A 65,536-nucleotide genomic window follows, 5' to 3' on the forward strand; every position below is an offset into this window, starting at 1 on the left:
TACCCCCAAACATTCGCGATAGTTATTCGAAACTTCGCAATTACATGAGGGAAGAATATGCGCCATACACGGACGAAACCTCCGCGACATTGTGTGCATTACAAATCAAACAAAAACGGTCTGAGGCGCCTCGTGAATATTACAGACGGCTACGTACTGCCTATTTCCAAGGTAGTAGCGCACCAGGGTTAGAAGAAGATAGAGGTTTCAAATCTCTCTTCTTACATAACCTCCACCCAAGTGTGCGGACCCATGTCACACTGACGTGTCGACGAGGTCGCTATTCGATGAGGGAAATTAGGCGACTAGCCCAAATGACCTGGGAGACCATCGTCAAAACTGCAAACGGAAACGATGATGACCCCAGAGTCCTTAGGCTCCAGGATGCAGATGGGCCCCTGCTAGCCTTAGAAGGAGGCAAAGCTCCAAAAGGGGGACCCCCCTGGAGAAATCCCGGTCCGAACCGCCCCTTGCCAAACCATCACAAGGGTGAGTGGAAAAATCGACAAGGTAAGGCCAGGAGGGACCGAGGGCGAGTCCACAGTGACTATGGCAATCGCCCATCACATGAAAAGGGTCGTAGGGAACAAAACGGTTGGCAGCAAAACCGTCATCCCCGCTCTGACCAGAAATGGCAGAAGCGTTCCGACCGTAGCTCTAAACGTAAGGGTAGAGACGACCAACACAGTGACTCAGACCAACCTGGTGAGTTCCCCTCAGAGCTGGACTCTTTAAAAGCCCAGTTGGCTGAGATTAAAGAACTGTTACAGGAGAGGTCAGACCCCTCAACAGATAAAACAAAAGAGCCCAAGAAAAATGACAAAAAGCTATTCGCTGGCATGACTAGGCCAGGAACCACGGGTATATCTCGTGAAAGGGGGAGGAGATCCCTCTGAAACAGCAGGCGAGGGTCAGGATGTAGGGCCCCCCCTGGTGGCGAAGGCAAACACACAAAACGCACCTCTCATGTGTGCTAAAGTCTTCACCACCATCTCTCAGACACACGGCTCTCACAAGGCGACCCAATCCCAACCAAGCCCTGTGACATAAACTTAGTCAACTTTACACAAAACAAAACCGTTCCCCGTCGCATATCGCATTAGGACATCTAGGCCTAATCAAACGCTTTCATATCGATTTCCATGATAATCAAATCAAACCTTGTTGAACAGTCCTCACTCGAAAAGGGGGTGGACGACAGCTAGGCCCATCCTGTCCACCTAGCTTGTACGCATCACTCAACCATAAGCGTACACTAACATTCCCAGTCAGACTTCACCAACCCAATGAAGTAATAACCCTTCAGTATAACATGGTAGATAAAATACTAAAATCCGCTATTATTACTAGTGTGTATTCATCGCAAATACACCTGGCATATAGTCTTGGCAGTGCTATCCTCATTTTTGTGAATCCACAAGACTTAGAGATATGCAACCCCACTAAAGACATCCACTGGGTCTGCCCAGGCAACCCATACATAACACTATGCCAAGTTAGATAAGATGGTCTGTGTCCCTGACAGCTTTAGCCGCAGTAGCGCACGCTCTCTGGCCAGACCACCCACTGCTATCACCTTCCCAGAAGATTAGGTTTGCCAACCCAAACACTAATACTTCTTTCCTTCCTTCATTTCTTCTCTTTTCTTGTTTTTTTATGCATAAGAAATTGAACACTACATGTTTCATGTTCAATGTTTAATATATATATATATATATATATATATATATATATATGCCCAAAATGCCTCTGTCTCCAACTGTCTTACTGGAACTCACAAGTTTACACAGCCTTCACAGGACACCATGAACTGTGCAGAACAAGTCTACCTCAAGGACTATGGACACGGCGATGATACGATACGGTGCTCTCAGTGCTACGACTCCGTCATACCCCTGAGACCAAAAGGGGGAATGTAGGTATCATGCCGCCATTTTGTCTCTAAGAACTACAACTCCCAGTCCTCTTCCGCGTGACCTACGTCACGCGTGGGCGGGATCATCTACGTCAGTCCGCCATGCGCGCATAAGTCCAGGCGGAAGCTCCGCTCTTTGTCTCTCGCGTCCGGATTCCAAGGAATCTAGACGCATAAAGAGATGCTCTCAAACCCGAAAACACCTCTTTCTTGCAAGATCCATCATTCAGCGCGATTTCTTACCCTTGGCCAAGGTAAATTCTAGAGTCGCGCGATCTTTAAACTCAACCTGAGTTACAACCGGTTTATTCGTATTAGAAGTGACGTCACGACTGCAGCTCAAACGCAGTTTTAATTTGTAATTAGGAGCGACCAGAATTCCTCCTGATTGAAGTTCTGTGCACATTAATCAGAGACTTTCCTTTCGTCACGAACGACGCGTCGGATCAAGAGAAGTTCTCTGTCCACGGAATCAACTCACGGAATCGACTCACGTGCTTCATGAACAGCGAAGCTCTGCAACGGCGAACATCTTCTCAGAACTTTGCTAGAGGCAAGATATTGAGTAAAATATATTTGGGCATAATAATTAAGCTAGCTTTAGGAAGTTGCTTTATTGAAAGTGTGATTTTAAACCCAGGTTTATTCATTACACTATTAGACATGCAGCGTGTCGAATTGAATTGTTCTGTTTGTTTAATCTCATTTGTTTTAATAGGCTGTGCATGTCTCTCTCTCTTTCTCTTATTCTTCTTACTAACATAATTCTCTTAACACACATTTTGATCTGATTAAGAGTTCAGGAGTTTGGTAATGTTATGAGTGTGGAATCCTTTTGTTACTTAGAAACACGTGCTCAACAGGCCTGACCAGGCCTGATACACTTTAGATAGCTTCCCTTTTGTCTTAGCTTAGCAACACGAAGCTAATCTGGGCCTACCTCGTGCTCAAACACATTTTGGTTAGCTATACAGAACTAGCCTTTTGTCTAAACACATGGTCAAGCCCCTCCTCCACATTCAACATACCAAGACATCAGATAAGAACATTCCAAATTTTATAGCTCCCTCATACACACACCTTGGCTCAGGCGTAGGGGCCTAACACACACACACACCACACATAAACACACACATTTTATATCTCATCTCATTATCTCTAGCTGCTTTATCCTTCTACAGGGTCGCAGGCAAGCTGGAGCCTATCCTAGCTGACTACAGGCGAAAGGCGGGGTACACCCTGGACAAGTCGCCAGGTCATCACAGGGCTGACACATTTTATTTATTTATTTATATATATATATATATATATATATATATATATATACACATACATATATATATATATATATATATATATACACATACATACATATATATATACACACACACACACACACCTTACTGCTTGTATATATTGATTATTATTTTTATTTGTGTATAATAAATTCATTTATTATCAAAGCTGTGTGTATTCATCTTGTTGGTGTGAACAATATCTGAAGTCCCCAATCGCAAAGAATTCAAAAAGGTGCAGATTTATGTAATATAGTAAGTGATCAATAATAATTTGGAAATATACCATAATCTAGCTGTTTGGTAATTTATCCAGAATTAATGGTATGATTCACTAAATGATTCATTGAATGATTCACTAAATGATTCACTGAATGAGACTGATCCTATGGTATGATTCAATTCAAATGAGTCACAGTAAACAATTCAATGGGATTGATTCATTTTAATTATTAACCTTCAAATTTAATGAGACTGATTTAATGAGATTGATCACTTAATTTCAATAATTAACTGATTGCACCTACACTGTTATAATGGAAAATTATTTTGACCGAAAATTGATCTTTCCAGTGACCTTCAGCTTGATCCAGTTACCCCCAAAATTTAATCAGGTAATCTACGGACCATTGCCCACCTACCCTGAAAATTAGGGTAGATTAGGGACAAAATTAGCTCATGTTTTAAGTCGTTCAAATTCTGTAAAGCTGCTTTACGACAATGTTTATTGTTAAAAGCGCTATACAAATAAACTTGACTTGAAAATTTGAAGTCCGTCGGTACAACCATCTAGACGGACAGACCGACACGCAAACAAACCGTGTTGGTTACAAAACCTCGCCCCACTTACTCCGTTGCAGGCAAGGTAATAAAAGGTTTCGCTGTGTGCACTGACTTCCATTCGCAACCCTACATAAAACCACATTCTAGGCGCTGGTCACTAGATGATGCTGTTGCGCGAGTTGATCTCAATTCTGTTCCTGGCATCCTGGAATTGGAAAATGAAGAGGCGTGCAACGAAGTGTTTTCATTTCAAAACTAAATTTGCATGTTTGACAAGGTAAAATAAAAAAAATTAAAAAAAAACAGCAAATTGAATAATGTTGAATTGTGCCTAAATCAGCCCTAAATGCCACCAGAATGCACCATGTGAAGTCTCTAATTTCAAAATTTTCCGGGGGAGCACACCCCCAGACTCCCTCAAGAAGCCTTCAGGGCCTTTACAGGCTGGGCTCTGTATGAGTAGCACCTCTCTGATATATTTCTTTTTTCTGGGGAAAGCCCTGGAAGAAAAAACAGTGATGCATCTCGCGTGGAGGCTTGAACATGTGCTTCATACGTGAGAGCCAGATTGACACTGCAGAGCATAAGCTTGCAAAATCGTCCTCGTCTTCTCACTCTTTCGTCGTAAAAGATGAGGGATGCAGTAGAAATTTCTGAACGTACAAAGCCCTGCCCCTGAGACATTTCTCGTCTCCGCTCCACTCAAGATGCAGTTCTGCCGTGCTCCAGCTGATGTGTACACACATGGATATTGAATTGTCCCTTAAAGATGATCAACACGTCCCTCATTTAAAGAAAATAAATAAATAAATAAATAAATAAAATGTCAGATTATGACTGGGTGAAACCAAGAATAATGTATATTTTTTTCACAGTCCGGTTTCCATCAAATCGTGCGCTCTGATTAGCTCACGAGTGGTCTGGAATCCTACGATCCAGACCCCGGTTACGGACCTTTTGGCAACTCGCTTGTTCACAGCAACAAAGATAGTAGAAATTTTTTTGTCAACATTTATTTTCGCATTTCTCAGTATAACAGCATTAATTTTACAGCACGGATAGCGATAACGACAGTGTTCACAGCAAAAGCGAGTTTTACTACCCTGATGAAGACGAAATAAAAGAAAACATTTCATGAGAAAGCCGAAAACGAGCTTGTAGCAGGTTTGTTCTAAATATGGTTTCCCTTTCGGGCACTCTCATTTTCTGTTAGAATTTGGTAAAGGAAAAAAATATATATATTTATTATTTACCAGCTTAAGGTTGGTCTGTATCGTGAAATACTGTGACCGAAGTCTTGAAAATACTGACCGAGGCCTCAGAAATGTGAAAAAGTTCAAGGGGTATGAATACTTTTTCAAGGCACTGTATGTTCCCAGAGTTCGATAATAGCAACTTGTTTCTTATTAAACTTCAAAGCCGTGAATAATTTTCATCTTCATTCTGTGCATACTCTAAACAAAGAAGTCTAAGACTAAACCCATACAAGTTTATCAAGGTATCACAACAGGTATCATGAGGTATTATTCATACAAAAAAAAAAAACATGTAGACATTTGCTTAAAAATGCTTATTACATACAGACAAGGGAAAATGGAAATATTCCACTGTGTTCCATTTATCTTGCTGCTGAGCAGGAAATCACTGAGTAGGACAGATGGTAAGAGTCGATCATCCCAGTTGAGTGTACACGAGTGTATATCGTAGGTCAGTATGCAGTTGTACAAGTTTAAGCGAAAGATGGTTAAATAAAGAGCGTGTTGTTGGGTTTTGCGTACATGGCAGACTGCTGATTACGTTAACCCCCTGATTTATAAATTTGTTGACGTTGTATATGTAACCGCTGTCTGCGTTGTGTTGTGTTTCTGTGACAAAGGCCGACACTTTCTCACTGTTTGAATGCACTTTTATTGCCTGTAAGACAGCAAGGAAACCCACTGGTTGGTCACGTTCATATATAGCAGTTTCTCGGCACAGCGTGGGCTCAATCCTCACGTACTGGTACGATTATTCATAAATAATAATTAATAAACAAACCCAAACATAAACATATGTACCTGTAAGACAGCAAGGAAACCCACTGGTTGGTCACGTTCATATATAGCAGTTTCTCGGCACAGCTTCATGGGAAGAAGTTAGCAAATATTAGCTTAGCCTTTGCGCTAAGGTAGCTAACTATCGTATCAATATGTAACAATACACAACCAATTTGACTCATTCTGTTAAGTGCAATGTGTTCGCCACCTTCTTAAGTATAATTTTAGCTGTGTTATTGCATTACGTTATTTTCACAGTTTCAGTGCAGTGCTGTGCTTTGAGTAACCTACCGTGGGCTCAATCCTCACGTACTGGTACTGAGGTGACGTCACAGCCAGTATTTATATGCTGAGGGGAGCCATGGCAACCAGTGAGTGTCCATGATACATATTGTATGTAACAGCAAATCTGATTGCTTGTCACTGTGCCAAGTGGAATCAACAGCTAAAATCTGTTACACTCCCCCCTGCTGAATTCCACTTACACACAAAACAAAAACAGGCAAAGAAAGAAAAGGAAAAAAAAGAGAGAGAAAACAAACAAACATCTAACCAGGCGAGTGACACATCAGGCACTGAACATAAGCGCAACCCTGAACAATAAAACAACAAAGAAAACAAAACAAACATCACATATAAGAATATATACAGTATACCTCAGAAAAAAAACGACAGAGGAAGCCAACACCGTGAAGTCACATGTAACCCAGTCAGGAGACTATTCTCTGAAAGAATTAGAGGAGAAAGAGGCTGGCCAAACCCCCAAAACCATCTTAGGTAAACATGCCTGTTACATGTCTAATACACAATGTGACCCCACAGACCCTCAGTAAAAAAAACGACAGTCAGGGATACAAGCATGAGAAACCTTGCCCTGTATCTACTAAGCTAACCCCACCCACACAGGAGTAAGAAAAGAAGAAAAGAAAAAAAACAAAAAAACCATTTCACATCTCAAGTAATCAGTTGCACCATTAACAACATATCGAGCAGTTAGGAAGGCATATCTCCCCTCCACGTTGTCGAACAGAACCAAACCATTCATGAACACATTAGAGAGAATTTATTCAAACTCTTAGTACATCCCTTTGAACACTATTGAACCACCTATCAGTTTACCCTTATCTTTTGGTCCATAATCTCAATAAGCCTAGTCACAGGTCTAAGCAACCTCCCCTCCCTAGACCTAATACTACGCGATGGTTCGTCTGGTGGAACTGGAGCAGGAGCATCATGCAGCATAGGAATGTGGTCACTTGACCCAGAAACAATAGCCAAGGCAGTGCAAGATCCATCACCCTGGCCAGATCCCATGTTACATGACTCAGAGACTGGCTGCTGGGGGTCCTGAGATTTAAGTCCCACTAAAGCAGGTGAAGGGAGTGGATCACCCTGACAGCTGAGTTGACCAGAGCCACCATCATGTGACTGAAGCAAAGATGGTTCAAGATGTGCAGTGTGCTGGGTATCCTGACATTGGCCATCAACCTCCCCACCTTGGTCACCAGACCCCTCGGAAGGCAACTGAGAAACCCAAACTTTGGTTCTGTACTCAGCTGCATCTGTCGACATGTCGTCATCCATAAAAACATCACCTCCTGCCACACGTGGACAATCAGAAACAGAGGAGACAGAAAAGTCCTGCTCGTCTAAAGAAACTGTCTCAGGGAGTGGCAGAAAGTTAACTGGTGTTATCAGGTTGCGGTGGACTGTTTTCACATCACCGGTCGAGTCATGCTGAATTTTGTAGGTGTGACTGTCAGCATTCACCCCGATGACAAGGTAAGTGGCATCCTCCCAACGGTCAGCAAGCTTGCGTTTACCACGTTCACCCTTGTTGGCCAACAATACCTGATCACCAACTTCAACAGGAGCTCCCCGGACCCTTCGGTTGTATAGTTCAGCATGTCTCCTCAACTGTTTGGAAGCTGAGGCTTGCGCAACCCCCATAGCCTCCTTCAGACTCTGCCTCAGAAACTGAACATACTCATCATAGCTCACAACCTCCGGGACATTCAAGACAGAGCTGAAAGCCAGGTCAATGGGCAGCCTAGGTGTCCTCCCAAACATCAGAAGAAATGGAGCATACCTTGTGGTCTCGTGGATGGTGCAGTTGTAGGCAAATGTGAGAGATTTCAGTGCCTGAGGCCACCTATGCTTTGACCTTGGTGGCAGTGCCCGAATCATGTTCCCCAAAGTCCTGTTCATCCTCTCACATGAGCCATTGCCCATGGGATGATATGGCGTCGTATGGGATTTCTGAACGCCTGCAAACTTCAAAAGATCAGCAATAAGGGCACTTTCGAAATTGGCCCCCCTATCCGAGTGAATTCGTTTTGGAAACCCATAGACACAAAAGAAGTTATGCCACAATTGGTGGGCTACAGCCTTGGCAGATTGGTTCGGGCACAGAAACGCATTAGCCATCTTCGTGAAATGGTCAGTGACCACAAGCACGTCTAATGACCGGTTCTTTGAGTCCTCCGCACACCAAAAGTCAATACAAACAAGTTCGAGAGGTTCTGTCGTTACAATGGTTTCCAGTGGTGCTCTCGCTTCTGGCTCAGGGGTTTTGCTCAGCACACACCACCTGCAGCCCTTCACATGTTCCCTTACCTCCTTTTCCAGGCCCGCCCAGTAGAAGCGCTGCCTAGTAAGGTATAAAGTCCGCTGTTGACCCTGGTGACCGGCCTCATCATGGACCCCCTCCAGCACAAGTGTTTTCAGGGAAGCAGGTACCACATAGAGAAAAGATTTGGTCTTTGTAACAGGGCTCTTGGACACGCGATACAGCACGCCCTTCCGCATGCAAAGCTTATCCCAACACTTCAGGAGATGTAGGACACCAGCTGGCTCCAGAGCACACTCTCTCCTAGATGGTCGCTGCCCCCTTTCCACAAAGAAGATCACCCTGCTTAGCACCGTGTCAGCTCTCTGCTTATCCATCAGCTGGTCATGAGACAACACATCAGTCCCAGCCAATTCCACTGGCAACACTGCCTGTGGAAGCTGTGGCAGCAACAATGCATGAGGTGTCACTGAACCTTCCTGCAGCTTGTGTGACTGCAGAACAGCCGCCACTTCCTGACTCGCCAGAGCCCCGGGCTGGACAACAACAGCACACTGGCAGCCAACAGAAGGCCCCACAACAGAGTTCTTCTCAAACGGATGGGTAGACCACCGGAACACATCCTGCACCTGATCTTTACAAACAGCATCAGCCTTGGCCAGCAATGTTTCATAAGCCACTCTCGTTAAGCGATGGAGTGCACTTGAATGAACAAAGGGCTCTCTGCTCAAAGCGTCTGCGACAATGTTCTTGGGTCCCAGGATGTATTTTATGTCAAATCGGTATGGTGCCAGTTTGGCGACCCACCTCTGTTCGCATGCATCAAGTTTAGCTTTGGACAAAATATACGTCAACGGATTATTATCCGTCCAGACTGTAAATGGGTGTCCTCTCAGCCAATGATGGAATTTGTCACAGACTGCCCATTTCATGGCAAAAAACTCTAACCTGTGCGCAGGGTACTGCGACTGTGCATATGAGAGCGATTTGCTAGCGAAAGCAATTGGCCTTGCCACTGTGCCCCCTTCCGGCACCTGTGACAGGACTGCTCCAAGGCCATTACTGGATGCGTCCACTGAAAGAAGGAAAGGCTCCCCAAAATTTGGATGAGCCAAAACCACCTGATCAAGCAGAGCCCGTTTCAACAGATGAAAGGCCTGTCTGCACTCCTCAGTCCAGTCTGTGGCCACCAGCTTCCGCTGGGGAGGCCGTCCCTTTTTTCGCTTGAGGTGGGGACTCTTAGGTCCAACAGTGAGACCGAACAGCGGTTTGGCTATTGAGGAAAAGCCCTCAATGAACTGCTGGTAGAAAACCACCATTCCCAGAAAAGATCGTATTTTCCGCAGCGATGGGACCCCTGTACTGTCTTCCATAAGGTCCTCCTCAGTCAGGGCAGTAATTGCTCGCACCTTTTCAGGGTCCGTAGCGATGCCCTCTGCACTCACGATGTGGCCAAGGAACCTTACAGACCTCTGCAAGAAATGACATTTCTTTGGAGCCAGTTTCAAATTGTGGACCTGAAGACGCTCAAAGACCATTCCCAGTCGTTCCAATGCCAGCTCCTCGGTCGGAGCAAACACAAGGACATCGTCCAAGTAGCAAAGGAGACTCAAAAAATTCTGGTCCCCAAAGATGGACAGCATCATCCGCATAAAGGTGGCGGGGCTGTTGCACAGGCCCTGTGGCAGGCGGTTGTATTCGTACAACCCAAATGGCGATGTAAAAGCCGTATACCTCGTCATCTTCATGAACCTCAACATTGTAGTAACCAGATGTGAGGTCCATGGTAGAGAAAAAAAAACATTGCCACCCAGTGCCGCCAGAGCATCAGCCTGATGAGGTAACGGATGAGCGTCCTTGATGGTACGGGCATTTATCCAGCGGAAATCGGTACAGAGCCTCAGGTCCCCTGACTTTTTCCAAACGAGGACCAAAGGTGATGCAAAGTCACTGCTGGACTTTCTTATGATCTCCCGTTCTTCCATCTCATCCAATACTTGTCTGAGTTTCTCGTACTGGTTGGGTGCGACACGTCGGTATGGTAACCGAAAAGGTCTCTCATCACTGAGTCTAATCTGGTGAACACAGCCTTTAGCCTTTCCACAGTCCAATCGATGTCTAGAAAAGATGGACTGGTACTTAGCAATCAGCTCGACAAGTCTCTCTTTACAAGAAGAAGTCACATCACAAGAATCCAAATCAATATCAGCAAGCCCCAGGTCATGCAAGATTGAGGTACCTCCACCATGAGGTCCACTGGGACTGCCATTCCCATCACGACAGTCTGGGAAGCTTGAATCATCAGACGTGAGATGGGAGTCTTCTCCATCAACAGTAACATTACCTGACTTCTGCACCTGTTGCTGGATAACGCACTGTGCATCGTCATGCACATCAGAGCAGTCAAAGTCCTCCAACTCTATACAGGGATAGACATCAGCGAGCTTGGCATTTCGTCTCAGTGTCACAGGCTTATCAAAAGGATTTATCACTTTAAGGGGCAGCCAACCATCACCACGAAGCAATGCCACGGTCCTCCCTACCAACACAGACTGTGGGCGTGACCTGGCAGCAGTAGGTTCCATGATGACAGCGCTGCCGACTGAGATGTTGCCAACATTCTGAAGCTGACCCCAAACCAAATGTTCACTTAGGGGATCAAGAGTCACGGCCCTCTTTATCCTCACTGTTCCCACTTTGTTGGGGATGTCACTGCCTGACCACACCTCCACATTAGCCAACAGGCTCAGCAGCCTACGTTGCTCAACTTCACTGCGGTCAGACGCAGTCATGTGGCTCAAAGCGTCCCTCGACGCTTTCAAGCGTCGAATCAGGTATTTCAAGAGATTACTCCCCACAATGAGATCGTCATGTTGTGTAGCAACCACAAATGTTGGAACAATCACAGGGAAGCCGAACAGCTCAATCTCCAGATCACAAATTCCCAAGGGTTTGGTCCGTGACCCACCACAACCAACCAAAACCACATCTGTGGGCACCAGAGAAGGGCTCTTCATTGCTCCCTCCTGTGACAGCCGCTGCAAAACCCTGGAACTCAAGCTGCATGCCATCGAACCACTGTCGAGCATAGCATTCACATCAACTTCGTTACCAATCAGTGCTTTAGCATGGAAGAGCTCATCATAAGTTGCAATTCTCTGTGTGTTCTGCAATATGACTTTACTCTTTAGCTCTTCATATACACTCTCATAAAAAGATTCCAAATCATCATTTTCTGTACTGGGGGGATTCACTACTGGCCCAACACTTGCCCCCCCCTAAATGTTGGCCCTCTCGTTTCCCTCTTGCTGAGTGGTGTGTTTACTAGTAGCACTGCCCACTGGCTGAGGCATGACAGACTTTGGACATTCGGCACGTGTGTGGCCAGAAGCATAACAAAGGAAACAGAGATGGTTGGACCGGCAATGAAAACGAGTAGTATGCCCCTTGTCCCCACACACTTCACATGACAGCGAGGGTCGCGCTCTGTTTCTGGGCCCTCCCTGTGACTGACGTCCTGGCCTGTCATAGTACGGAGTCTGGTGGGGCCCCTGCGCTAGAATATGTTCCAACATGCTGAGAATACGGTCCAAAGGCTCAGCAGACTCCTGCAGTGACTGGCCTAATGCTGGGCCTGTGTTAGTGTTGCAAGCAGACTTACCAGTTGGTAATGGCAAATGGGGAGCAGGACTGATGTCTTGGCGCAACACAGCTACAGCAGTGGTACTCTTAAGCCGAGAAGAGTGCCTCTTATCCCTCCTGTGTCCAACCAGTGTCTCGTGGACCTCAGCAGCAGTCCACTGCTGTAGCGGCTTGCACCTGAATATTAGGGACAGTTCAGCATCAGGGCAATGTCTGATAAACATAGTAGTGAGTTCCTGTGAAGGATTATCCATTGATTTATTCTGTCTTTTCAGACAGTCCTCAGTCACTTCCATAGTTTTGTTCAACCTGAGCCAATACTCAAAAGGATCCTCACCAGAGAATGGCATGGTGGCATAAAAATCAGCAAGTGGCATGATAGAGGAAACTGTGTCACTGAAATGTTGCTTCAAAATGTCAAAAATGGGACCTGGGCCATCAGACAGAACAAGAAAGGGGTTACTGCAAAGGCCCACTTTAACCACCTCCCTCGCCCTCCCCATCAACCTGTTCCTGACCTCCTCAGCCTGCTCTGCTACAGGTACTGCCTGCTTCTTGAGATATGCCATGACCACTGCTTCCCATTCATGTACCGTATAGGCATCCAAGCCATCCCCCTTAAAGCATACTGGCTCTTTGACTTCAGACTTCACCACCCAGTTTGTGAAAGAAGAGTCCGCCCCCCCTGAACTGGATGTATTACCAGCAACGTTATTACCTGCTCCACTACCAAGCTGTGATGTAATGCAGGAGGCAATACTCTCTCCAATAGACATGCCAATTTCCCTAGCTATGCCTGCAATAATATGGACTGAAGAACTGCCCTCATATGCACCAGGCAAGTCAAGCCCAGCACAGCCAATTCGAGGCGGATCAGTGAACCCATCATCAGTATTTGAAATGTTTTCAAGAGCTGGCATAGGGGTGAACGTGACAGGTGTGGACTGAAACCTAGTCCTACCCACAGGTGTTACAGGAGTGTACCTTAACGCACCCCTCCCCCTGCCAACACCAAAGTCCATGTTCAGTATGGAAAACACAAGCAAGAGAAAAAAAAAAAACACACACCACCACCAAGATACCTGTATATACACAGTATATAAAAAAATTCACTTGACCCACTCCCAAATGAAAACAGTATAGACAAAACAACAGAAAATAGGAGTCACATGCGTAAAATCACTGAGACCCCAAATTTACCAGGCCCAAAACAAAAGGAAGCCAATTAGGACAAAAAAAACAAACAAACAAAAACATTTTTTTTAAAAATTAGATTTCAAGTAGCAAGGTACACAGCCAATAAAACAAAACACACACACACACACACACACACACACACACACACACACAAAAAAAAAAAAATAAATCCAAAATCAAATCAGCTCCATCGGGAAAAACAAACAAACAAACAAACAAAAAATGCCACTCCAACAGAACAGGTTATACAGTCATGTATAAATGAAACAACAAGACTGCTCAGACCTGGTAAATGATCTGGCTGATATTTCACCCCAATGAGTTGCAAAATGAACAAAATAAAAATAAATGGGCGTTCAAATCACTCACAGGTGAGACAATGCGTCAATATTCCCACCCCAGCGAGGAAAGCAACCCCTGCTGCAACACGGATGTGATTACCGCCCCACCTGCTGGCGAAAAGCAGCACTGTGCCCAATAAACAGCCCACTGCGTCAGTGACTTGTTAGCAACTGCGGTAGTTTTCTCCGGGAGCATGCGGTCACTCTCCCGACGTGAAGACTCCCGGAGCGCGGTCACGGCACCATTGTAACCGCTGTCTGCGTTGTGTTGTGTTTCTGTGACAAAGGCCGACACTTTCTCACTGTTTGAATGCACTTTTATTGCCTGTAAGACAGCAAGGAAACCCACTGGTTGGTCACGTTCATATATAGCAGTTTCTCGGCACAGCGTGGGCTCAATCCTCACGTACTGGTACGATTATTCATAAATAATAATTAATAAACAAACCCAAACATAAACATATGTACCTGTAAGACAGCAAGGAAACCCACTGGTTGGTCACGTTTAGACCCCGAAGCCGTTTGTTTTCAGGATAATGGCTGGCTGATGAAATTATTGGCTGGCTAGCTGACTCAGCCAAAACCCTAATGGCTGCTGCAGCCACCAAAATGTTTATGGCTACAAATGGCTGATACTGGACGTCACTGTGTGGCATATATCCGGGCGAACGGATCAAACAAATGGGGGGAATAAATAGCAAATTACCACAGGTCCCCTGGTCTCTTACTTCATTGTAAATATAAATCTAGCAAGATTGTAGTTCAATGCTAATAATAAGCTAATCTGGATTGTTCGAGGAAGGCATCTAGCTATCTACTCTCACTAGCAATGACCAGTGAAGGACTGGCAGCTATCTTACTATGATGAAAGTAGAGTGGTGGAGTACTTTTTTTTTTTTATCAGTCTCGAAGTGAATAGGGTTGCCACATCTGAGTTGTAAAAAACCGGGACACATCGGTCGGCGGCCGCGCCTGCGCGCACGTACGAGCGCGGGGGTTGAGGGCTGCGGACACGCACATCTACAATGCCTTATGCCTTATGTGAATGTTCACGTTTAAAAATAAAACAGTTCAACTGGTGCAGTTAGGCGTTTAGTTAAAATTCATTTTGTCTTCTTAACCCTTAAATGGGCACTACCACAAATATCTCATCTCATCTCATTATCTCTAGCCGCTTTATCCTTCTACAGGGTCGCAGGCAAGCTGGAGCCTATCCCAGCTGACTATGGGCGAAAGGCGGGGTACACCCTGGACAAGTCGCCAGGTCATCACAGGGCTGACACATAGACACAGACAACCATTCACACTCACATTCACACCTACGGTCAATTTAGAGTCACCAGTTAACCTAACCTGCATGTCTTTGGACTGTGGGGGAAACCGGAGCACCCGGAGGAAACCCACGCGGACACGGGGAGAACATGCAAACTCCACACAGAAAGGCCCTCGCCGGCCCCGGGGCTCGAACCCAGGACTTTCTTGCTGTGAGGCGATAGCGCTAACCACTACACCACCGTGCCGCCCTACCACAAATATTATTACAAAAAATAATTTCATATAGGAATGATCTTATTTGGACGCCAATATTTTTTTTAACAATATTTTTTTTTCTTTTTGACAGGTACCGGATCTTCTACTTCATTCTGTCCGACTCCCTCATCGTCTGTCTCTCCTCCCATTCCGTTTCCAAATCAAAATAATACAAATATAATCAATATAATTTCTCTCAGTCTGCTTCGTTGTTGTTTTAGCCTTTTCTCTGGAGAACTGAACTTTAAAAGTTAGACTACGGTATCATACCAAATAGCCCTAATCCTTTGTTTTAATCACAAGAGAGAGGTGCTATGTTATTGGGACAACTGATTTATTCATTTCTCACGCCAGTGTTCAGGCATTCTTTTTTGATATATTTAATGATTTATTTAATGATTCATAAATATTTTAAGTTCGTTTCTTAGACAAGGATATTTTTTAAGCTTGTTACCTTGTTAACAGTTTCGGCGAGAATCTCCCGCCTTCTTCAGAAACAGTCACCAGATGTCGAGTGGTGACGTGCCTTATCAGCTGATGTTGCGTGCAGGAGGCGTGAACGTCCCGCCCAATTTGACAGGTAGTCCACGCCTCCTGCTGTCAGGTCGCTCCTCCAGGACGGCGCTCCAGGTGTGCGACAGCGCATACGCTCCCTCGTCCCGGTTCATCGTCCTCTGCGCCCGCTTGCGTATCTCCACTGCCTCTAAAATCCAACGCTGGAATCTATTTTCTTCAGCGCGAATGACTCTGGCCTCTTCCCAATTCATTATGTGATTTTGTCTCCGCTGCCGAGACGAAGGCGTCATTCCAGCAAGCCTCTACATAAAAAATCCGATACCAACAAGAAACGCGGAAAGGACCATCGAAAGAGCGCGAATGACTCTGGTAAGAGAAAGAATCAGATGCACGACTAACAAAATCAACAATTTAAACACAGAAATAGCACAAAGAAAACAAGAATTCAAACGCCGGTTCAAATTCAGCAGTGACATGGAAAAAAATATGGAAGAACATCTGAATGCAATACAAGAACAAGAGTTTTCAAAAACAAAAACACGCCATATTAAAAAACTGAACAGACTTATCAATAAGAAACAAAATAAATGCAAGGACAAGCAAACAAACGAAAAATGGATTTGCAACCTGTCTAAACACACACTAACAACAGCAGAACGCACTATACTCTCACGGGGACTAAACTATGCCATCACACCAAATAAAATCCCGAATGAAGAATTCATATTAGCCACGGAACTAGCGTGCAATATGATACAGGACCAAGGACAGAAGGCCACATTAAGGAACGAAATAGCAGGCATCCTCACCTCAGCTAAACCGCCACCCAGAAACATAACCAAACAGGAAATGGAAGCCATCAGAACACTCACAAAGAACAAGAAAATAACAATATTACCGGCTGATAAAGGGAGGACCACGGTTATCATGGACACTAATCAATATGAAAAACAAATGAATGAAATGCTCACGGACCCAAACACATAAGAAGTATTAAAAAAAGACCCGACGGAGGAAAAGAAAAGAAGACTAAAGCTATTACTCAAACCGTTACTGGATGACAACAAAATCGATAAACAAACATACAACCACCTCATCCCCACAACAAACATCACCTCCCGGATATACGGCACACCGAAAATTCATAAACCCGGAGCACCACTAAGACCCATAGTAGACAGTATAGGATCAGTTACTTACAACCTTTCCAAGACGCTGGCAGACATAATCAAACCACTCCTCGGACTTACGGAATACCACTGCAAAAACTCAAAACAACTGGCGAAAGAATTAAAGGAAATCAAGATAAAAAAGGATGAAATGTTTGTATCGCATGACGTCATATCCCTCTTTACAAAAACACCGGTCACAAACACTCTCAACATAGTAGAAAACCGGTTAAAAGCAGACAGAACCCTGAAAAAACGCACAAAACTTACAGTACAGGACATAACAAAACTATTACATTTCATTTCCACTTCCACATTTTTCCAATTTAGAGGCATAATCTATAGACAAAAAGAGGGATTTGCAATGGGGGACCCGCTATCTGCCACTCTATGTAACTTTTTTATGGAGGATCTGGAAACCCGAGCCATAGAAACAGCACCGGATGACTGCAAACCTATCTTCTGGAAAAGATACGTTGATGACATTCTTGAAATAACCAAAACAGGTCACACACAACAACTCACGGATCATTTAAACTCCATAGACAAGACAGGCAACATAAAATTCACACACGAAGAGGAAACGGACAAGACAATAGCTTTTTTGGACTTAAAAATACACCACACAGAAGAAGGGAACATTAGAATTACAACATACAGAAAACCTACACACACCGACCAATATCTTCTCTGGACATCTGAACATCCCATCGCACACAAAATGTCAGTAATCAGAACACTATACGACCGAGCACAGAGCATCACAGAGGAGAATGACAGACAGGAGGAGGAACAACACATCCAACAGGCATTAAAAAACTGCCAATATCCACCGTGGGCAATTCGGAAAGGGAAATTACAGACACAAATAAAAGAAAATAAACAAACAAGAAAAAACACCGAAAAAACAAACCGGGGCTTTGTCACACTACCGTACATAAAAGGAGTCACAGAACGCATCCAACGATCCATGAGGAAATACCACATCAACACCCCGGTCAAACCATACAAGAACCTCCGACAGCTGCTAGTTCACCCCAAAGACAAAATACAACTGGACAATAAATGCAATGTCATATATGAAATCCCTTGCCGTTCATGTAATAAAGTCTATATTGGTGAAACGGGCAGATGCTTCCATACTCGAAGGAAAGAACACCAATTAGAATGTGAAAAAGAAACAACAAGAAGACTCACAAGATCCGAAAAAGAAAAAGCACACCAAGAAAACCTAAAATCAGCCATTTCAGACCACTGCAAACGGCAAAATCACATAATGAATTGGGAAGAGGCCAGAGTCATTCGCGCTGAAGAAAATAGATTCCAGCGTTGGATTTTAGAGGCAGTGGAGATACGCAAGCGGGCGCAGAGGACGATGAACCGGGACGAGGGAGCGTATGCACTGTCGCACACCTGGAGCGCCGTCCTGGAGGAGCGACCTGACAGCAGGAGGCGTGGACTACCTGTCAAATTGGGCGGGACGTTCACGCCTCCTGCACGCAACATCAGCTGATAAGGCACGTCACCACTCGACATCTGGTGACTGTTTCTGAAGAAGGCGGGAGATTCTCGCCGAAGCTGTTAACAAGGTAACAAGCTTAAAAAATATCCTTGTCTAAGAAACGAACTTAAAATATTTGTAATAGTTAGACATAATGAACATCCACTACGTATTTAATGATTCATTTATTGATGAAATTGGCCCAGGCTTTAGAACCAGCCTTTATCAGAATCAGAACATAGGAAGTAGACAGCCAGCCTACTCGTGCACCGACCAAGGGAACTCTCACCTATTGTTTGGTATTACGGTATTCCAGTATCTTTGATTTCGCGCGGCCGCCGTTGTATTGACCACGATCACCTAGCAACGGCGACTGGCTGCGTGCGCAAACATTCGGTGAGGCCACACAAGTAGCTGCCTACAATATGCCCGCTTACGTGAAAACTATTAATATGTTAAGTGGCTGCAAGAAACATTAATGATTTGTGTTTATTTCAATGGGGGATAATGTGAGGAAGTAAAAAACCAGGACAAAACGTGTCCCGGGAAGGTTATTCCATTTTCCTGGACATTTTCCATTTTCCACAAAAAAACCGGGACAATCCCGGAAAAACCTGGACGTGCAAACAAACAAACAAACAAACAAACAAACAAAAAAATACCTTTACACTTTCCCTCAGCAGCGGCAAAGAATGCAGCCATCTCGTCGATATCGGAGTCAATTGATGCTCTGGGTGGGTTCCCGGGTTCCCCAGTGTATCGTGGTAACGGTGTGAGGGGCAGGAAGCCAGACAGGTAGTCACAACGGCAAGCTTGTGGTGGCTCTCTGTGCTGTGATATCAGTTCTAAATCTCTACAGTGTATGCCTATACGTCTCTATTGTGTTACTACTAGTGTGTACAGTTGATCATGTTTGTGTCACTTTTCTTGTAGCTCATGATGTGGATAAACCCATTATTTGATGTACACAATTCTTAGTGGCTCAGCCAAATTTTATTAGATAGCGGCTCAAATTGGCTTACAAAATTATTGGCTGGCGGCGGCTCAAATTCTAAATGGCGGTTTTAGCGGCGCCTGGCGGCGGCTTCGGGGTCTAGTCACGTTCATATATAGTAGCAGTTTCTCGGCACAGCTTCATGGGAAGAAGTTAGCAAATATTAGCTTAGCCTTTGAGCTAAGGTAGCTAACTATCGTATCAATATGTAACAATACACAACCAATTTGACTCATTCTGTTAAGTGCAATGTGTTCGCCACCTTCTTAAGTATAATATAATTTTAGCTGTGTTATTGCATTACATTATTTTCACAGTTTCAGTGCAGTGCTGTGCTTTGAGTAACCTACCGTGGGCTCAATCCTCACGTACTGGTACTGAGGTGACGTCATAGCCAGTATTTATATGCTGAGGGGAGCCATGGCAACCAGTGAGTGTCCATGATACATATTGTATGTAACAGCAAATCTGATTGCTTGTCACTGTGTCAAGTGGAATCAACAGCTAAAATCTGTTACATATATATACCGTATCTCCAAAACTCATGTTTACATTGAGTGTTGAAAAAAGTAAAATTTTGTCAATTAAATTCCCTGTTAATCCACATTTACTGTTAAAGATAACAGACAGTGAATGAGATATTATATGTTGCATAATGGATTTTTTTTTTCTGGTTAATCTTGCCTCACAGCCGCATCTGAATCTTGGTTAACATGTTTAAGAAGTTATTACTCAGTTCAGTTCAAAATGTTATGCGCCTAGCAACTTTAGGGATAGATACTGCCACATAAGCTACTTTACAGCAATCCAGATCTTGATTTAGATGCCTAGTGAGCAACCAAGTGGAAACAGGGGCAAGGACAAACTCCCAGAGACAACATGAAGAAACTTTGAGAGGAACTAGATTCAAATGGGAAACCATCTTCTTCTGGGTGACACCTTAGAAATATGTATGAGAAGTAAAATAAATAAATAAATAAATAATAGCCAAAGCATCCCAAAACATCTAAGCATCTTTTGTTAACCTTTAGGAGAGATGTGTTAGCGTGAGTACAGCTTATCTCAAGGCTTGAAAATTACTCAATAAGCAATTTTACTATTAGCATGACTTCATATCCTTGACTCTAAGGTGAACATTTTCTCATGAAAAAAGGTCCATTCATGTTCAAGGAAGCAAGTAAAATGGGTGGGTTGTCAGGCGTTAACACCCTGAAAATCTCTCTGAGACCTTCTTCTGATATTGGGCTTTATAAATAAATTTAACTAGATAACAAAAATGCACCTATTTATCTTGCCCTCAAATATGATGACAGCTAGGCAGCCCACAGTGTCCTGAAGGCAAATGTTTTTCATACTGTAATTGTCCCAGAAGAGTCCTGTTTTTTTTTTTTTTTTTTTTTTTTGCCTTTACCTGGCATTTACCTCCATATTTATACACTGATCATCCATAAAATTAAAAAACAGTGACAGGTGAAGTAAATTACATTGATTATGTTGTTACAATGGCACCTGTCAAGGGGTGAGATATATTAGGCAGCAAGAAAACAGTCAGTTCTTGATGTGTTGGAAGCAGGAAAAATGGGCAAGCATAAGGATCTGAGTGACTTTGACAAGGGCCAAATTGTGATGGCTAGATGACTGGGTCTGAGCATCTCCAAAATGGCACATCTTCTAGCGTGTTCCCGGTATGCAGTGGTTAGTACTGAACGAAAGTGGTCCAAGGAAGGACAACTGGTGAACCAGCGAGAGGATCACGGGTGCCGAAGGCTCATTGATTCGCATGGAGGACGAAGGCTAGCCCATATGGTCCAATCCCACAGAAGAGCTACTGTAGCACAAACTGCTGAAAAAAGTTAATGCTGACACCTTTCTGTTTTAGCCAGCATTAAATCTTTTCAGCAGTTTGTACTACAGTAGCTCTTCTGTGGGATTGGACCATATGGGCTAGCCTTCATGCCCCATGAGAATCACTGAGCCTTCGACACCCATGATCCTGTCACCGGTTCACAGGTTGTGGGGGAACCAAAACACCAAGAACAGCAGCAGACATCCAAAAACATTTCAACATACCCACAATTTCACAACAAGCATTACATGAATACAGTGCAATACATTTTCAACATACCCACAATTTCACAACAAGCATTACATTACACACACATATCAAACCGGGAGCTAACAAATAGCCCCATCAAGCAGTGCAACAGTAAGACAGAACTAGACCGGACAATTCCCCGGGGGAAATTGTGAGAGGATGCAGTGCGCGAAGCAATTCGGTCACGCATGTTTGCTGGCCGTGAATGTGTGACCTGCAATGATGTTTCAATGCAATGATTATGTGTGTGATTGAGACAGCAGGCCCCCCCCCCGTCACTCACTGCTCCCAGTCGGCATGGCGACGGGCCTGAGAAAGCACAGAGTGACACCTAATCTTGTCAATTTTTGGCTGATTTTTGCTCAGGATCAGGCCTCGAACAATGACAAATAACTCGACACCGAAAGCAGCTATTCACAAAATTCTTTCACAGTGAGCGCTAGAAGGGTCTCCTGAATAAACTGATGTAATTTTTTGTCTGTAGTCTTAAAAATGAGGACAGTAGACCGACTTAAAAATGACTGACTTTTCTGTCACGTTTATAATGGGTGTCAATGAGCTAAGACACACAAGGTCTTGAATTTTGTGCTGTGTTTTACGAAGGACCAGGCCTCGAACAATGACAAATAACTCGACAACGGAAGCAGCTATTCACAAAATTCTTTCACAATGAGCGCTAGAAGGGTCTCCTGAATAAAATGATGTATTATTTTGTCTGTAGTGTTAAAAATAAGGACGCTAGAGCGAGTTAAAGATGACTGACTTTTCTGTTTATAATGTTTATAATGGGTGTCAATGAGGCCATTCGGCTGCCCTCTTCTCAGTTTGAGGCTTCTCATTCAAAAACTGTAAATCCTATCGTTTAGGTAGACACATTGTGTGAATCAGGACAAGTTTTCCTACTACTTTTGAGAAAATCAAGTCTGTAGAGTGAAATTTGTGGCTGAAAACACAGTTTAAGCGAGAAAGTTTGAGCTTTTTTTCCAAACTCTCTCCACTCTAAGTTAACGAGCTTCACTGGTGTGTAACGCAATAGACACCCATTCAAAAGCCGTATTTTCTCCCGGAACCCACATGGCGTTTGAGCCGGGACTGATCCGAAAGTGTAGAACCTAGCAGAAAAGTTGAATGCCAGATCCACAGAGGAGAAGTTTTCCTACGTTTTAGAGTTTGAATCACGTCTCTAGGTGAAAGCATGCCAGAGCAGCGGACGTTTGAAAAACGTTGAAAAAGTGCTTTTTTTTTCAATTAATTCCATAGAAATGAATGGGGTTTTTTTCGACGATTTTTTTCGCGACGTAGTCGCGAAAAAATCGTATTCTGTAGAGAAAAGTAATAGCATAGCGAGTCCGATCGAGCCGCACGTTTTGATATATTGTTTGTCTGTGTGCGACGTACGGTTATTGAGTTATTCGAAATCGAAATTTGCGTAGGAGGAGCCCATAGGTTACTGTGCTGCAGCACTGCATCCTAATTAACATGTACAAGCAGGAAAACAAACAAACCCAACAAGAACAGCAGCAGCAAAGGAACAAAAACAGAGTATACATGAGACAGCAGTTGTATATACAGTTGTGAATACAGGATATACACACGTGACCATCACATCCATACATGGATACATGGACCTTCCCCAAAGTGGCTTCACAAAGTTTGATGCACACAATATTTTTCCCTTCTTTTTCCTTCACTAAATCCAAGAAGCTGAAACCTGTTCCAGAATGACACCTGTTCCAACCCCACTGAACACCTTTGGGATGAATCTGAATGTTGACTTCACTCCAGGCCTCCTCACCCAACATTACTCCCTGACCTCACTAATGCTCTTTTGGCTGAATGGGCACAAATCCCCACAGCCACATTCCAAAATTTAGTGGAAAGGCTCCCAAGAAGAGTTTAGGTTCTTATAGAAGCAAAGTTGGACCAACTCCATATTAATCCCAGTGTTTTTGGAATGAGATGTTCAAGTACATAGGGGTATGATATTCAGGTGTCCACAAATTTTTGTCCATATAGTATACATGTATGAATTTAATGATACTGTTTTAGCGCTTTGTTTCTGAGGTACTTCTCCAAGCATCGAATGGTGATTGGGTCAAAATCTGTGTCAAATTTATTAGCAAATAAATGATGCTGCTCTGTTATCCACTGCAGGTCCCCCACCCCATATACACAAACACTCCGAACATGAATACCCTGACAGGCAGGGTACACTGCATTGATGTTCCCCTCATATCTTGTCCATTTGATTAGCCGGGAGATGCTGTAAGTGTCCATGATGTCAAATTTAGAGTGTGCGCGAAGAAACCCTGGGACACCAGGAATGCGTTGCATTGTAGCCCAAATAAATTCATCAGGGCTGTATGTATCATTTAACCATGACATCAACACCTGGGCTTTGGGGTCCTCAAGCACATAACGCACAAAATCACGACTCACCACTATGTATGCACCACCTGTGAATATCTTCATGCCAAAGGGTGGCGTTTTTTTATTTTGGTTGGTTCTCCGAATTCTGCCATTTATCACTTGGTATCTTTTTTTCCATCTATGCACCTTATTCTGGGGTGTGGTCACAGTCTCCAGGCTGTTACCACCAGCTAGTGCTTTAAGGGCATGTACTATCTCCAGGTTGGTTTTGATGGGGAAATCCTGCCCACACAGGTTGATGAAGTACTTCCAACGGTTGCTAACCTGGTAAAGATCCTTCATGCAATTGATGTCAGCCTGGACACGACTCCAGCTGGCGTAGACCATCTGTTCAAACTGGCTAGCCAAGAAAACGTTATCAATGCAAGAGACAATGGCATTAATCGCCCTCATAGTGGACTCGGGGGCTTTTTTGTCCACATGGATACAGTAAAAATTCTGAGGGCTGTATATGGACCTAAGGAGCCTCTCAAAATTCTGTACCTTGTGGTGAATGACAATGGAATATGCCACTGGGAATGCCTCTTCCTCCTCACTCAATGGGGACAGGAGGTATTTCCGAGTCCTCAGGAACTTTTCACAGTCTTTCGTCTGCTTGACATATTGTTCATCAGTAATCCGTGTTATGTTCTTAAAGCTCTTTGTGATGGTCAGAATCTTAGCACGTTTAATCTCATCAATGTCTCCTTGTAAAATTTTCTTGCAGTCACACTCGTCCTCTGGAGTTTCATCATCTCTGAACATCAGTGATTTGTAATTCATCTTTGACTTTTCATAGATGATCAGAGAGACCAAGAGTATGAGTACACAAACTCCAGATAACAATGACCTCCAGAATCTTCTCTGTTGGACTTTTATTGACGCCATCAGCAAAACTGTTAGTAGTGTCACCTGTAGTAATCAGAGTGCATTATGTTAGGACTGGGGATATTGTATTCCTAGTAACAAGACTTGTGCAGGCTTTTGTATGTCTAGTCTGTATCAACATTTAATTGATAGAGAACAAAACTAGATTTACAAAGGACCATTAGGAAAGGACTACCACAGAGTTCACTGGAGGCCATTTAATGCATTTCCAGAACTTGGCTGATATAACTGGGGGAAAAAAGTATTACTTAGCTTTTGATGACTCTGAGGAGAGCTGTGATGAAAATCAGTAAAACTTATTCATGTGGGACTGAAAATGTACACGTCAACCAGTAACAATTAATTTGTAAACAAAAGTACTGATCACAATGAAACACTCTGGTGCAGTAAGTTTAGTTTGGTGCCAATCCAAAGATATGCACATTTATTCTATCCACATTCACTGAATATGAGCAATCGCGCACTCTGATTGGCTATCAGCTCATATACCATGAGTAGAGAAAAACAAAATGGCGGCGCATGTTGCTAAACCTACCAAAGACGAAATAAAAACTCTACTTGAAAACTTGAAAAATTCTTTTGAATGTGGAAAGAATAAAACAATTATTCCACTCAATCTCGTCATACATGGCTTATAGCCAACTCGGCGCTATGCGCCTCGTCGGCTATCAGCTCATATATGACTCAATTTCGTGGAATAACTTACCTGTAAATGCTGCTGTGGGTGAATTAGTGTTGAATCATTATTTATTATTAATGCACATCTAACACAATAAAGGACAATGACTTTCTCAAACTGTAACAAAATTTTAATCCATTTCTGCCAAATGTTTGATAACCCATATTTCATTACTGATAAACTGACATATCTTACTGATTTCAGCATCTCTCCAAAATAACAGCTTCCTGAAAACTAGTCAACTCAAGCTGGAGTCTAAATAAGTGTATGATTCTCTAAAAATGTACTGTCTAGCTCTATGCAGTAAATGTCTAACCAAGCTTTTACATACAGAACCAATACAATTCTGTTTATATTCTATTTATACTATTTTATCAGTGCAATCTGTGTACATATAGAACCAATACAATTCTGTTTATACTATTTTACCAGTGCAATTCTGTATACTTTACTATTTATTTTTATACTTTATTTGTTCTTATTTTTTCTATAACTCATAATGAGTCAACAGCACCTTCAATTTCGTTGTACCTTTGAAAAAGTGACAATGACAATAAAGACTTATCTTAAATGTCTAACCAAGCTTTCCTTTGACCTTTTGTTAACTTCATACACTTCATACTGCACAGTGTTTCCTATTCGTTCCTGAATATTTAACCCAGTCTTTCCAAGCCATTGTATGATATTTGAAACTCCCCCCCCCCCCCCCCCCCCCCCGAGTCTTTCAAATGCTTACTAAACCCAAGCTCAGCAGTCCACATTATTCTACTGATGACAGAAAATATCTCTTACCATGACCATGCTGTTGATATATGACACAAAGTGGTTGGTTTTACAGCTGTAATAGGTCCAGAATGTAGCAGCCAAAGATCTTATGAATCAGTTTGCTATTAATACCCTGGTTACCTATAGCCATGGACACCGCACTGTTCTGGAGCATTGCGGAAATAAAATAACCTCCAGTCTGTTCCACTGAAAGCTGCCTTCATATTTATACAGTGTGTTCCTGAGCCTCATTTGCTTACCTGTGGGTCGAGCTTATCATACTGCTGATATCTGATACAGAGTGGTTGGTTGTTCTGCTGTGTAATCTGCTATAGGTCAGGCATGTACACAGCTAGAAATCTTATTAGTTTTGTTAATCTTGCACTGTTTACCTATTTCAGTGATTCTTAAACTGGGAGCCAGGTCCCTTCACTATAGACAGTCCATATTTTGCTTTTGCACAGCTTTTAGCACACCTGTTCCAAGCACAGAGTGTATATACCAGAGGTGGGCAAACTACGGCCCGCGGGCCACATCCGGCCCGTTGGCGTTTTTAATCCTGCCCGCGGAAGACAATCATATAAACACGATTGAGCAGATCTATAAACTATAAGCGTCAGTGTTATCACGTAGACAGGTGTTCTAGAGATCCGTCTTTCCAGTCAGTCGTATTCACGCGAGATTACATTTGCAGAGTGGTGCAGCGCGTGCCATGGAAGTCATTCTGGCACCCGTGCCACTGATGATCTCGAGAACACAGGATAAAACTTTACAATGAGTGGTCCTAAAAAAAGAAAAGTGGACAGTGAGTGCAGGGTGTTCAATAAAGAATGGACAACTAAATATTTTTTTGCTGAAGTCCGATCAAAGGCTGTATGCCTTATTTGCAAAGAAACCGTTGCAGTTTTATAACATCAAACGGCACTTTTCCTCCAAGCATGCTAATTATGCTAACAACCAGTCAGTGCAAGCACAGACGAATACAGCTCAGCGGTTGCTGAGTGAATGTGAGTATTAACACTTTCTCTTTTTAAAACTATGTTGGAGCTGTAATAAGATGGTAGTCATATGTTTACAGGCATAATAATATAAAAAGTATAACTCTTAGTAATTTTGGTTGTCGTGGGTGGCTGCTGTAGTGCTGGTGTTTGTTTTTAAGTACCATGTGCTTTTGGGTGTCTGCTCCGCCCCTCATTTATGTCCCTGTCTGCTATTATAGGTGTATTATGAGCAGCTGACCTTGCTTCTGCTTATATCTGTTCCTGGACTTTTGCCTGTGGAGGTTATTCTGATCTATGAGTGGCCTTTTGGAATATGAAAACCTGTTTGGAACCTGTGTTTTGATTTTTTGAGGACTGGAAATATTTCAGTGAGTGACTTTGAACCTGAAAACCAGTTTGGAGTTTTTTGCTTTCTTGAGCTGTTTTGTCTGATTTTGTGGGCTGGATGGATCCAGTGCCAAACCATTGAACTGCAAATATGTTGGCATGGTGTGGTACCCAAACTGTTGAACTGCAAACATTTTGGAATGGTGTGGTACCTCTCCTACTAATGGTGGTTGGTTGTACTGGCAGGCTGGAAGTAGATGGTTAAAAAAAAAAAAACACTCAGGTGTAAATCTACGAGTTCAGTGAAATGTACAAAAATGATATGTACTGATATGTAATTTAGTTCAATTTAATGATATGCAATTTAGTTGTGTGTATAAAATGATACAAATATACAAATACACTGGCATCCTACTCATCCTGGCAGCTCAAAGATGTAATTTAAGAATTAAGTGTGCTACTTTTCTTACTGTCACGTGTGTGTGTGTGTGTGTGTGTGTGTGTGTGTGTGTGTGTATTACTTTTCTGGATGGATCCAGTGCCAATCTATTGAACTGCAAGCATTTTTCTGCTCTGTCTTTGTTGACTGAGAACTAAAATAAATGTCAATCTGATCTGCATTTGGGTCTCTGTCAGTGAAGGCCTTACAATAACACTAAAGCTTTTCCGGTTTATGTTCGATATGTATGAATTTGGTGTTGGCCCGGCCCGCCTGGCAAATTTCAAAAGTTAATGTGGCCCTGAGCCAAAAAGTTTGCCCACCCCTAGTATATACACTCACCGGCCACTTTATGAGGAACACCCACACACCTGCTGCTTTACACAGTTCTCTAATCAGCCAATCCCTTGATATCAGCACAATGCATCAATTCATGCAGATACAAATCAAGAGCTTCAGGCAATGTTCACTTCAAACATCAGAATTGGGAAATTTGTGATCTCAAAGTGTAGCTTTTTCTGTGGAATGGGTGTTGATGCCAGATGGACTGGTTTGACTGGGGGGGGGGGGGGGTAGTGTATCACATGTTCAAATACAAATATGTCCACAGACATGGTGACGAGATATGAAAATGAGCTTTAACAACACTAACGTATAAAAAAAAAAACATTGCCTCAAAATGTGCAAACACTGCTTCAAATGTGCAAAAACAAAATTAAACATTTCTGTGCCATTCAGTGCTGTGATAAAGTAATATATAAAATATAAAGTAAAAGTTTTCAATGTTTGTCCCTATAAAACAATAATGGTAACCTAAAAAAATACAAAATAAAACAATTTGTTAACATAAACATAATTATTTGTATGGGCACAAAATAAAACATTTCAAAAAAAGTAATAGGCTACACTGGCCTATGGCTTTTCAGTCCTCCTCACGTGGGGCATATTTCTCAGATGACTGAATCTTTCCCAACAATTGTCTATTGCCGATTAAATAGGAATGGAAATCTTTGCAGGTCATGTTCTTGAAATTGTACTGTGTGCACAGAATCCCCTTCAGTGAATCAACAGACAAGCGATTCCTCTCCTTGGTCCATTGGGCTTGCATCAGTGAAAAGATTCGCTCAACATTTGCATTGTGAGCAGGTATGGCAAAAAAAAAAAAAAAAACCTGTGCCATCTTAAGCAGCTCTGAATGAAAATCGACACACTTGGATCTTTCAGAGAATTTGGTCCACCTCTGGTGTGCTAGTAGATCACTGAAGTCTGCATCACTGTTACTTCTCTCAATGAATTTCTTTAGATTGGTGACCTGATCAAAGCACTTTGAATCATCAATTTCCACCCCTTTCCCAGCTAGGTGCCTGATGCAGCCTTCTACGTCATACCAGTCAGGAATTTCACGCAGATCCATCCACATAAAAGTGGAAAACTCCTCCATGGGTGCCATCCATCTCTCTAGATAGTCAGAACATGAACTGTACAGGTCCTGTACTTGAGCACTGAAATGGTCACACATTTGTCCATATCCATCCTTCTGCTTTTGTGCCAGCATACTCTTGATTTTAAGAGGCATGAAGTTGTTCATCTTGCGTTCATGAAGCATGCTCTGGACCCTGTTCAGAATCCTCTTTACTTCCACAACTGAATTGCTCTCCCTCTCTTGGATATGCGACTGAAATACACACAAGTGAATGCATTTGCCAGAGGTAAATCTCACTGAACTCGTCTTCAGGAAAACTTCCTGATCTGCATTGGTGGCTTTTCCTGTGATAAACAGAATGCTTTCAAAGCTGGATACATCTGTAGCAATCTCTCAATCCCTGGGAATAATGACAGCCATCGTGTCTTGCTATGAGATTGGAAAGTTCTAAATTCAACTTCAGCAAACTCACAGTACTCCTTCAGACTCTCTGTGTGCACAGTGTAAATGTGGAAATGTTGATAAGTTTTGAAAATGATGTGCTCAATGTCAACATCCAGTGTGTCTGCTCCATGGTGAACCACATTGTTCAGAATATGTGCTGGACAGCCTACACCAATAAGAGCTGTGTTCTGCAAGGACTTTTTTAAATTGGCAAACACATTCCTCCCGTCCTCATTATGCCGGATTCCTCCAAACATTGTATTGCAGTTGTCACCAGTAAATGCAATGTATTTAGAAAATATCCCATTCTTTTCCACTGTGTCTTATGTACTGTGCAATAGTGTCAGCTGATTTATTTGGGGTGCTTTTAATTTCAAGTAATTTACTTTGCACACCACCGTTCTTCCAATCAAAATACTGAATGAGCAGAGGGAATATTTTCACTGCTCCGTGACTGCTGCCATCAGTAGACACGCCACAGTAGGGAATATCTTGAAGTGCTTCTAGAGCAAAGTCAACAGAATGTGGGGCTATCACGGTGTTTACAATTGCTTCTGTCTTTGTTCGAGCACTTGAGAAGTTTTGAGCTGTTGGGGTATCTGTGAAAACCTTTTTTAACAAGCCAGATGTGCAGTCCATTGACCTGTAGCTTTCGTGGTGCTTAACCGTGTAAAAAGCATAGGCACCCTCTGCTGCAGTGACAGCTGCACTCTCGGATTTACTTACAAAAAACTCTGAGTTTGGATGATGAGCTCTCACCCCTCACTGCCGTTGTATGCTTGGCTGAACTTGTGTGCTTGTAAGTCGTTGGCACCTTTATTTGCCACTGACACGCAAGTGCCCGCTTTACACGTCAGACACTCAGCTTCGTATGGATCGCGATCAAGACGAAAGCATGGAAATTTCTTTTTTAGTTCACCCATGAACTTACATTTACATCTCAGCATAGCTGCAGAGATGCCGGGTACATGTGCTCTCTTTGATAAACAAGGAAGCTCACGGCGCGCTACCTTTGGTGCACACTGACCAATTAAATGATTAGCCCACAGAAAAGGCTATCGACCAGTGGGCCTGAGATAGGGTGCAATCAGGGGGGCTGAGGCGGCGATTTGGGTGGAACTTTGACCAGGTGGATAACGATAACAAACGTGGAAGGTTTGAAAGTAAAATACTGTACAGTGAATGTAAAGTGGACAATGGCAGAGGAATCAGATGACAGTAATATAAGAGATCATTATGGTTTGGATGATGATGAAATGTTTTGGGAGGAAGTGAGGAAAAAACAAGCGAGACCAAGATTAGATTCTAACAGCAGCAATGAATCCGTAAACACTGTTAAAAGGAGCAAACCTGAATTAAGAACTAGAACCAAGGAGCCAGACAAAGAGGTTTGGAAAGTAATCATAGTGTTTGATCAACAAGGAAGGCCAGATCTACATCCCATTCATGTTACCAAAGCAATAGAAAAAGAAATAGGTAAAATTAATCATGCTCGATTTATGGGAAATGGTAGGCTACTGATTTTTGCAGCGTCTGAAGCTCAGCGAGATAAGATCTTAAAGAAGACTACATTAAATCGTTCTAAAATAACATCACGCATCCCAGGATTAGCGGCAAAGAAAAGAGGAGTTATAACTGGGATTCCAGTTTCAGTGTCCACTGATGAGGTCAAGAACAATCTGAAAGGGGGAGAAATAGTTGATGCAAAATGCTTGTCTAAAGGCAAAGAAAAAAACAGTTTGTCAGTTTTACTCATTTTTAAGAATGAAATGCCTGCCAAAGTCCAAATGGGTTTCATGAGCTACCCAGTGCGAGAATTCATTCCCCCTCCGATACGATGTTTTAAATGTCAACGTTTTTGCCATGTAGCAGCACAATGTAGAGGTAAACTTAGATGTGCAAAGTGTGGAGGTGAACATGAGTATGGGAAATGTGGGCAGAATGTTCAGTTAGAATTTTGCAACTGTGGAGGTCAGCATAGTGCTGCTTATGGAGGATGTGAGAGACAGAAGGAGGCAAAGAAAGTTCAGAAACACAAACTAACTCATCAGGTGTCATATGCTAATGCACTAAAGGAGATAAATAGAAATAAGAAAGACATGAAACATTAACAGATTTGTATCTCCAACAGAGCAAAATTCTTGGACTCCAAGACAGAATGGTGGGAACCATATACATCAACAGACAAAGGTAGGCCTGCCAAGGTCTAACCCAATGATAGAATGTTGTGAATGCAAAACAAGAATTTCAAAAGAGACTCTACTGATCAAGAAAAATGAATCCATAGCATTTATCTGTTCTATAGTTAATGTCACAATACAGCACTCTAGGAAGAGTGACAGAATTAGATCAGTTGTGGAAACCGCAAATGAATTTTTGGGTACCACAACCAAAGCTGATGAAATTCATGAAATGTTAAATAATAAATATGGAGAATCTCAAATTGGTTAAATGTCTAATGGTGTTGATCATTCTTCAGTGGAATGCAAGAAGTCTGATTACAAATGGACAAGAGTTTAAAATGTATGTGCATGAATTAAATAGTAAACCAGATGTTATCTGTATACAGGAAACATGGTTAAAACCACATTTGGATTTTGTCTTAGAAGGTTATAACAACATTAGATATGACAGGGGGAAAGATAGAGAAGGAGTGTCAAACAGGCATTTGAGTACAGCTGAGGAACATGAATGTATTGTGACTGAAATTTTGAATGGAGATAATGGTAAATACACTGCCGTTCAAAAGTTTGGGGTCACTTTGAAATTTCCTTATTTTTGAAAGAAAAGCACTGTTCTTTTCAATGAAGATCACTTTAAACTAATCAGAAATACACTCTATACATTGCTAATGTGGTAAATGACTATTCTAGCTGCAAATGTCTGGTTTTTGGTGCAATATCTCCATAGGTGTATAGAGGCCCATTTCCAGCAACTCTCACTCCAGTGTTCTAATGGTACAATGTGTTTGCTCATTGCCTCAGAAGGCTAATGGATGATTAGAAAACCCTTGTACAATCATGTTAGCACAGCTGAAAACAGTTTAGCTCTTTAGAGAAGCTATAAAACTGACCTTCCTTTGAGCAGATTGAGTTTCTGGAGCATCACATTTGTGGGGTCGATTAAATGCTCAAAATGGCCAGAAAAATGTCTTGACTATATTTTCTATTCATTTTACAACTTATGGTGGTAAATAAAAGTGTGACTTTTCATGGAAAACACAAAATTGTCTGGGTGACCCCAAACTTTTGAATGGTAGTGTACATAATTGTTAATTACTATAACCCATGTAAAGCTTTAACAAATGAACTGTTGAGAAACATTATTAAAAGATCTCATAGAGAGATATGGTGTGGGGATTTTAATGCCCATAATAGCTTACGAGGAAGTAAACACACAGATCTAAATGGGGAGACTGTTGAAGAAATGATAAATGAAAGAATGCTAGTATGTCTAAATAATGGCAGTGGTACACAGATGAATATATACAAGAATGAAACCTCATGTATTGACCTGACTTTAGTTGATAGGAAATTAGCCAGTAAATGTGAACGGGAGGTAGACCAGAAAACAAGCATTGGTAGCTATCATTTTCCTATCTTTTGTAAAATTGAAGTTGAAATGAAGACTGAAGAAAGTTACATTCATCATAAATGGCATTTTATGAAAGCAGACTGGGAGAAATTTTTAAAAAAGTTGCAATGAAGAAATGAAAAATATTCCAAAAACTGATCAAACTATAGAGCAGATGAATGATAACCTAAGCATCCTCATTCTTACTGCAGCTAGTCAGAGCATTCATACCCCTTGAACTTTTTCACATTTTTCCACCTTACAACCACGAACTTAAAAGTTTTTTATTGAGATTTTATGTGATAGAGCAACACAGAGTAGCACATAATTGTGAAGTGAAACGAAAATGATAAATGGTCTTCAAAATTTTAAACAAATAAAAATCTGAAAAATGTGGTGTGCATTAGTATTCAGCCCCATGTACTCTGATACCTCTAAATACAATCCAGTGCAATCAATTGCCTTCAGAAGTCATCTAATTAGTTAATAGAGTCCTACTCTGTGTAATTTACTCTCAGCATAAATACACTTATTCTGTGAAGGCCTCAGTGGTTTGTTAGAGAACACTGAAGATCAAACAGCATCATGAAGACCAAAGAACTCACCAGACAGGTCAGGGATAAAGTTCTGGAGAAGTTTAAAGCAGGGTTAGGTTATAAAAAAAATATCCCAAGCTCTGAACATTTCAAGAAGCACTGTTCAATCCATCATTCAAAAATGGATAAAGTATGGCACAACTGCAAACCTACCAAGACATGGCCGTCCACCTAAACTGACAGAGCGAGCAAGGAGAGCACTGGTCAGAGAAGCAGCCAAGAGGCCCATGATCACTCTGGAGGAGCTGCAGAAATCCGCAGCTCAGGTGGGAGAATCTGTGCACAGGACGACTATAAGTAGTACACTCCACAAATCTGGCCTTTTTGGAAGAGTGGCAAGAAGAAAACCATTGTTGAAAGACAGGCATAAGAAGTCCCGTTTGTGGTTTGCCAGAAGCCATGTAGGGGACACCGCAAACATGTGGAAGAAGGTGCTTTGGTCAGATGAGACCAAAGTTGAACTTTTTGGCCTAAATGCAAAGCGCTATGTATGGCGGAAAACTAACACTGCTGATGACCCTGCACACACCATCCCCACTGTGAAACATGGTGGTGGCAGCATCATGCTATGGGGATGCTTTTCTTCAGCAGGGACAGGGAAGCTGGTCAGAGTTGATGGGAAGATGGATGGAGCTAAATACAGGGCAATCCTGGAAGAAAACCTGTTGGGGGCTGCAAAAGACTTGAGACTGGGAAGTAGATTCACCTTCCGGCAAGACAATGACCCTAAACATACAGCCAGAGCTACAATGGAATGGTTTAGCTCAAAGAATATTCATGTGTTAGAATGGCCCAGTCAAAATCCAGACCTAAATCCCATTGAGCATCTGTGGCAAGACTTGAAAATTGCTGTTCACAGATGCTCTCCATCCAATCTGGCTGAGCATGAGCTATTTTGCAAAGAAGAATGGGCAAAAATTTCAGTGTCTAGATGTGCAAAGCTGGTAGAGACATACCACAAAAGACTTGCAGCTGTAATTGCAGCAAAAGGTGGCTCTACAAAGTATTGACGCGGGGGGGGGGGCCTGAATACTAATGCACATCACATTTTTCAGATTTTTATTTGTTTAAAATTTTGAAGACCATTTATCATTTTCGTTTCACTTCACAATTATGTGCTACTCTGTGTTGGTCTCATCTCATTCTCATCTCATTATCTCTAGCCGCTTTATCCTTCTACAGGGTCGCAGGCAAGCTGGAGCCTATCCCAGCTGACTACGGGCGAAAGGCGGGGTACACCCTGGACAAGTCGCCAGGTCATCACAGGGCTGACACATAGACACAGACAACCATTCACACTCACATTCACACCTACGGTCAATTTAGAGTCACCAGTTAACCTAACCTGCATGTCTTTGGACTGTGGGGGAAACCGGAGCACCCGGAGGAAACCCACGCGGACACGGGGAGAACATGCAAACTCCACACAGAAAAGCCCTCGCCGGCCCCGGGGCTCGAACCCAGGACCTTCTTGCTGTGAGGCGACAGCACTAACCACTACACCACCGTGCCGCCTCTGTGTTGGTCTATCACATAAAATCTCAATAAAAAACTTTTAAGTCCGTGGTTGTAAGGTGGAAAAATGTGAAAAAGTTCAAGGGGTATGAATACTTTTTCAAGGCACTGTATGTTCCCAGAGTTCGATAATAGCAACTTGTTTCTTATTAAACTTCAAAGCCGTGAATAATTTTCATCTTCATTCTTTGCATACTCTAAACAAGGAAGTCTAAGACTAAACCCATACAACAGGGGTGCCAGGGTGAAATTGGTCAGGGGGCCAGATTGTTTTCAAGTGGGACCTCAGGGGGCCGCATTACCGGCGTGACAAGACCAAACACTAAACAAATAGACATACTATTTGATATCATTTATGAATATAAATATTATTTTTAAATGTTTGTTTTTTTAAATAATAAAAAACCAACAAAATGGACAAGGACACATAAAAACACAACTAAACTGTAAATTACTTTGATCAGATTTATTGACAACTTGCACATAAAACCATGTCAATACACAGGCCTAATTAGGCCAATTAAAAAAGATGGCCCTAAGTAGCCCTAAAGAAGTCAAAAGATGTGCCAAGGTTAAGTACTCCACCAACAGGCCAAGTGACTAAATATTCACTAGAACTTAATAATAAAAAGACATAAATAACAGATGGTACATTAACTTAAACAACTCCCACAAACTCCCACTCCCACAAACATACCCTCCCAATCATTACTTCACAGCACTATGTTACATGGGCAGACAAGCCAGCTACGTTTTACATGTCGAAGCCAGAAGCCTTTTATTTTTCACCAGCTTGTCCACATTGGGGGACAGGCTCTGGGCCGTGGCTATTTTCATGACATCATTGAGATGTCCATGTGTCATACGATTGCGCATTTTCGATTTACTAATATTCATAACTGAAAATGCCTGCTCACATAAATATGTTGTCCCAAACATACAGAGTATTTTACCTGCAAATGCAGTGATAGTCGGGTACTCAGGTGGCAACGATTGGTAGAATGATTCAATACCAACAGATTTGTACATGTCCTTCAACCGCGTGCAGCATTGCAAGTCTATCAGTTCCATTTGCATCACCTCGGGGACCTCGGAAGCATCCGTGGTGAATGGAGAGCCAAAAAACGCAAAGTCCTTTTCCAGTTCAGTGAAAACCGTGAATCGATTGGCAAACTCGTGCATGAGACCGGAAAGCAAGTTTGCATACTTGTCCATGCTCTGATGACTGACAGACAAAGATTTCAAACAGGGGAAATGGGCTGCATTGCGCTGACAGAGCTGTGCCTTCCATAACGCAAGTTTACGTTGAAACGCACGGACACCGTCGTATTATACTCGGTAACGAGTTTGTTGTGACCTTGCATATTAACATTCAATAAGTTCAGGTGTTCGGTAATGTCCACTAAAAAGGCAAGGTCCCTGGTCCATTCGGTGTCATCCAATTCCTCCACAGGCTTCCCTTTAGCCTGCATGAACTCGGCTATCTCTTTGCGCAATTTGTAGAACCGTTTGAGCACTGCGCCTCGGCTCAACCAACGCACATCAGTGTGATAGGGAAGGCCCTGGTGGATGTCATTTTCAGATAAAAATGCATCGAATTGCTGGTGGTTGAGCCCTCTCGCTCTGATAAAATTGACAGTGGCAATATAATTTAAAATTTAAACAGTCTGTGGCGCGAATTGGACCGATGCAAATGGCAGGGCCATCAGGCAAATCTCCGCCTCTGACGTCAATGCAATCGGCAGTGAAAGACAGGTAATTGTTCTGTAATAATTGTTCGATGGGGTGCGGCAGACATTGATGGCTCTCTGCCGGCCGAACGATTAGAGGGCCATCAGCAAGGGGGCCGGATTAGATGTTCATTCGGGCCGGATCCGGCCCGCGGGCCGCCACCATGGCACCAGTGCCATACAAGTTTATCAAGGTATCACAACAGGTATCAGGAGGTATTATTCTTACAAAAAAAAAAAACATGTAGACATTTGCTTAAAAATGCTTATTACATACAGACAAGGGAAAATGGAAATATTCCACTGTGTTCCATTTATCTTGCTGCTGAGCAGGAAATCACTGAGTAGAACAGATGGTAAGAGTCGATCATCCCAGTTGAGTGTACACGAGTGTGTATCGTAGGTCAGTATGCAGTTGTACAAGTTTAAGCGAAAGATGGTTAAATAAAGAGTGTGTGTTGTTGGGTTTTGCATACATGGCAGACTGCTGATTACGTTAACCCCCTGATTTATAAATCTGTTGACGGTGTATATATACCGTATCTCCAAAACTCATGTTTACATTGAGTGTTGAAAAAAGTAAAATTTTGTCAATTAAATTCCCTGTTAATCCACATTTACTGTTAAAGATAACAGACAGTGAATGAGATATTATATGTTGCATAATGGATTTTTTTTTTCTGGTTAATCTTGCCTCACAGCCGCATCTGAATCTTGGTTAACATGTTTAAGAAGTTATTACTCAGTTCAGTTCAAAATGTTATGCGCCTAGCAACTTTAGGGATAGATACTGCCACATAAGCTACTTTACAGCAATCCAGATCTTGATTTAGATGCCTAGTGAGCAACCAAGTGGAAACAGGGGCAAGGACAAACTCCCAGAGACAACATGAAGAAACTTTGAGAGGAACTAGATTCAAATGGGAAACCATCTTCTTCTGGGTGACACCTTAGAAATATGTATGAGAAGTAAAATAAATAAATAAATAAATAATAGCCAAAGCATCCCAAAACATCTAAGCATCTTTTGTTAACCTTTAGGAGAGATGTGTTAGCGTGAGTACAGCTTATCTCAAGGCTTGAAAATTACTCAATAAGCAATTTTACTATTAGCATGACTTCATATCCTTGACTCTAAGGTGAACATTTTCTCATGAAAAAAGGTCCATTCATGTTCAAGGAAGCAAGTAAAATGGGTGGGTTGTCAGGCGTTAACACCCTGAAAATCTCTCTGAGACCTTCTTCTGATATTGGGCTTTATAAATAAATTTAACTAGATAACAAAAATGCACCTATTTATCTTGCCCTCAAATATGATGACAGCTAGGCAGCCCACAGTGTCCTGAAGTTTTTCATACTGTAATTGTCCCAGAAGAGTCCTGGTTTTTTTTTTTTTGCCTTTACCTGGCATTTACCTCCATATTTATACACTGATCATCCATAAAATTAAAAAACAGTGACAGGTGAAGTAAATTACATTGATTATGTTGTTACAATGGCACCTGTCAAGGGGTGAGATATATTAGGCAGCAAGAAAACAGTCAGTTCTTGATGTGTTGGAAGCAGGAAAAATGGGCAAGCATAAGGATCTGAGTGACTTTGACAAGGGCCAAATTGTGATGGCTAGATGACTGGGTCTGAGCATCTCCAAAATGGCACATCTTCTAGCGTGTTCCCGGTATGCAGTGGTTAGTACTGAACGAAAGTGGTCCAAGGAAGGACAACTGGTGAACCAGCGAGAGGATCACGGGTGCCGAAGGCTCATTGATTCGCATGGAGGACGAAGGCTAGCCCATATGGTCCAATCCCACAGAAGAGCTACTGTAGCACAAACTGCTGAAAAAAGTTAATGCTGACACCTTTCTGTTTTAGCCAGCATTAAATCTTTTCAGCAGTTTGTACTACAGTAGCTCTTCTGTGGGATTGGACCATATGGGCTAGCCTTCATGCCCCATGAGAATCACTGAGCCTTCGACACCCATGATCCTGTCACCGGTTCACAGGTTGTGGGGGAACCAAAACACCAAGAACAGCAGCAGACATCCAAAAACATTTCAACATTTACATGAATACAGTGCAATACATTTTCAACATACCCACAATTTCACAACAAGCATTACATTACACACACATATCAAACCGGGAGCTAACAAATAGCCCCATCAAGCAGTGCAACAGTAAGACAGAATTAACATGTACAAGCAGGAAAACAAACAAACCCAACAAGAACAGCAGCAGCAAACGAACAAAAACAGAGTATACATGAGACAGCAGTTGTATATACAGTTGTGAATACAGGATATACACACCAGACCATCACATCCATACATGGATACATGGACCTTCCCCAAAGTGGCTTCACAAAGTTTGATGCACACAATATTTTTCCCTTCTTTTTCCTTCACTAAATCCAAGAAGCTGAAACCTGTTCCAGAATGACACCTGTTCCAACCCCACTGAACACCTTTGGGATGAATCTGAATGTTGACTTCACTCCAGGCCTCCTCACCCAACATTACTCCCTGACCTCACTAATGCTCTTTTGGCTGAATGGGCACAAATCCCCACAGCCACATTCCAAAATTTAGTGGAAAGGCTCCCAAGAAGAGTTTAGGTTCTTATAGAAGCAAAGTTGGACCAACTCCATATTAATCCCAATGTTTTTGGAATGAGATGTTCAACAAGTACATAGGGGTATGATATTCAGGTGTCCACAAATTTTTGTCCATATAGTATACATGTATGAATTTAATGATACTGTTTTAGCGCTTTGTTTCTGAGGTACTTCTCCAAGCATCGAATGGTGATTGGGTCAAAATCTGTGTCAAATTTATTAGCAAATAAATGATGCTGCTCTGTTATCCACTGCAGGTCCCCAACCCCATATACACAAACACTCCGAACATGAATACCCTGACAGGCAGGGTACACTGCATTGATGTTCCCCTCATGTCCTGCCCATTTGATTAGCCGGGAGATGCTGTAAGTGTCCATGATGTCAAATTTAGAGTGTGCGCGAAGAAACCCTGGGACACCAGGAATGCGTTGCATTGTAGCCCAAATAAATTCATCAGGGCTGTATGTATCATTTAACCATGACATCAACACCTGGGCTTTGGGGTCCTCAAGCACATAACGCACAAAATCACGACTCACCACTATGTATGCACCACCTGTGAATATCTTCATGCCAAAGGGTGGCGGTTTTTTATTTTGGTTGGTTCTCTGAATTCTGCCATTTATCACTTGGTATCTTTTTTTCCATCTATGCACCTTATTCTGGGGTGTGGTCACAGTCTCCAGGCTGTTACCACCAGCTAGTGCTTTAAGGGCATGTACTATCTCCAGGTTGGTTTTGATGGGGAAATCCTGCCCACATAGGTTGATGAAGTACTTCCAACGGTTGCTAACCTGGTAAAGATCCTTCATGCAATTGATGTCAGCCTGGACACGACTCCAGCTGGCGTAGACCACCTGTTCAAACTGGCTAGCCAAGAAAACGTTATCAATGCAAGAGACAATGGCATTAATCGCCCTCATAGTGGACTCGGGGGCTTTTTTGTCCACATGGATACAGTAAAAATTCTGAGGGCTGTATATGGACCTAAGGAGCCTCTCAAAATTCTGTACCTTGTGGTGAATGACAATGGAATATGCCACTGGGAATGCCTCTTCCTCCTCACTCAGTGGGGACAGGAGGTATTTCCGAGTCCTCAGGAACTTTTCACAGTCTTTCGTCTGCTTGACATATTGTTCATCAGTAATCCGTGTTATGTTCTTAAAGCTCTTTGTGATGGTCAGAATCTTAGCACGTTTAATCTCATCAATGTCTCCTTGTAAAATTTTCTTGCAGTCACACTCGTCCTCTGGAGTTTCATCATCTCTGAACATCAGTGATTTGTAATTCATCTTTGACTTTTCATAGATGATCAGAGAGACCAAGAGTATGAGTACACAAACTCCAGATAACAATGACCTCCAGAATCTTCTCTGTTGGACTTTTATTGACGCCATCAGCAAAACTGTTAGTAGTGTCACCTGTAGTAATCAGAGTGCATTATGTTAGGACTGGGGATATTGTATTCCTAGTAACAAGACTTGTGCAGGCTTTTGTATGTCTAGTCTGTATCAACATTTAATTGATAGAGAACAAAACTAGATTTACAAAGGACCATTAGGAAAGGACTACCACAGAGTTCACTGGAGGCCATTTAATGCATTTCCAGAACTTGGCTGATATAACTGGGGGAAAAAAGTATTACTTAGCTTTTGATGACTCTGAGGAGAGCTGTGATGAAAATCAGTAAAACTTATTCATGTGGGACTGAAAATGTACACGTCAACCAGTAACAATTAATTTGTAAACAAAAGTACTGATCACAATGAAACACTCTGGTGCAGTAAGTTTAGTTTGGTGCCAATCCAAAGATATGCACATTTATTCTATCCACATTCACTGAATATGAGCAATCGCGCACTCTGATTGGCTATCAGCTCACATACCATGAGTAGAGAAAAACAAAATGGCGGCGCATGTTGCTGAACCTACCAAAGATGAAATAAAAAGTCTACTTGAAAACTTGAAAAATTCTTTTGAATGTGGAAAGAATAAAACAATTATTCCACTCAATCTCGTCATACATGGCTTATAGCCAACTCGGCGCTATGCGCCTCGTCGGCTATCAGCTCATATATGACTCAATTTCGTGGAATAACTTACCTGTAAATGCTGCTGTGGGTGAATTAGTGTTGAATCATTATTTATTATTAATGCACATCTAACACAATAAAGGACAATGACTTTCTCAAACTGTAACAAAATTTTAATCCATTTCTGCCAAATGTTTGATAACCCATATTTCATTACTGATAAACTGACATATCTTACTGATTTCAGCATCTCTCCAAAATAACAGCTTCCTGAAAACTAGTCAACTCAAGCTGGAGTCTAAATAAGTGTATGATTCTCTAAAAATGTACTGTCTAGCTCTATGCAGTAAATGTCTAACCAAGCTTTTACATACAGAACCAATACAATTCTGTTTATATTCTATTTATACTATTTTATCAGTGCAATCTGTGTACATATAGAACCAATACAATTCTGTTTATACTATTTTACCAGTGCAATTCTGTATACTTTACTATTTATTTTTATACTTTATTTGTTCTTATTTTTTCTATAACTCATAATGAGTCAACAGCACCTTCAATTTCGTTGTACCTTTGAAAAAGTGACAATGACAATAAAGACTTATCTTAAATGTCTAACCAAGCTTTCCTTTGACCTTTTGTTAACTTCATACACTTCATACTGCACAGTGTTTCCTATTTGTTCCTGAATATTTAACCCAGTCTTTCCAAGCCATTGTATGATATTTGAAACTCCCCCCCCGAGTCTTTCAAATGCTTACTAAACCCAAGCTCAGCAGTCCACATTATTCTACTGATGACAGAAAATATCTCTTACCATGACCATGCTGTTGATATATGACACAAAGTGGTTGGTTTTACAGCTGTAATAGGTCCAGAATGTAGCAGCCAAAGATCTTATGAATCAGTTTGCTATTAATACCCTGGTTACCTATAGCCATGGACACCGCACTGTTCTGGAGCATTGCGGAAATAAAATAACCTCCAGTCTGTTCCACTGAAAGCTGCCTTCATATTTATGCAGTGTGTTCCTGAGCCTCATTTGCTTACCTGTGGGTCGAGCTTATCATACTGCTGATATCTGATACAGAGTGGTTGGTTGTTCTGCTGTGTAATCTGCTATAGGTCAGGCATGTACACAGCTAGAAATCTTATTAGTTTTGTTAATCTTGCACTGTTTACCTATTTCAGTGATTCTTAAACTGGGAGCCAGGTCCCTTCACTATAGACAGTCCATATTTTGCTTTTGCACAGCTTTTAGCACACCTGTTCCAAGCACAGAGTGTATATACCAGAGGTGGGCAAACTACGGCCCGCGGGCCACATCCGGCCCGTTGGCGTTTTTAATCCGGCCCGCGGAAGACAATCATATAAACACGATTGAGCAGATCTATAAACTATAAGCGTCAGTGTTATCACGTAGACAGGTGTTCTAGAGATCCGTCTTTCCAGTCAGTCGTATTCACGCGAGATTACATTTGCAGAGTGGTGCAGCGCGTGCCATGGAAGTCATTCTGGCGCCCGTGCCACTGATGATCTCGAGAACACAGGATAAAACTTTACAATGAGTGGTCCTAAAAAAAGAAAAGTGGACAGTGAGTGCAGGGTGTTCAATAAAGAATGGACAACTAAATATTTTTTTGCTGAAGTCCGATCAAAGGCTGTATGCCTTATTTGCAAAGAAACCGTTGCAGTTTTATAACATCAAACGGCACTTTTCCTCCAAGCATGCTAATTATGCTAACAACCAGTCAGTGCAAGCACAGACGAATACAGCTCAGCGGTTGCTGAGTGAATGTGAGTATTAACACTTTCTCTTTTTAAAACTATGTTGGAGCTGTAATAAGATGGTAGTCACATGTTTACAGGCATAATAATATAAAAAGTATAACTCTTCGTAATTTTGGTTGTCGTGGGTGGCTGCTGTAGTGCTGGTGTTTGTTTTTAAGTACCATGTGCTTTTGGGTGTCTGCTCCGCCCCTCATTTATGTCCCTGTCTGCTATTATAGGTGTATTATGAGCAGCTGACCTTGCTTCTGCTTATATCTGTTCCTGGACTTTTGCCTGTGGAGGTTATTCTGATCTATGAGTGGCCTTTTGGAATATGAAAACCTGTTTGGAACCTGTGTTTTGATTTTTTGAGGACTGGAAATATTTCAGTGAGTGACTTTGAACCTGAAAACCAGTTTGGAGTTTTTTGGTTTCTTGAGCTGTTTTGTCTGATTTTGTGGGCTGGATGGATCCAGTGCCAAACCATTGAACTGCAAATATGTTGGCATGGTGTGGTACCCAAACTGTTGAACTGCAAACATTTTGGAATGGTGTGGTACCTCTCCTACTAATGGTGGTTGGTTGTACTGGCAGGCTGGAAGTAGATGGTTAAAAAAAAAAAAAAACACTCAGGTGTAAATCTACGAGTTCAGTGAAATGTACAAAAATGATATGGACTGATATGTAATTTAGTTCAATTTAATGATATGCAATTTAGTTGTGTGTATAAAATGATACAAATATACAAATACACTGGCATCCTACTCATCCTGGCAGCTCAAAGATGTAATTTAAGAATTAAGTGTGCTACTTTTCTTACTGTCACGTGTGTGTGTGTGTGTGTGTGTGTGTGTGTGTGTGTGTGTGTGTGTGTGTGTGTGTGTGTATTACTTTTCTGGATGGATCCAGTGCCAATCTATTGAACTGCAAGCATTTTTCTGCTCTGTCTTTGTTGACTGAGAACTAAAATAAATGTCAATCTGATCTGCATTTGGGTCTCTGTCAGTGAAGGCCTTACAATAACACTAAAGCTTTTCCGGTTTATGTTCGATATGTATGAATTTGGTGTTGGCCCGGCCGGCCTGGCAAATTTCAAAAGTTAATGTGGCCCTGAGCCAAAAAGTTTGCCCACCCCTAGTATATACACTCACCGGCCACTTTATGAGGAACACCCACACACCTGCTGCTTTACACAGTTCTCTAATCAGCCAATCCCTTGATATCAGCACAATGCATCAATTCATGCAGATACAAATCAAGAGCTTCAGGCAATGTTCACTTCAAACATCAGAATTGGGAAATTTGTGATCTCAAAGTGTAGCTTTTTCTGTGGAATGGGTGTTGGTGCCAGATGGACTGGTTTGACTGGGGGGGGGGGGGGGGGGGGGGTAGTGTATCACATGTTCAAATACAAATATGTCCACAGACATGGTGACGAGATATGAAAATGAGCTTTAACAACACTAACGTATAAAAAAAAAACATTGCCTCAAAATGTGCAAACACTGCTTCAAATGTGCAAAAACAAAATTAAACATTTCTGTGCCATTCAGTGCTGTGATAAAGTAATATATAAAATATAAAGTAAAAGTTTTCAATGTTTGTCCCTATAAAACAATAATGGTAACCTAAAAAAATACAAAATAAAACAATTTGTTAACATAAACATAATTATTTGTATGGGCACAAAATAAAACATTTCAAAAAAAGTAATAGGCTACACTGGCCTATGGCTTTTCAGTCCTCCTCACGTGGGGCATATTTCTCAGATGACTGAATCTTTCCCAACAATTGTCTATTGCCGATTAAATAGGAATGGAAATCTTTGCAGGTCATGTTCTTGAAATTGTACTGTGCGCACAGAATCCCCTTCAGTGAATCAACAGACAAGCGATTCCTCTCCTTGGTCCATTGGGCTTGCATCAGTGAAAAGATTCGCTCAACATTTGCATTGTGAGCAGGTATGGCAAAAAAAAAAAAAAAACCTGTGCCATCTTAAGCAGCTCTGAATGAAAATCGACACACTTGGATCTTTCAGAGAATTTGGTCCACCTCTGGTGTGCTAGTAGATCACTGAAGTCTGCATCACTGTTACTTCTCTCAATGAATTTCTTTAGATTGGTGACCTGATCAAAGCACTTTGAATCATCAATTTCCACCCCTTTCCCAGCTAGGTGCCTGATGCAGCCTTCTACGTCATACCAGTCAGGAATTTCACGCAGATCCATCCACATAAAAGTGGAAAACTCCTCCATGGGTGCCATCCATCTCTCTAGATAGTCAGAACATGAACTGTACAGGCCCTGTACTTGAGCACTGAAATGGTCACACCTTTGTCCATATCCATCCTTCTGCTTTTGTGCCAGCATACTCTTGATTTTAAGAGGCATGAAGTTGTTCATCTTGCGTTCATGAAGCATGCTCTGGACCCTGTTCAGAATCCTCTTTACTTCCACAACTGAATTGCTCTCCCTCTCTTGGATATGTGACTGAAATACACACAAGTGAATGCATTTGCCAGAGGTAAATCTCACTGAACTCGTCTTCAGGAAAACTTCCTGATCTGCACTGGTGGCTTTTCCTGTGATAAACAGAATGCTTTCAAAGCTGGATACATCTGTAGCAATCTCTCAATCCCTGGGAATAATGACAGCCATCGTGTCTTGCTATGAGATTGGAAAGTTCTAAATTCAACTTCAGCAAACTCACAGTACTCCTTCAGACTCTCTGTGTGCACAGTGTAGATGTGGAAATGTTGATAAGTTTTGAAAATGATGTGCTCAATGTCAACATCCAGTGTGTCTGCTCCATGGTGAACCACATTGTTCAGAATATGTGCTGGACAGCCTACACCAATAAGAGCTGTGTTCTGCAAGGACTTTTTTAAATTGGCAAACACATTCCTCCCGTCCTCATTACGCCGGATTCCTCCAAACATTGTATTGCAGTTGTCACCAGTAAATGCAATGTATTTAGAAAATATCCCATTCTTTTCCACTGTGTCTTATGTACTGTGCAATAGTGTCAGCTGATTTATTTGGGGTGCTTTTAATTTCAAGTAATTTACTTTGCACACCACCGTTCTTCCAATCAAAATACTGAATGAGCAGAGGGAATATTTTCACTGCTCCGTGACTGCTGCCATCAGTAGACACGCCACAGTAGGGAATATCTTGAAGTGCTTCTAGAGCAAAGTCAACAGAATGTGGGGCTATCACAGTGTTTACAATTGCTTCTGTCTTTGTTCGAGCACTTGAGAAGTTTTGAGCTGTTGGGGAATCTGTGAAAACCTTTTTTAACAAGCCAGATGTGCAGTCCATTGACCTGTAGCTTTCGTGGTGCTTAACCGTGTAAAAAGCATAGGCACCCTCTGCTGCAGTGACAGCTGCACTCTCGGATTTACTTACAAAAAACTCTGAGTTTGGATGATGAGCTCTCACCCCTCACTGCCGTTGTATGCTTGGCTGAACTTGTGTGCTTGTAAGTCGTTGGCACCTTTATTTGCCACTGACACGCAAGTGCCCGCTTTACACGTCAGACACTCAGCTTCGTATGGATCGCGATCAAGACGAAAGCATGGAAATTTCTTTTTTAGTTCACCCATGAACTTACATTTACATCTCAGCATAGCTGCAGAGATGCCGGGTACATGTGCTCTCTTTGATAAACAAGGAAGCTCACGGCGCGCTACTTTTGGTGCACACTGACCAATTAAATGATTAGCCCACAGAAAAGGCTATCGACCAGTGGGCCTGAGATAGGGTGCAATCAGGGGGGCTGAGGCGGCGATTTGGGTGGAACTTTGACCAGGTGGACAACGATAACAAACGCGGAAGGTTTGAAAGTAAAATACTGTACAGTGAATGTAAAGTGGACAATGGCAGAGGAATCAGATGGCAGTAATATAAGAGATCATTATGGTTTGGATGATGATGAAATGTTTTGGGAGGAAGTGAGGAAAAAACAAGCGAGACCAAGATTAGATTCTAACAGCAGCAATGAATCCGTAAACACTGTTAAAAGGAGCAAACCTGAATTAAGAACTAGAACCAAGGAGCCAGACAAAGAGGTTTGGAAAGTAATCATAGTGTTTGATCAACAAGGAAGGCCAGATCTACACCCCATTCATGTTACCAAAGCAATAGAAAAAGAAATAGGTAAAATTAATCATGCTCGATTTATGGGAAATGGTAGGCTACTGATTTTTGCAGCGTCTGAAGCTCAGCGAGATAAGATCTTAAAGAAGAGTACATTAAATCGTTCTAAAATAACATCACGCATCCCAGGATTAGCGGCAAAGAAAAGAGGAGTTATAACTGGGATTCCAGTTTCAGTGTCCACTGATGAGGTCAAGAACAATCTGAAAGGGGGAGAAATAGTTGATGCAAAATGCTTGTCTAAAGGCAAAGAAAAAACAGTTTGTCAGTTTTACTCTTTTTTAAGAATGAAATGCCTGCCAAAGTCCAAATGGGTTTCATGAGCTACCCAGTGCGAGAATTCATTCCCCCTCCGATACGATGTTTTAAATGTCAACGTTTTTGCCATGTAGCAGCACAATGTAGAGGTAAACTTAGATGTGCAAAGTGTGGAGGTGAACATGAGTATGGGAAATGTGGGGAGAATGTTCAGTTAGAATGTTGCAACTGTGGAGGTCAGCATAGTGCTGCTTATGGAGGATGTGAGAGACAGGAGGCAAAGAAAGTTCAGAAACACAAACTAACTCATCAGGTGTCATATGCTAATGCACTAAAGGAGATAAATAGAAATAAGAAAGACATGAAACATTAACAGATTTGTATCTCCAACAGAGCAAAATTCTTGGACTCCAAGACAGAATGGTGGGAACCATATACATCAACAGACAAAGGTAGGCCTGCCAAGGTCTAACCCAATGATAGAATGTTGTGAATGCAAAACAAGAATTTCAAAAGAGACTCTACTGATCAAGAAAAATGAATCCATAGCATTTATCTGTTCTATAGTTAATGTCACAATACAGCACTCTAGGAAGAGTGACAGAATTAGATCAGTTGTGGAAACCGCAAATGAATTTTTGGGTACCACAACCAAAGCTGATGAAATTCATGAAATGTTAAATAATAAATATGGAGAATCTCAAATTGGTTAAATGTCTAATGGTGTTGATCATTCTTCAGTGGAATGCAAGAAGTCTGATTACAAATGGACAAGAGTTTAAAATGTATGTGCATGAATTAAATAGTAAACCAGATGTTATCTGTATACAGGAAACATGGTTAAAACCACATTTGGATTTTGTCTTAGAAGGTTATAACAACATTAGATATGACAGGGGGAAAGATAGAGGAGGAGGGTGTATGACCTTTGTCAGAGAAGGAGTGTCAAACAGACATTTGAGTACAGCTGAGGAACATGAATGTATTGTGACTGAAATTTTGAATGGAGATAATGGTAAATACACTGCCGTTCAAAAGTTTGGGGTCACTTTGAAATTTCCTTATTTTTGAAAGAAAAGCAAGGTTCTTTTCAATGAAGATCACTTTAAACTAATCAGAAATCCACTCTATACATTGCTAATGTGGTAAATGACTATTCTAGCTGCAAATGTCTGGTTTTTGGTGCAATATCTCCATAGGTGTATAGAGGCCCATTTCCAGCAACTATCACTCCAGTGTTCTAATGGTACAATGTGTTTGCTCATTGCCTCAGAAGGCTAATGGATGATTAGAAAATCCTTGTACAATCATGTTAGCACAGCTGAAAACAGTTGAGCTCTTTAGAGAAGCTATAAAACTGACCTTCCTTTGAGCAGATTGAGTTTCTGGAGCATCACATTTGTGGGGTCGATTAAATGCTCAAAATGGCCAGAAAAATGGCTTGACTATATTTTATATTCATTTTACAACTTATGGTGGTAAATAAAAGTGTGACTTTTCATGGAAAACACAAAATTGTCTGGGTGACCCCAAACTTTTGAACGGTAGTGTACATAATTGTTAATTACTATAACCCATGTAAAGCTTTAACAAATGAACTGTTGAGAAACATTATTAAAAGATCTCATAGAGAGATATGGTGTGGGGATTTTAATGCCCATAATAGCTTACGAGGAAGTAAACACACAGATCTAAATGGGGAGACTGTTGAAGAAATGATAAATGAAAGAATGCTAGTATGTCTAAATAATGGCAGTGGTACACAGATGAATATATACAAGAATGAAACCTCATGTATTGACCTGACTTTAGTTGATAGGAAATTAGCCAGTAAATGTGAACGGGAGGTAGACCAGAAAACAAGCATTGGTAGCTATCATTTTCCTATCTTTTGTAAAATTGAAGTTGAAATGAAGACTGAAGAAAGTTACATTCATCATAAATGGCATTTTATGAAAGCAGACTGGGAGAAATTTTTAAAAAAGTTGCAATGAAGAAATGAAAAATATTCCAAAAACTGATCAAACTATAGAGCAGATGAATGATAACCTAAGCATCCTCATTCTTACTTCAGCTAGTCAGAGCATTCATACCCCTTGAACTTTTTCACATTTTTCCACCTTACAACCACGAACTTAAAAGTTTTTTTATTGAGATTTTATGTGATAGAGCAACACAGAGTAGCACATAATTGCGAAGTGAAACGAAAATGATAAATGGTCTTCAAAATTTTAAACAAATAAAAATCTGAAAAATGTGGTGTGCATTAGTATTCAGCCCCATGTACTCTGATACCTCTAAATACAATCCAGTGCAATCAATTGCCTTCAGAAGTCATCTAATTAGTTAATAGAGTCCTACTCTGTGTAATTTACTCTCAGCATAAATACACTTGTTCTGTGAAGGCCTCAGTGGTTTGTTAGAGAACACTGAAGATCAAACAGCATCATGAAGACCAAAGAACTCACCAGACAGGTCAGGGATAAAGTTCTGGAGAAGTTTAAAGCAGGGTTAGGTTATAAAAAAATATCCCAAGCTCTGAACATTTCAAGAAGCACTGTTCAATCCATCATTCAAAAATGGATAAAGTATGGCACAACTGCAAACCTACCAAGACATGGCCGTCCACCTAAACTGACAGAGCGAGCAAGGAGAGCACTGGTCAGAGAAGCAGCCAAGAGGCCCATGATCACTCTGGAGGAGCTGCAGAAATCCGCAGCTCAGGTGGGAGAATCTGTGCACAGGACGACTATAAGTAGTACACTCCACAAATCTGGCCTTTTTGGAAGAGTGGCAAGAAGAAAGCCATTGTTGAAAGACAGGCATAAGAAGTCCCGTTTGTGGTTTGCCAGAAGCCATGTAGGGGACACCGCAAACATGTGGAAGAAGGTGCTTTGGTCAGATGAGACCAAAGTTGAACTTTTTGGCCTAAATGCAAAGCGCTATGTATGGCGGAAAACTAACACTGCTGATGACCCTGCACACACCATCCCCACTGTGAAACATGGTGGTGGCAGCATCATGCTATGGGGATGCTTTTCTTCAGCAGGGACAGGGAAGCTGGTCAGAGTTGATGGGAAGATGGATGGAGCTAAATACAGGGCAATCCTGGAAGAAAACCTGTTGGGGGCTGCAAAAGACTTGAGACTGGGAAGTAGATTCACCTTCCGGCAAGACAATGACCCTAAACATACAGCCAGAGCTACAATGGAATGGTTTAGCTCAAAGAATATTCATGTGTTAGAATGGCCCAGTCAAAATCCAGACCTAAATCCCATTGAGCATCTGTGGCAAGACTTGAAAATTGCTGTTCACAGACGCTCTCCATACAATCTGGCTGAGCATGAGCTATTTTGCAAAGAAGAATGGGCAAAAATTTCAGTGTCTAGATGTGCAAAGCTGGTAGAGACATACCACAAAAGACTTGCAGCTGTAATTGCAGCAAAAGGTGGCTCTACAAAGTATTGACGCGGGGGGGGGGGGCCTGAATACTAATGCACATCACATTTTTCAGATTTTTATTTGTTTAAAATTTTGAAGACCATTTATCATTTTCGTTTCACTTCACAATTATGTGCTACTCTGTGTTGGTCTCATCTCATTCTCATCTCATTATCTCTAGCCGCTTTATCCTTCTACAGGGTCGCAGGCAAACTGGAGCCTATCCCAGCTGACTACGGGCGAAAGGCGGGGTACACCCTGGACAAGTCGCCAGGTCATCACAGGGCTGACACATAGACACAGACAACCATTCACACCTACGGTCAATTTAGAGTCACCAGTTAACCTAACCTGCATGTCTTTGGACTGTGGGGGAAACCGGAGCACCCGGAGGAAACCCACGCGGACACGGGGAGAACATGCAAACTCCACACAGAAAAGCCCTCGCCGGCCCCGGGGCTCGAACCCAGGACCTTCTTGCTGTGAGGCGACAGCGCTAACCACTACACCACCATGCCGCCTCTGTGTTGGTCTATCACATAAAATCTCAATAAAAAACTTTTAAGTCCGTGGTTGTAAGGTGGAAAAATGTGAAAAAGTTCAAGGGGTATGAATACTTTTTCAAGGCACTGTATGTTCCCAGAGTTCGATAATAGCAACTTGTTTCTTATTAAACTTCAAAGCCGTGAATAATTTTCATCTTCATTCTTTGCATACTCTAAACAAGGAAGTCTAAGACTAAACCCATACAACAGGGGTGCCAGGGTGAAATTGGTCAGGGGGCCAGATTGTTTTCAAGTGGGACCTCAGGGGGCCGCATTACCGGCGTGACAAGACCAAACACTAAACAAATAGACATACTATTTGATATCATTTATGAATATAAATATTATTTATAAATGTTTGTTTTTTTAAATAATAAAAAAACAACAAAATGGACAAGGACACATAAAAACACAACTAAACTGTAAATTACTTTGATCAGATTTATTGACAACTTGCACATAAAACCATGTCAATACACAGGCCTAATTAGGCCAATTAAAAAAGATGGCCCTAAGTAGCCCTAAAGAAGTCAAAAGATGTGCCAAGGTTAAGTACTCCACCAACAGGCCAAGTGACTAAATATTCACTAGAACTTAATAATAAAAAGACATAAATAACAGATGGTACATTAACTTAAACAACTCCCACAAACTCCCACTCCCACAAACATACCCTCCCAATCATTACTTCACAGCACTATGTTACATGGGCAGACAAGCCAGCTACATTTTACATGTCGAAGCCAGAAGCCTTTTATTTTTCACCAGCTTGTCCACATTGGGGGACAGGCTCTGGGCCGTGGCTATTTTCATGACATCATTGAGATGTCCATGTGTCATACGATTGCGCATTTTCGATTTACTAATATTCATCACTGAAAATGCCTGCTCACATAAATATGTTGTCCCAAACATACAGAGTATTTTACCTGCAAATGCAGTGATAGTCGGGTACTCAGGTGGCAACGATTGGTAGAATGATTCAATACCAACAGATTTGTACATGTCCTTCAACCGCGTGCAGCATTGCAAGTCTATCAGTTCCATTTGCATCACCTCGGGGACCTCGGAAGCATCCGTGGTGAATGGAGAGCCAAAAAACGCAAAGTCCTTTTCCAGTTCAGTGAAAACCGTGAATCGATTGGCAAACTCGTGCATGAGACCGGAAAGCAAGTTTGCATACTTGTCCATGCTCTGATGACTGACAGACAGAGATTTCAAACAGGGGAAGTGGGCTGCATTGCGCTGACAGAGCTGTGCCTTCCATAACGCAAGTTTACGTTGAAACGCACGGACACCGTCGTATTATACTCGGTAACGAGTTTGTTGCGACCTTGCATATTAACATTCAATAAGTTCAGGTGTTCGGTAATGTCCACTAAAAAGGCAAGGTCCCTGGTCCATTCGGTGTCATCCAATTCCTCCACAGGCTTCCCTTTAGCCTGCATGAACTCGGCTATCTCTTTGCGCAATTTGTAGAACCGTTTGAGCACTGCGCCTCGGCTCAACCAACGCACATCGGTGTGATAGGGAAGGCCCTGGTGGATGTCATTTTCAGATAAAAATGCATCGAATTGCCGGTGGTTGAGCCCTCTCGCTCTGATAAAATTGACAGTGGCAATATAATTTAAAATTTAAACAGTCTGTGGCGCGAATTGGACCGATGCAAATGGCAGGGCCATCAGGCAAATCTCCGCCTCTGACGTCAATGCGATCGGCAGTGAAAGACAGGTAATTGTTCTGTAATAATTGTTCGATGGGGTGCGGCAGACATTGATGGCTCTCTGCCGGCCGAACGATTAGAGGGCCATCAGCAAGGGGGCCGGATTAGATGTTCATTCGGGCCGGATCTGGCCCGCGGGCCGCCACCATGGCACCAGTGCCATACAAGTTTATCAAGGTATCACAACAGGTATCATGAGGTATTATTCTTACAAAAAAAAAAAACATATAGACATTTGCTTAAAAATGCTTATTACATACAGACAAGGGAAAATTGAAATATTCCACTGTGTTCCATTTATCTTGCTGCTGAGCAGGAAATCACTGAGTAGAACAGATGGTAAGAGTCGATCATCCCAGTTGAGTGTACACGAGTGTGTATCGTAGGTCAGTATGCAGTTGTACAAGTTTAAGCGAAAGATGGTTAAATAAAGAGTGTGTGTTGTTGGGTTTTGCATACATGGCAGACTGCTGATTACGTTAACCCCCTGATTTATCATAAATCTGTTGACGTTGTATATATACCGTATCTCCAAAACTCATGTTTACATTGAGTGTTGAAAAAAGTAAAATTTTGTCAATTAAATTCCCTGTTAATCCACATTTACTGTTAAAGATAACAGACAGTGAATGAGATATTATATGTTGCATAATGGATTTTTTTTTCTGGTTAATCTTGCCTCACAGCCGAATCTGAATCTTGGTTAACATGTTTAAGAAGTTATTACTCAGTTCAGTTCAAAATGTTATGCGCCTAGCAACTTTAGGAATAGATACTGCCACATAAGCTACTTTACAGCAATCCAGATCTTGATTTAGATGCCTAGTGAGCAACCAAGTGGAAACAGGGGCAAGGACAAACTCCCAGAGACAACATGAAGAAACTTTGAGAGGAACTAGATTCAAATGGGAAACCATCTTCTTCTGGGTGACACCTTAGAAATATGTATGAGAAGTAAAATAAATAAATAAATAAATAAATAAATAATAGCCAAAGCATCCCAAAACATCTAAGCATCTTTTGTTAACCTTTAAGAGAGATGTGTTAGCGTGAGTACAGCTTATCTCAAGGCTTGAAAATTACTCAATAAGCAATTTTACTATTAGCATGACTTCATATCCTTGACTCTAAGGTGAACATTTTCTCATGAAAAAAGGTCCATTCATGTTCAAGGAAGCAAGTAAAATGGGTGGGTTGTCAGGTGTTAACACCCTGAAAATCTCTCTGAGACCTTCTTCTGATATTGAGCTTTATAAATAAATTTAACTAGATAACAAAAATGCACCTATTTATCTTGCCCTCAAATATGATGACAGCTAGGCAGCCCACAGTGTCCTGAAGGCAAATGTTTTTCATACTGTAATTGTCCCAGAAGAGTCCTGTTTTTTTTTTTGCCTTTACCTGGCATTTACCTCCATATTTATACACTGATCATCCATAAAATTAAAAAACAGTGACAGGTGAAGTAAATTACATTGATTATGTTGTTACAATGGCACCTGTCAAGGGGTGAGATATATTAGGCAGCAAGAAAACAGTCAGTTCTTGATGTGTTGGAAGCAGGAAAAATGGGCAAGCATAAGGATCTGAGTGACTTTGACAAGGGCCAAATTGTGATGGCTAGATGACTGGGTCTGAGCATCTCCAAAATGGCACATCTTCTAGCGTGTTCCCGGTATGCAGTGGTTAGTACTGAACGAAAGTGGTCCAAGGAAGGACAACTGGTGAACCAGCGAGAGGATCACGGGTGCCGAAGGCTCATTGATTCACATGGAGGACGAAGGCTAGCCCATATGGTCCAATCCCACAGAAGAGCTACTGTAGCACAAACTGCTGAAAAAAGTTAATGCTGACACCTTTCTGTTTTAGCCAGCATTAAATTTTTTCAGCAGTTTGTACTACAGTAGCTCTTCTGTGGGATTGGACCATATGGGCTAGCCTTCATGCCCCATGAGAATCACTGAGCCTTCGACACCCATGATCCTGTCACCGGTTCACAGGTTGTGGGGGAACCAAAACACCAAGAACAGCAGCAGACATCCAAAAACATTTCAACATACCCACAATTTCACAACAAGCATTACATGAATACAGTGCAATACATTTTCAACATACCCACAATTTCACAACAAGCATTACATTACACACACATATCAAACCGGGAGCTAACAAATAGCCCCATCAAGCAGTGCAACAGTAAGACAGAACTAGACCGGACAATTCCCCGGGGGAAATTGTGAGAGGATGCAGTGCGCGAAGCAATTCGGTCACGCATGTTTGCTGGCCATGAATGTGTGACCTGCAATGATGTTTCAATGCAATGATTATGTGTGTGATTGAGACAGCAGCCCCCCCCCCCCCCCCCGTCACTCACTGCTCCCAGTCGGCATGGCGACGGGCCTGAGAAAGCACAGAGTGACACATAATCTTGTCAATTTTTGGCTGATTTTTGCTCAGGATCAGGCCTCGAACAATGACAAATAACTCGACACCGAAAGGAGCTATTCACAAAATTCTTTCACAGTGAGCGCTAGAAGGGTCTCCTGAATAAACTGATGTAATTTTTTGTCTGTAGTCTTAAAAATGAGGACAGTAGACCGACTTAAAAATGACTGACTTTTCTGTCACGTTTATAATGGGTGTCAATGAGCTAAGACACACAAGGTCTTGAATTTTGTGCTGTGTTTTACGAAGGACCAGGCCTCGAACAATGACAAATAACTCGACAACGGAAGCAGCTATTCACAAAATTCTTTCACAATGAGCGCTAGAAGGGTCTCCTGAATAAAATGATGTATTTTTTTGTCTGTAGTGTTAAAAATAAGGACGCTAGAGCGAGTTAAAGATGACTGACTTTCTGTCACGTTTATAATGGGTGTCAATGAGGCCATTCGGCTGCCCTCTTCTCAGTTTGAGGCTTCTCATTCAAAAACTGTAAATCCTATCGTTTAGGTAGACACATTGTGTGAATCAGGACAAGTTTTCCTACTACTTTTGAGAAAATCAAGTCTGTAGAGTGAAATTTGTGGCTGAAAACACAGTTTAAGCGAGAAAGTTTGAGCTTTTTTTCCAAACTCTCTCCACTCTAAGTTAACGAGCTTCACTGGTGTGTAACGCAATAGACACCCATTCAAAAGCCGGATTTTCTCCCGGAACCCACATGGCGTTTGAGCCGGGACTGATCCGAAAGTGTAGAACCTAGCAAAAAAGTTGAATGCCAGATCCACAGAGGAGAAGTTTTCTTACGTTTTAGAGTTTGAATCATGTCTCTAGGTGAAAGCATGCCAGAGCAGCGGACGTTTGAAAAATGTTGAAAAAGTGCTTTTTTTTTCAATTAATTCCATAGAAATGAATGGGGTTTTTTTCGACGATTTTTTCGCGACGTAGTCGCGAAAAAATCGTATTCTGTAGAGAAAAGTAATAGCATAGCGAGTCCGATCAAGCCGCACGTTTTGATATATTGTTTGTCTGTGTGCGACGTACGGTTATTGAGTTATTCGAAATCGAAATTTGCGTAGGAGGAAGAAGAAGAAACACGTAGAAGAACAATAGTTGCAGTGCTTTGCACTGCAACCTATGGGCTCCCCTAGGGGAGCCCATAGGTTGCTGTGCTGCAGCACTGCATCCTAATTAACATGTACAAGCAGGAAAACAAACAAACCCAACAAGAACAGCAGCAGCAAAGGAACAAAAACAGAGTATACATGAGACAGCAGTTGTATATACAGTTGTGAATACAGGATATACACACCAGACCATCACATCCATACATGGATACATGGACCTTCCCCAAAGTGGCTTCACAAAGTTTGATGCACACAATATTTTTCCCTTCTTTTTCCTTCACTAAATCCAAGAAGCTGAAACCTGTTCCAGAATGACACCTGTTCCAACCCCACTGAACACCTTTGGGATGAATCTGAATGTTGACTTCACTCCAGGCCTCCTCACCCAACATTACTTCCTGACCTCACTAATGCTCTTTTGGCTGAATGGGCACAAATCCCCACAGCCACATTCCAAAATTTAGTGGAAAGGCTCCCAAGAAGAGTTTAGGTTCTTATAGAAGCAAAGTTGGACCAACTCCATATTAATCCCAATGTTTTTGGAATGAGATGTTCAACAAGTACATAGGGGTATGATATTCAGGTGTCCACAAATTTTTGTCCATATAGTATACATGTATGAATTTAATGATACTGTTTTAGCGCTTTGTTTCTGAGGTACTTCTCCAAGCATCGAATGGTGATTGGGTCAAAATCTGTGTCAAATTTATTAGCAAATAAATGATGCTGCTCTGTTATCCACTGCAGGTCCCCCACCCCATATACACAAACACTCCGAACATGAATACCCTGACAGGCAGGGTACACTGCATTGATGTTCCCCTCATGTCCTGCCCATTTGATTAGCCGGGAGATGCTGTAAGTGTCCGTGATGTCAAATTTAGAGTGTGCACGAAGAAACCCTGGGACACCAGGAATGCGTTGCATTGTAGCCCAAATAAATTCATCAGGGCTGTATGTATCATTTAACCATGACATCAACACCTGGGCTTTGGGGTCCTCAAGCACATAACGCACAAAATCACGACTCACCACTATGTATGCACCACCTGTGAATATCTTCATGCCAAAGGGTGGCGGTTTTTTATTTTGGTTGGTTCTCCGAATTCTGCCATTTATCACTTGGTATCTTTTTTTCCATCTATGCACCTTATTCTGGGGTGTGATCACAGTCTTCAGGCTGTTACCACCAGCTAGTGCTTTAAGGGCATGTACTATCTCCAGGTTGGTTTTGATGGGGAAATCCTGCCCACACAGGTTGATGAAGTACTTCCAACGGTTGCTAACCTGGTAAAGATCCTTCATGCAATTGATGTCAGCCTGGACACGACTCCAGCTGGCGTAGACCACCTGTTCAAACTGGCTAGCCAAGAAAACGTTATCAATGCAAGAGACAATGGCATTAATCGCCCTCATAGTGGACTCGGGGGCTTTTTTGTCCACATGGATGCAGTAAAAATTCTGAGGGCTGTATATGGACCTAAGGAGCCTCTCAAAATTCTGTACCTTGTGGTGAATGACAATGGAATATGCCACTGGGAATGCCTCTTCCTCCTCACTCAGTGGGGACAGGAGGTATTTCCGAGTCCTCAGGAACTTTTCACAGTCTTTCGTCTGCTTGACATATTGTTCATCAGTAATCCGTGTTATGTTCTTAAAGCTCTTTGTGATGGTCAGAATCTTAGCACGTTTAATCTCATCAATGTCTCCTTGTAAAATTTTCTTGCAGTCACACTCGTCCTCTGGAGTTTCATCATCTCTGAACATCAGTGATTTGTAATTCATCTTTGACTTTTCATAGATGATCAGAGAGACCAAGAGTATGAGTACACAAACTCCAGATAACAATGACCTCCAGAATCTTCTCTGTTGGACTTTTATTGACGCCATCAGCAAAACTGTTAGTAGTGTCACCTGTAGCAATCAGAGTGCATTATGTTAGGACTGGGGATATCGTATTCCTAGTAACAAGACTTATGCAGGCTTTTGTATGTCTAGTCTGTATCAACATTTAATTGATAGAGAACAAAACTAGATTTACAAAGGACCATTAGGAAAGGTCTACCACAGAGTTCACTGGAGGCCATTTAATGCATTTCCAGAACTTGGCTGATATAACTGGGGGAAAAAAGTATTACTTAGCTTTTGATGACTCTGAGGAGAGCTGTGATGAAAATCAGTAAAACTTATTCATGTGGGACTGAAAATTTACAAGTCAACCAGTAACAATTAATTTGTAAACAAAAGTACTGATCACAATGAAACACTCTGGTGCAGTAAGTTTAGTTTGGTGCCAATCCAAAGATATGCACATTTATTCTATCCACATTCACTGAATATGAGCAATCGCGCACTCTGATTGGCTATCAGCTCACATACCATGAGTAGAGAAAAACAAAATGGCGGCGCATGTTGCTGAACCTACCAAAGATGAAATAAAAAGTCTACTTGAAAACTTGAAAAATTCTTTTGAATGTGGAAAGAATAAAACAATTATTCCACTCAATCTCGTCATACATGGCTTATAGCCAACTCGGCGCTATGCGCCTCGTCGGCTATCAGCTCATATATGACTCAATTTCGTGGAATAACTTACCTGTAAATGCTGCTGTGGGTGAATTAGTGTTGAATCATTATTTATTATTAATGCACATCTAACACAATAAAGGACAATGACTTTCTCAAACTGTAACAAAATTTTAATCCATTTCTGCCAAATGTTTGATGACCCATATTTCATTACTGATAAACTGACATATCTTACCGATTTCAGCATCTCTCCAAAATAACAGCTTCCTGAAAACTAGTCAACTCAAGCTGGAGTCTAAATAAGTGTATGATTCTCTAAAAATGTACTGTCTAGCTCTATGCAGTAAATGTCTAACCAAGCTTTTACATACAGAACCAATACAATTCTGTTTATATTCTATTTATACTATTTTATCAGTGCAATGTGTACATATAGAACCAATACAATTCTGTTTATACTATTTTACCAGTGCAATTCTGTATACTTTACTATTTATTTTTATACTTTATTTGTTCTTATTTTTTCTATAACTCATAATGAGTCAACAGCACCTTCAATTTCGTTGTACCTTTGAAAAAGTGACAATGACAATAAAGACTTATCTTAAATGTCTAACCAAGCTTTCCTTTGACCTTTTGTTAACTTCATACACTTCATACTGCACAGTGTTTCCTATTTGTTCCTGAATATTTAACCCAGTCTTTCCAAGCCATTGTATGATATTTGAACCCCCCCCCCCCCCCCCCCCCGAGTCTTTCAAATGCTTACTAAACCCAAGCTCAGCAGTCCACATTATTCTACTGATGACAGAAAATATCTCTTACCATGACCATGCTGTTGATATATGACACAAAGTGGTTGGTTTTACAGCTGTAATAGGTCCAGAATGTAGCAGCCAAAGATCTTATGAATCAGTTTGCTATTAATACCCTGGTTACCTATAGCCATGGACACCGCACTGTTCTGGAGCATTGCGAAAATAAAATAACCTCCAATCTGTTCCACTGAAAGCTGCCTTCATATTTATACAGTGTGTTCCTGAGCCTCATTTGCTTACCTGTGGGTCGAGCTTATCATACTGCTGATATCTGATACAGAGTGGTTGGTTGTTCTGCTGTGTAATCTGCTATAGGTCAGGCATGTACACAGCTAGAAATCTTATTAGTTTTGTTAATCTTGCACTGTTTACCTATTTCAGTGATTCTTAAACTGGGAGCCAGGTCCCTTCACCATAGACAGTCCATATTTTGCTTTTGCACAGCTTTTAGCACACCTGTTCCAAGCACAGAGTGTATATACCAGAGGTGGGCAAACTGCGGCCCGCGGGCCACATCCGGCCTGTTGGCGTTTTTAATCCGGCCCGCGGAAGACAATCATATAAACACGATTGAGCAGATCTATAAACTATAAGCGTCAGTGTTATCACGTAGACAGGTGTTCTAGAGATCCGTCTTTCCAGTCAGTCATATTCACGCGAGATTACATTTGCAGAGTGGTGCAGCGCGTGCCATGGAAGTCATTCTGGCGCCCGTGCCACTGATGATCTCGAGAACACAGGATAAAACTTTACAATGAGTGGTCCTAAAAAAAGAAAAGTGGACAGTGAGTGCAGGGTGTTCAATAAAGAATGGACAACTAAATATTTTTTTGCTGAAGTCCGATCAAAGGCTGTATGCCTTATTTGCAAAGAAACCGTTGCAGTTTTATTACATCAAACGGCACTTTTCCTCCAAGCATGCTAATTATGCTAACAACCAGTCAGTGCAAGCACGGACGAATACAGCTTAGCGGTTGCTGAGTGAATGTGAGTATTAACACTTTCTCTTTTTAAAACTATGTTGGAGCTGTAATAAGATGGTAGTCACATGTTTACAGGCATAATAATATAAAAAGTATAACTCTTCGTAATTTTGGTTGTCGTGGGTGGCTGCTGTAGTGCTGGTGTTTGTTTTTAAGTACCATGTGCTTTTGGGTGTCTGCTCCGCCCCTCATTTATGTCCCTGTCTGCTATTATAGGTGTATTATGAGCAGCTGACCTTGCTTCTGCTTATATCTGTTCCTGGACTTTTGCCTGTGGAGGTTATTCTGATCTATTAGTGGCCTTTTGGAATATGAAAACCTGTTTGGAACCTGTGTTTTGATTTTTTGAGGACTGGAAATATTTCAGTGAGTGACTTTGAACCTGAAAACCAGTTTGGAGTTTTTTGCTTTCTTGAGCTGTTTTGTCTGATTTTGTGGGCTGGATGGATCCAGTGCCAAACCATTGAACTGCAAATATGTTGGCATGGTGTGGTACCCAAACTGTTGAACTGCAAACATTTTGGAATGGTGTGGTACCTCTCCTACTAATGGTGGTTGGTTGTACTGGCAGGCTGGAAGTAGATGGTTAAAAAAAAAAAACACTCAGGTGTAAATCTACGAGTTCAGTGAAATGTACAAAAATGATATGTACTGATATGTAATTTAGTTCAATTTAATGATATGCAATTTAGTTGTGTGTATAAAATGATACAAATATACAAATACACTGGCATCCTACTCATCCTGGCAGCTCAAAGATGTAATTTAAGAATTAAGTGTGCTACTTTTCTTACTGTCACGTGTGTGTGTGTGTGTGTGTGTGTGTGTGTGTGTGTGTGTGTGTGTGTGTGTGTGTGTTACTTTTCTGGATGGATCCAGTGCCAATCTATTGAACTGCAAGCATTTTTCTGCTCTGTCTTTGTTGACTGAGAACTAAAATAAATGTCAATCTGATCTGCATTTGGGTCTCTGTCAGTGAAGGCCTTACAATAACACTAAAGCTTTTCCGGTTTATGTTCGATATGTATGAATTTGGTGTTGGCCCGGCCCGCCTGGCAAATTTCAAAAGTTAATGTGGCCCTGAGCCAAAAAGTTTGCCCACCCCTAGTATATACACTCACCGGCCACTTTATGAGGAACACCCACACACCTGCTGCTTTACACAGTTCTCTAATCAGCCAATCCCTTGATATCAGCACAATGCATCAATTCATGCAGATACAAATCAAGAGCTTCAGGCAATGTTCACTTCAAACATCAGAATTGGGAAATTTGTGATCTCAAAGTGTAGCTTTTTCTGTGGAATGGGTGTTGATGCCAGATGGACTGGTTTGACTGGGGGGGGGGTTAGTGTATCACATGTTCAAATACAAATATGTCCACAGACATGGTGACGAGATATGAAAATGAGCTTTAACAACACTAACGTATAAAAAAAAAACATTGCCTCAAAATGTGCAAACACTGCTTCAAATGTGCAAAAACAAAATTAAACATTTCTGTGCCATTCAGTGCTGTGATAAAGTAATATATAAAATATAAAGTAAAAGTTTTCAATGTTTGTCCCTATAAAACAATAATGGTAACCTAAAAAAATACAAAATAAAACAATTTGTTAACATAAACATAATTATTTGTATGGGCACAAAATAAAACATTTCAAAAAAAGTAATAGGCTACACTGGCCTATGGCTTTTCAGTCCTCCTCACGTGGGGCATATTTCTCAGATGACTGAATCTTTCCCAACAATTGTCTATTGCCGATTAAATAGGAATGGAAATCTTTGCAGGTCATGTTCTTGAAATTGTACTGTGTGCACAGAATCCCCTTCAGTGAATCAACAGACAAGCGATTCCTCTCCTTGGTCCATTGGGCTTGCATCAGTGAAAAGATTCGCTCAACATTTGCATTGTTAGCAGGTATGGCAAAAAAAAAAAAAAACCTGTGCCATCTTAAGCAGCTCTGAATGAAAATCGACACACTTGGATCTTTCAGAGAATTTGGTCCACCTCTGGTGTGCTAGTAGATCACTGAAGTCTGCATCACTGTTACTTCTCTCAATGAATTTCTTTAGATTGGTGACCTGATCAAAGCACTTTGAATCATCAATTTCCACCCCTTTCCCAGCTAGGTGCCTGATGCAGCCTTCTACGTCATACCAGTCAGGAATTTCACGCAGATCCATCCACATAAAAGTGGAAAACTCCTCCATGGGTGCCATCCATCTCTCTAGATAGTCAGAACATGAACTGTACAGGTCCTGTACTTGAGCACTGAAATGGTCACACATTTGTCCATATCCATCCTTCTGCTTTTGTGCCAGCATACTCTTGATTTTAAGAGGCATGAAGTTGTTCATCTTGCGTTCATGAAGCATGCTCTGGACCCTGTTCAGAATCCTCTTTACTTCCACAACTGAATTGCTCTCCCTCTCTTGGATATGCGACTGAAATACACACAAGTGAATGCATTTGCCAGAGGTAAATCTCACTGAACTCGTCTTCAGGAAAACTTCCTGATCTGCATTGGTGGCTTTTCCTGTGATAAACAGAATGCTTTCAAAGCTGGATACATCTGTAGCAATCTCTCAATCCCTGGGAATAATGACAGCCATCGTGTCTTGCTATGAGATTGGAAAGTTCTAAATTCAACTTCAGCAAACTCACAGTACTCCTTCAGACTCTCTGTGTGCACAATGTAGATGTGGAAATGTTGATAAGTTTTGAAAATGATGTGCTCAATGTCAACATCCAGTGTGTCTGCTCCATGGTGAACCACATTGTTCAGAATATGTGCTGGACAGCCTACACCAATAAGAGCTGTGTTCTGCAAGGACTTTTTTAAATTGGCAAACAAATTCCTCCCGTCCTCATTAAGCCGGATTCCTCCAAACATTGTATTGCAGTTGTCACCAGTAAATGCAATGTATTTAGAAAATATCCCATTCTTTTCCACTGTGTCTTATGTACTGTGCAATAGTGTCAGCTGATTTATTTGGGGTGCTTTTAATTTCAAGTAATTTACTTTGCACACCACCGTTCTTCCAATCAAAATACTGAATGAGCAGAGGGAATATTTTCACTGCTCCGTGACTGCTGCCATCAGTAGACACGCCACAGTAGGGAATATCTTGAAGTGCTTCTAGAGCAAAGTCAACAGAATGTGGGGCTATCACAGTGTTTAGTTTTGAGCTGTTGGGGAATCTGTGAAAACCTTTTTTAACAAGCCAGATGTGCAGTCCATTGACCTGTAGCTTTCGTGGTGCTTAACCGTGTAAAAAGCATAGGCACCCTCTGCTGCAGTGACAGCTGCACTCTCGGATTTACTTACAAAAAACTCTGAGTTTGGATGATGAGCTCTCACCCCTCACTGCCGTTGTATGCTTGGCTGAACTTGTGTGCTTGTAAGTCGTTGGCACCTTTATTTGCCACTGACACGCAAGTGCCCGCTTTACACGTCAGACACTCAGCTTCGTATGGATCGCGATCAAGACGAAAGCATGGAAATTTCTTTTTTAGTTCACCCATGAACTTACATTTACATCTCAGCATAGCTGCAGAGATGCCGGGTACATGTGCTCTCTTTGATAAACAAGGAAGCTCACGGCGCGCTACTTTTGGTGCACACTGACCAATTAAATGATTAGCCCACAGAAAAGGCTATCGACCAGTGGGCCTGAGATAGGGTGCAATCAGGGGGGCTGAGGCGGCGATTTGGGAG

The 65,536-nt window shown here is 41.8% G+C and overlaps 3 protein-coding genes across 5 annotated transcripts; all 3 read right to left on the reverse strand.

Annotated features, from left to right (window-relative positions):
- Nucleotides 1-21,453: 21,453 nt before the first annotated feature.
- Nucleotides 21,454-26,520, reverse strand: LOC132892438 (beta-1,3-galactosyl-O-glycosyl-glycoprotein beta-1,6-N-acetylglucosaminyltransferase-like). Of its 2 annotated transcripts, none has more exons than XM_060930713.1 (2): nt 26,352-26,520; nt 21,454-24,904 (listed from the first exon to the last, which is right to left on the reverse strand). In XM_060930713.1, exons 1-2 carry the CDS (start codon nt 26,358-26,360, stop codon nt 23,615-23,617), a joined length of 1,299 nt encoding a protein of 432 aa, XP_060786696.1. In that variant the 5' UTR covers nt 26,361-26,520; the 3' UTR covers nt 21,454-23,614. The 2 variants fall into 2 exon arrangements, with proteins under 2 accessions (XP_060786696.1, XP_060786697.1); XM_060930714.1 differs by having other exon boundaries at nt 21,454-25,154.
- Nucleotides 26,521-39,334: 12,814 nt separating this feature from the next.
- On the reverse strand, nt 39,335-42,998 carry LOC132892439 (beta-1,3-galactosyl-O-glycosyl-glycoprotein beta-1,6-N-acetylglucosaminyltransferase-like). Of its 2 annotated transcripts, none has more exons than XM_060930715.1 (2): nt 42,843-42,998; nt 39,335-41,410 (listed from the first exon to the last, which is right to left on the reverse strand). In XM_060930715.1, the coding sequence occupies exons 1-2, from the start codon at nt 42,849-42,851 to the stop codon at nt 40,121-40,123; spliced, it is 1,299 nt and encodes a 432-aa protein (XP_060786698.1). In that variant the 5' UTR covers nt 42,852-42,998; the 3' UTR covers nt 39,335-40,120. The 2 variants fall into 2 exon arrangements, with proteins under 2 accessions (XP_060786698.1, XP_060786699.1); XM_060930716.1 differs by having other exon boundaries at nt 39,335-41,660.
- Nucleotides 42,999-57,404: 14,406 nt separating this feature from the next.
- Nucleotides 57,405-61,027, reverse strand: LOC132892440 (beta-1,3-galactosyl-O-glycosyl-glycoprotein beta-1,6-N-acetylglucosaminyltransferase-like). The gene is made up of 2 exons (XM_060930718.1): nt 60,840-61,027; nt 57,405-59,399 (listed from the first exon to the last, which is right to left on the reverse strand). The coding sequence occupies exons 1-2, from the start codon at nt 60,846-60,848 to the stop codon at nt 58,110-58,112; spliced, it is 1,299 nt and encodes a 432-aa protein (XP_060786701.1). The 5' UTR covers nt 60,849-61,027; the 3' UTR covers nt 57,405-58,109.
- Nucleotides 61,028-65,536: the final 4,509 nt, after the last annotated feature.

Source organism: Neoarius graeffei, chromosome 10 (genome assembly GCF_027579695.1).
Source record: "Neoarius graeffei isolate fNeoGra1 chromosome 10, fNeoGra1.pri, whole genome shotgun sequence".
Lineage (NCBI taxonomy): Eukaryota > Metazoa > Chordata > Actinopteri > Siluriformes > Ariidae > Neoarius > Neoarius graeffei.